The sequence below is a fragment of the Oncorhynchus kisutch genome, linkage group LG13, assembly GCF_002021735.2.
Source record: "Oncorhynchus kisutch isolate 150728-3 linkage group LG13, Okis_V2, whole genome shotgun sequence".
NCBI lineage: Eukaryota > Metazoa > Chordata > Actinopteri > Salmoniformes > Salmonidae > Oncorhynchus > Oncorhynchus kisutch.
The window spans coordinates 34,280,405-34,352,102 of NC_034186.2; the positions used below are offsets into that span (position 1 = coordinate 34,280,405).

The 71,698-nt window shown below is 42.8% G+C and overlaps 4 protein-coding genes across 10 annotated transcripts in view; 1 reads left to right on the plus strand and 3 right to left on the minus strand.

Moving 5' to 3' along the window:
* Window positions 1-2,049: 2,049 nt before the first annotated feature.
* On the minus strand, window positions 2,050-10,304 carry abhd17ab (abhydrolase domain containing 17A, depalmitoylase b). Of its 2 annotated transcripts, none has more exons than XM_020498993.2 (5): window positions 9,354-10,304; window positions 8,802-9,175; window positions 6,993-7,187; window positions 6,419-6,598; window positions 2,050-5,432 (listed from the first exon to the last, which is right to left on the minus strand). In XM_020498993.2, the coding sequence occupies exons 2-5, from the start codon at window positions 9,170-9,172 to the stop codon at window positions 5,207-5,209; spliced, it is 972 nt and encodes a 323-aa protein (XP_020354582.1). In that variant the 5' UTR covers window positions 9,173-9,175; window positions 9,354-10,304; the 3' UTR covers window positions 2,050-5,206. The 2 variants fall into 2 exon arrangements, with proteins under 2 accessions (XP_020354582.1, XP_020354581.1); XM_020498992.2 differs by having other exon boundaries at window positions 8,802-9,178.
* Window positions 10,305-24,298: 13,994 nt separating this feature from the next.
* On the minus strand, window positions 24,299-34,719 carry zgc:77486 (zf-A20 domain-containing protein). 2 transcript variants are annotated; one of them, XM_020498990.2, is made up of 6 exons: window positions 34,595-34,719; window positions 29,048-29,251; window positions 28,739-28,853; window positions 28,423-28,541; window positions 28,134-28,238; window positions 24,299-25,502 (listed from the first exon to the last, which is right to left on the minus strand). In XM_020498990.2, exons 2-6 carry the CDS (start codon window positions 29,205-29,207, stop codon window positions 25,354-25,356), a joined length of 648 nt encoding a protein of 215 aa, XP_020354579.1. In that variant the 5' UTR covers window positions 29,208-29,251; window positions 34,595-34,719; the 3' UTR covers window positions 24,299-25,353. The 2 variants fall into 2 exon arrangements, with proteins under 2 accessions (XP_020354579.1, XP_020354580.1); XM_020498991.2 differs by having other exon boundaries at window positions 24,353-25,502; window positions 29,057-29,251.
* Window positions 34,720-35,068: 349 nt separating this feature from the next.
* Window positions 35,069-45,364, minus strand: plin3 (perilipin 3). Of its 4 annotated transcripts, none has more exons than XM_020498989.2 (8): window positions 45,210-45,364; window positions 39,140-39,239; window positions 38,649-38,844; window positions 38,466-38,545; window positions 38,051-38,327; window positions 36,391-36,737; window positions 36,057-36,275; window positions 35,069-35,875 (listed from the first exon to the last, which is right to left on the minus strand). In XM_020498989.2, the coding sequence occupies exons 2-8, from the start codon at window positions 39,203-39,205 to the stop codon at window positions 35,735-35,737; spliced, it is 1,326 nt and encodes a 441-aa protein (XP_020354578.1). In that variant the 5' UTR covers window positions 39,206-39,239; window positions 45,210-45,364; the 3' UTR covers window positions 35,069-35,734. The 4 variants fall into 4 exon arrangements, with proteins under 4 accessions (XP_020354578.1, XP_031641931.1, XP_020354577.1 ...); XM_031786071.1 differs by having other exon boundaries at window positions 45,142-45,364; XM_020498988.2 differs by lacking the exon at window positions 45,210-45,364 and adding an exon at window positions 44,453-44,590.
* Window positions 45,365-64,598: 19,234 nt separating this feature from the next.
* Window positions 64,599-71,698, plus strand: part of sema6bb (sema domain, transmembrane domain (TM), and cytoplasmic domain, (semaphorin) 6Bb) — a 133,329-nt gene continuing 126,229 nt past the window's right edge. For both annotated transcript variants that reach the window (XM_031786072.1, XM_031786073.1), the window contains exon 1: window positions 64,599-65,442. The gene's annotated coding sequence lies outside the window, so the exon portion shown is untranslated. The remainder of the gene's footprint in view (window positions 65,443-71,698) is intronic.

The window sequence follows — 71,698 nt, forward strand, 5'->3', positions numbered from 1 at the left end:
GTGAGAGGTTAGCATGTCTTGGGGTATATTTGTGCGTCTAACTTTCTCACTCATCATTATTCGCGATTTATTCAGGATTCATTCAGGATCTGTAATCATGGAAATGTTTAGAAACATATTCTATTCTTATTTACAATAAAAGTGACTCTAAAATGACACAATACATTATTTATCATTCATTTCTATTGGCCACAAAATAATCTGAAACACAACCAAAACAAACAGCAAATGTCACAAGCTTGATATAATCATTGAGTGCTAGGAATATGGGACCAAATACTAAACTTGTGACCACTTTATTACACACAAGTGAATTTGTCCCAATACTTTTGGTCCCCTAAAATGGGGGGACTATGCACAAAAAGTGTTGTAATTTCTAAATGGTTCACCCGACATGGATGACAATAAATTAAAGCTGTCAGTCTGCAGTTTAGCCTCATAATAATTGTAGAATTTGAAATCCAAAGTGCTGGAGTAGAGGCAGAACAACAACAAAATTGTCACTGTCTGAATAATTATGGAGGTCACTGTATACAAGGTTGTCCTAAGTCATACTTCCGGGTCCTGTCCCCTAATCTTTTGAATTTGCTTGACGATTATGTCATCAAACTTGTGAAAACAAGGTAATTTAAGATATATACAATTATATTCCTGCTTGAGGAATTTACTTCTGCCACTTTTCCCCCATTGTATACCATTCAAAAAGCTTACAAAAGTTTAAAAACTACAAGTCTATTTCCTGGAAAACGACACTTCACTTTAATATATACATCTGATGTGCCCCGCAACAGGGTCGGCTGTGGCTCAATAATTTAAGTTTGAGTCCACAATCCTTTCCTCGTGTCCTTTCCTCCATAAGCGCTGATCTGGCAGAATATGCCAGGTGGCAGCAAGATGGTTTATTCAGCCATCTGTATCAGTGACATTAATGGAAAATATTGGAGACACAGCCTATATAGACTTAATAAAATTGCAAAATCTTCCATTAATTTATGTAAAGAATGTATGAACAGTTCTGACTGCTCTGTCTAGCAAAAAGGACACACTTGCTATTTGCAATAGTAGTAGCAGTACTATTACTAGTAGCAACCTGCTAGTTGCATGTCTAAGTTAACATGGATGCATGAATGGTCCATGTAGACTGTATAAGTGCAAGGCGGTGACAGTGGATGTGATTGTACTGCTACAGTGGGTCACTCAGTCTCTAACTTCCTATTGTGCTGTTTGCAGCCTGGCAGAAGGGGAGTGCTGTTGCATCTGCCTTAATCTCTGTGCAAAGCGATAAGCACATTTGTGTGAGAGAGACTGTGTGCTCATGTATGTAGCCCATTGAGAAGAGTTGGGAGAAGTGTATGTGTGTGTGTGTTTGCGGGAAGGGGGGGCAGTGCTTAAATCCCATCTGGCAGTGCTACATCCCCCTACTCTTCATCCTAGCCTGCGAAGAGAGGTTGGACAGACTGGAAGGGCTTGTACTACAAAAATTAAAACAGACAGATTTGAATCTTTTTGTCACAGATAAATAGCTAAGCCTATTTTGATGCGCTCCCCATTCCCCAATACAATGCCCTGTCACCTGGTCACCCACCAGCAGTATATGTATAGCATCTGGTAGACTAGTCCTCTGAAACCTGATCCAACACTCATTCTGTTCTTTCTTTACAGCATGCCAAAGCTGAATCACAGAGATTAAAGGGAAACTGGTGAATAGAGTGGACTTGCAGAGAGCTGTGCTACACCAAATGGGGTAAACATCCTAGAAATTAAGTCAGACATGGAAGTCAAATTTGATCAATTCATTATTTTATTTTCGAAGATGTTTTTTTTTTTGGGGGGGGGGGGGAAACATTTAAAACTAAATATAACAAAGTTGTAAATAATAAACAATGCATAACTGGATACAATAACATACCAACCCCCATCATCCACTTGGATCCTAACCCTCAGCAAAAAAATAAACAATCTGCAAACAATGTAATATAGTAAACACATTTGAATAAAAAATACATTTCTATAACTTAGTTTCTTTAAACAAAAGCTCTGAATGTGTGTCTGGAACTCCATACACTCGAAGTACAGTCCATCATCTGCTACACACACTCCTCTCTCAGGCCACCCAGACACACACAAATCTGCTGTATTGCTTGTATTCTCCATACAATCGTTCATAGAGAGTAAACACGCTTAAGCTGTCCCAAACCAAACTATTAGCAGCTTGAACAAGAGCATATCCTGGCTGATTCAGGGCGCACAACTTTTGTTCCCTAACTGTTTATATGGTGATGGACAATAAACCCAAGTACTATGGGTGATGAAGGACTTTCTTTGGTTCTGATGAACATAACAATATAAGAGGTATGCTTTGTTCAAGACAGAACATATACTGTTAAAATTTGATTGCTGTCTACAAGTAATCCTGACTCTCCCAAAACCCAACCCAAACAAAGGACCTCCACTATCTTGTGAGTGGTGGTGGACCCTGTATGCCAGGGAAGTTGGGCAATCGGTCGACTTTCATACAGTCGGTCAGAAATTGTGGAATCTTAAGTCTGTCTGAAATAGAGTGGCAACAGTAGGAAGTCAGTGAAAAGGGCTAGTTGGAGCTGAAAAGGGAGCCTGCTGGAAATAAACCTAGTGAATAATAAATTAGAGCACATCTTATTCCATAGCTCTACTAGTGTTATAATGAAGTGTTATTACCCCTAACATGAAGCAAAAGAGGAAACCAATCAAACATGCAACATGACACCAGCAAAGAGTACTGTACATCACTGGATCCATTCCACTGTACAGCGTAAAATAACATGTATGACTGTTACATTTCCCCTCAAACTAAGCAGCATTAATGTATACAATGGATGTGGAGGGTTTGACCCTTTTCAATCCATTTATCCTCATCTTTAGCAGCAAGTTCAATTAATACTCCATCCACCCAACTTAATCTCAACTGACCTGACCCAATTTACTATGCGAATGGCCATTACCAGCATAAGCCTAGTAATTTACAATGATTTTGTGTTTTTAGAGGGATGAAATAACTCAAGTGAAATTGAATATGCACAACTCTAAATCACTTACAAAGATTTTAAAAATCCATTGGAAAACATCCCATATAGAAACCCAGTAAGATGTGAATTGAGTTCTGTGTGAGTAAAGGCCAACTAATGCCTCCTTAACTCAGAGAACATGGCAGGACTTAGTTTGTGTTCTAAAGGTAAACTCACATGTTCATAACATCAATTGTAGTACAACTACTGTAGAATATGAATCAGGGAGTGAAACATGAGAGTGGTTGCCGAGTTAGAAATCAATCACGTCTTAGAGAGATGTTAGCGACTTAATGATGCTTTTGAAACAATTCATTTGGCAGAGAGATTTTGGACTTTAGCCAAAGCAACATTCAGCAACTTTTTAAAAAGGACTTATGCTCTAATCACTTTTTAGATTAGAATTAAACCATGCTTAATAATTATAAAAACGTAAGATTTGTCTATGAAAGAAATTATTCATAGACATGGACTATTAATCTGACAGCTTAATTGTAAATGAGACAGAGGAAGAGAGGATGAGACAAGAGGAGAGAAAGAGAAGAGGTGAGCAAAGAAAAAAAGATTCCACAAGAAACATTAGCAACAAACCTGCTTTCAAATAGGACAGTTATACTCATACGTCAACGCCACAGGATTTGTAAAGTAGTGGCTCAGTGTCATCGTTGTGTTAGAGAAATACACACATTCCCCATTCAAATTAAATACCAAAATGTCAGCACTCAAAACAGACTTTCATTACTCAATGATTTGCCCATGTTAGGGTTGTTAGTTCAAATTGAATCATGTGTAAACGTCTCAGAAGATGATATACAGTACATGTGTTTAGAACACCTAACCTGTTTGAGGTTGTTTTTGCCTTCCATGCCTGGGGTAATAGAGAGGGGCTTTAGACAGATAGAAATAAAACAGGCAGAAGGTAGAGAGCCCTCCATGCCTGGGGTAATAGAGAGGGGCTTTAGACAGATAGAAATAAAACAGGCAGAAGGTAGAGAGCCCTCCATGCCTGGGGTAATAGAGAGGGGCTTTAGACAGATAGAAATAAAACAGGCAGAAGGTAGAGAGCCCTCCATGCCTGGGGTAATAGAGAGGGGCTTTAGACAGATAGAAATAAAACAGGCAGAAGGTAGAGAGCCCTCCATGCCTGGGGTAATAGAGAGGGGCTTTAGACAGATAGAAATAAAACAGGCAGAAGGTAGAGAGCCCTCCATGCCTGGGGTAATAGAGAGGGGCTTTAGACAGATAGAAATAAAACAGGCAGAAGGTAGAGAGCCCTCCATGCCTGGGGTAATAGAGAGGGGCTTTAGACAGATAGAAATAAAACAGGCAGAAGGTAGAGAGCCCTCCATGCCTGGGGTAATAGAGAGGGGCTTTAGACAGATAGAAATAAAACAGGCAGAAGGTAGAGAGCCCTCCATGCCTGGGGTAATAGAGAGGGGCTTTAGACAGATAGAAATAAAACAGGCAGAAGGTAGAGAGCCCTCCATGCCTGGGGTAATAGAGAGGGGCTTTAGACAGATAGAAATAAAACAGGCAGAAGGTAGAGAGCCCTCCATGCCTGGGGTAATAGAGAGGGGCTTTAGACAGATAGAAATAAAACAGGCAGAAGGTAGAGAGCCCTCCATGCCTGGGGTAATAGAGAGGGGCTTTAGACAGATAGAAATAAAACAGGCAGAAGGTAGAGAGCCCTCCATGCCTGGGGTAATAGAGAGGGGCTTTAGACAGATAGAAATAAAACAGGCAGAAGGTAGAGAGCCCTCCATGCCTGGGGTAATAGAGAGGGGCTTTAGACAGATAGAAATAAAACAGGCAGAAGGTAGAGAGCCCTCCATGCCTGGGGTAATAGAGAGGGGCTTTAGACAGATAGAAATAAAACAGGCAGAAGGTAGAGAGCCCTCCATGCCTGGGTGCATTCTTGCACTGTCCAAGGGGCGGGAGGTGGAATAGATTCTCTGACCAGGATTAATGACAGGTGACAGAGACAGAAAAATAGGAAAACAACTAAAAGACAGGGCTGCCGAACATCCAGACAAAGTCGCCCCAAAAGGTGAAGGATCATTCATTTTGAGAGCCCAGCCATCCACTCCTCCTGACCCACTTAGACCCAGGGGAACAGAGGAGAGCCAGAGGAGGGTTGGAGCCTGGAGGCGGTGTGGGGGTGTTCAGGCGTGCTGTGCGGCCAGCTCCTGGCCAATGAAGCGGCGCAGGCGCTCCAGGTACTGGCTGTACAGTTCGATGTCGTTGTGTCCCGCCCCCTCTACCCAAAGTGGCTCCACGGCCTTGGGACAGCGCTCGAACAGAGCCAGACCGTGGGAGAAGTCGATCACCTCGTCCTCAGTCCCGTGGATGATCAGCACCGGTGACGTGATCTTAGACACCTTCTCAATGCTGACAGACACAATGGGCAAAGGAGTTAGTGACTGGGGATAAGGGAAGCAAAGGTAGTCCCTAGACGGCAATGTACGGTAGGAATTATGTAACAACATTGTTATAACTAATGGGCAAGTATGTCCTTAAAGGGTAACCGTGGATAGAAAGCATTGTACAGTCTGTTCTAGCATGGCCAGTTAGTGCAAAATGCCCTGCAGCCTTGAGCACTGAGCAGCAACTGTTCTCTAACAGGTAGAGGGACAAACAGGACAGGAAGGGGAGAATAATGAGAACACAATCCTGCTGCATGTAAATGCCTCTCTCAGATCAGCTCCATCTGCTAGTTCAGATGGAAGAGAGTCCTCCATCCTCCACATAACAGCAAATTAAGATCTGAACCAAGCTAGTATCACTTCACTTGGAGTCCACTCTGACTAGATGGAGTATTGAGTATAGGAGCTGAGTGTTGTGTGGGCTGGGGAGTGCCAACTGGGCAACAGGCGCGGGAGAATTCAGGAGCGTGGAGGAGAACACCGGAGGCTTTCACCACAGATAAGAGGCATCCCCAGCTCCCTCCCCACCACCTACTCTACTCCCACACTGCACTGCCTGGTACTGGAACTGGACTGTAATGGAATCCTATTCAGTGAACCAGCATGTGATCTTAATGGTTCAGATACCACACAACCACATTTGACATAATAACGGGCGATGATACAACAAATGACTGGAGGAGTCAGTGTTTCTGACACCTGCTTATGATCTGATGCAGAGTGAGAGATGACTCCGTTATGTACTAAGGCTGATTCCCCAGGGAGGGAGGGAGGAGGGAGAGGCTGAATAATAAAATACATGGAAGCTATGAAAGAGATTGCAGCTCTTCTTTTAGTTGGACAGAAATATTTTTTCACTGACATTTCGAGTTCTATAATGATCTGCTAATCTTGACAATTCTGCAATAATGTGAAGATGGAGATAAGGCGAGGGTGTGGTAGATGACTCACTTGGGAAAAGCATCAAAGCAGTATGTCTTCTTGGTGTCTGGGAAGGCCACCCGCATGCCAGAGGTGAGGGGGGAGTGGAGCACCACAGCAGCACACTCATACCGTGATGCCAGGTCAACCGTGGGAACGGTGCCAATGCTTTGCCCATACAGGATTATGTTCTCTGGGCTGATGCCATATCTGATCACAACCAGGAAGAGAGTGGAATAAAATACAATCATGTCAAGGAAAAGCTTGTAGTGGCAAACAATTTGAACATAAATCACTCCTATGAAACCTAAACTGTGATAATATGGAATGATAATATATATTTTCATCACATAGATTCAGGAGTTGACAGGTAACAAATGTCTGAACATGGTACGCCTAATACAAAAACCAGCTGTAGCTCCATAACTCGTAACATCCATCCAAGGGCAGCCGTTGATAGCACAGCATCTCATCAATCTAATGACAGTCCATTAGCTGCATGAGCCCTTCCTTGTGTGAAATTACTCCACCCACCCACACCACCCCTCCTCCTCTCTCTGTAAGGTCTCCCACACTGACTGCGAAGTGGTGGTGCCGTATGTACCGTGTGCGCAGGGCCTGCCAGGCGGCTTCAATGTCAGCGTAGAGGTTCTTCTCGGAAGGCTTGCCCGTGCTGACACCGTAGCCGGAGTAGTCGTAGGAGAAGATGTTGCAGTTGATGCGTGTGCCCAGGCCGATATAGAAGCTGCTCATCTGGCCCAAGTCCACCGCGTTACCATGGGAGAACAGCACTGTAAACCTGGTGAGAGGCCACAGAGCAACGACTAGGTTAAAAAGATGGACGCTACCATAGCCGCGGGGAAGATGTTTTGAGTTGGGGGTGCAACCAAAAGCCCAAGCCAATGAAAAGAGGGGAGACAAAGATTGAACAATATTAGGATGAAATATAAATAAGCTACAGTACAGGCTACTTAATAAACTATCGAGTGGCACCGACTCACCCAATAATGAAGATAGGCTACTCACCGGTGATGGCTAATGCTCCTATGCCTAAGATGTAGAGTTGTTGCGAAAACATTTGGTAGTTTCTATAGACAGATTAGTCTACTATTTTCAGCTGCAGGCATTTGCTTTATAAACTATGTTTTTCCCACTATTGTATTTAGAAATGTGCAAAAGGCAGATTATAGCTGTTCACTTACAGCCACAACCACAAAAATAGAATCCATAGAATGGAGGTTCGGATTCAAGTCATGACTGGCAACCATTGTGAGTGTACCCATGAGTTTACCAGTCAAATTGCCAGGGTTAGAGATTCCAAAGCCATTCTATAGATTATATTTCTATGGCTGCATAGCAACAAGTACTGGATGCTGTCTGCCCAAATTGCGTCTCTCTGGGGTTTTGAATGATTTTGTTGATGTCTGTAGGCTACAGACAGGAGTAATTAGACGATATCATTTTGGCAAATGTATTTAAAATTTATCAGAGGGCGCTGCAGCACCACCAACACCCCTATTTCCTGCGGCTATGGACTCTACCTGGTATTTTTACCTATCCTAACCTGCATTGTGTGAACAGCAGATTTCCATTGAAACCTCAGGAATTACCTCTTTGCATGGGACATGAATATGCTGTATAAGGTAAATTGGTTATGGCCACAGACTCAAGAGAGGACTAGTTCATTAAGTTTGAATCAGGTCTTTTTGCTTGTTCTGTACTACACGAATAATAGGGTTGCTATACCCCAGGCATCATCCATGTGCTTTATATTCATGAATGTGAACTGTGCTCCCTAAAGCAACTGGATACTCTCTATTCTTTAAATAGACCGGGCCTCTCCCATACAGTAAGTTATGTCTTTGCTCTTGGGTGTTTTGCTCAAAATGTGATCCTGAACAAGGAATACATATTACATTGCATGCGTGACACTGATATTACTCAAGTGTAACAAGATCCAGTCCATGTCTTCGCAAAGCAATTTAGTTGATTACTGAACACAACAAGAGAAACAATTTTGCTACCTGAAGTCATACAATATGAAGACATACTGAGGTATAAACTCAGCCAACCAGACTATCAAAGACAAATCTGACAGAACCACAGGCAAACATTTTAGCATAAATTGGGGTAAGAATAAGTAGAATGGTATTTGTAGGTCAAAAGAGATGGCCTAAACAAATTAATTCCGGAAGCAGGAAGAGAACAGATTTGAGATAGCCACACACAATGAGGATGCCAGTACAGGAAGTAAGGAAATAGGACACAAGGGAGTGGAAAAATAATGGCATTACAAAACAAAGACGAGAGAAAAAGGGGCGAGTTCAGAGGAAGTGGGACACATGGTCAGACAAAAGGACCTAAATGAGCAAAGGTACACGCACGTGCACACACACTTTTCTGCGTGACTAACCTGGCAGTGGGCGCACAGCGGATGTACATGCAGCCCACTCGATTGCCACGGCTGGAGCGGGTGAAGAACACCTCTGTAGCATCCAGCTCTCTCTGGGAGTACTGAAACTCAGCTCGCTCTGTCAGGTGGAGCTTCCATTTTCCCTCTGCAGGACCATTGCTGCCTGAACCCCCTACAGCTGCTCCAGGTACCCCTCCCCTGGATCTCAGCCCCGCTGACCCTGCTGTCCCTGGGGCCGCAGACCCATCGAGGTCCGGCAAGAGGGAATATGTAGGCTCAGGAGGCAGGAAGGCAAGCTTGGCGGCAATACGGCTCGGACAGGGAGGGCAGCAGAACAGGCAGCATAGCTCACTGACAGATAGGCCATTCATTTTCTACTGTGGGGGCAAAGATGACATTGTATGTTGATCTGATTTCAAAACAAAGGAGTACAAAAAATGTGACATGCAAAGTTGTATTTACAATTACACTACTGTTCAGAGGTTATCGTCAATTCTAACTAACAATAAAACGAACACATTTTATATTAAAGAATAAAAAAGTTATGCCTACCTGTGAGAGGATACTATTTGCAAAAATATTAAACTATAACACATGCAAAAATCAACAATTGATCCAAAGCCAACCCCTACTCTCCAAAACAAAACATGAAAGTTTTCCTGTCAGCAAAAATCAGAAATTAAGACGGTCGTCTGAAAATGTTATTTTGAAAGTAGAATCAGGTGATTTTGTAGTATGGCTGAAGTCCACATGAAATCCATATTCCAAGTATTGGCTGTTATTATTGAGGTGTTTTCAAGTGTTCGAGTAAGGTTAACTTCAGCCAACACTGGGTATGGCTACTTTTCCTGTTAGCTAATGACTAGCTAGCTAACTAATGAACAACTGTGAATCTGGATAGCTGAAGCCCCCACTCTGTTTACATCTCATATCGAATAGCCTAATAGTAGCCTTACATCTCATTGCGCATAGGCCTAACGGTTTGTTGAGAAGTATTCCACTATAGTTAGCTGTAGCTGGCATCAACAATATTGACCTTCTACTGCTAACGTTAGTACAGCCAAATGATTCAAAGCGTAAAGTCGTGCCTGCAAAGGAATAAGTAAACACATCCCGGCAATGCTAATGACGACACACAAAAACAGTATTATTTTTAACCACAGAAACCAAATCAAAGCTTAATTTAACACATTTTGTATCGCTAAGTAGCCAGCTAACGTTAGCTAAATTAGGTCACAGAAATGTATCAGCTAAGCAGCTATCATTGGGTAGCTAGCAAACTAGCTAGCTAGTTATTCAGACCTGAAAACACACATTTTAGGAGGACAGTCATTTGTGGACACCGACACAAATATATAGCCTGGGAACAAACATAAAAACAAGCGTCACGAATATCCGTTTTGATAATCAAATCGGTTTTTAGTGGTTGAAATGATTAGCAGCTACTGTCATTTATTAATCCATTGGATGTGCAGTGTTCTTTCATCTCCGGAAATGACAGGTACAGGACGTGACGGAGAGGGCAGCTTCCAACGATAAACAGGGGGAACTTCGTAATGTTATCAAACAGATTACAACGTACAGTATAATTTTTTGACCTCAATAGATACACTCAATGAGCAATGTATCACTATTGTTTCTCTAACTACCAGGTCAGATGGGCTGATGACATGGGTATCACTTACCATAATATACAATCATGACATGTGAATCACTTATTGTTCAATTTATTAAATTGTTGTTGTTTTCTATCTCAAATTAATCCTCTTGTTGATTTAAATGAAAATATATTCCTGTGTGGAGTGACAATGTTATCTTTGTAAAATACAGTTACTGGTTTGTGTGGGCTTGCTTGTAAAGATCCATTGAATCATTCTTAGGACTTCATAAGAAACGGCCATGAATCAAGGTCTACTCTTGAAAACAGTAACCACACTTGAAGGAATGAAGGAAGCAAGAGGGCTTGGAAAAGGTTGAAGGAGGAGACTGAATAGCAGCTTTGGCATTCTTCTGGTGAGAAAAGATTTCCTGTCGTGAGGTACTAAGGGGGGGGGGGGGGGGGGGGGGGTTCTGGAGTTTTACTACTCTGGAAAATAGTTGTCAGCATATTTTCACTATCTGTTGTTGTTGCATGGACCTCTTCCAGCACATAGCAGTTAGAAGCTATGTCTCATAGGTGATATATGTATAGTAAATGCAACAACTGGTTGAGTGTTCCATCTCCAAAACCGAATCACCATTTTGGCGCATGCGGGCGACAGTTCATTCTCTGGGGGAGAGAGACAAAGATGAGAAGGAGAACCGGAGGTAAACTTTGGTAGCTTGCTACTATTATAGCCCATGAGGATGTTATTCAGAGTTATTGACCTCACAGTAAGCAAGATTTGTCATTTACATTTCAAGATGTTGACTCAAAAGCTGCAGTGACGATAAGCTAACTACACTGCTCAAAAAATAAAGGGAACACTAAAATAACACATCCTAGATCTGAATGAATGAAATATTCTTATTAAATACTTTTTTCTTTACATAGTTGAATGTGCTGACAACAAAATCACACAAAAATGATCAATGGAAATCAAATTGATCAACCCATGGAGGTCTGGATTTGGAGTCACGCTCAAAATTAAAGTGGAAAACCACACTACAGGCTGATCCAACTTTGATGTAATGTCCTTAAAACAAGTCAAAATGAGCCTCAGTAGTGTGTGTGGCCTCCACATGCCTGTATGACCTCTCTACAATGCCTGGGCATGCTCCTGATGAGGTGGTGGATGGTCTCCTGAGGGATCTCCTCCCAGACCTGGACTAAAGCATCCGCCAACTCCTGGACAGTCTGTGGTGCAACTTGGCGTTGGTGGATGGAGCGAGACATGATGTCCCAGATGTGCTCAATTGGATTCAGGTCTGGGGAACGGGTGGGCCAGTCCATAGCATCAATGCCTTCCTCTTTCAGGAACTGCTGACACACTCCAGCCACATGAGGTCTAGCATTGTCTTGCATTAGGAGGAACCCAGGGCCAACCGCACCAGCATATGGTCTCACAAGGGGTCTGAGGTTCTCATCTCGGTACCTAAAGGAGGTCCGGCTACCTCTGGCGAGCACATGGAGGTCTGTGCGGCCCCCCCAAAGAAATGCCACCCCACACCATGACTGACCCACCGCCAAACCGGTCATGCTGGAGGATGTTGCAGGCAGCAGAACCTTCTCCACGGCGTCTCCAGACTCTGTCACGTGCTCAGTGTGAACCTGCTTTCATCTGTGAAGAGCACAGGGCGCCAGTGGCAAATTTGCCACTCTTGGTGTTCTCTGGCAAATGCCAAACTTCCTGCACGGTGTTGGGCTGTAAGCACAACCCCCACCTGTGGACGTCGGGCCCTCATACCACCCTCATGGAGTCTGTTTCTGACCGTTTGAGCAGACACATGCACATTTGTGGCCTGCTGGAGGTCATTTTGCAGGGCTCTGGCAGTGCTCCTCCTGCTCCTCCTTGCACAAAGGCGGAGGTAGCGGTCCTGCTGCTGGGTTGTTGCCCTCCTACGTCCTCCTCCACGTCTCCTGATGTACTGGCCTGTCTCCTGGTAGCGCCTCCATGCTCTGGACATTACGCTGACAGACACAGCAAACCTTCTAGCCACACCTCACATTGATGTGCCATCCTGGATGAGCTGCACTACCTGAGCCACTTGTGTGGGTTGTAGACTCCGTCTCATGCTACCACTAGAATGAAAGCACCGCCAGCATTCAAAAGTGACCAAAACATCAGCCAGGAAGCATAGGAACTGAGAAGTGGTCTGTGGTTACCACCTGCAGAACAACTCCTTTATTGGGGGTGTCTTGCTAATTGCCTATAATTTCCACCTGTTGTCTATTCCAGTTGCACAACAGCATGTGAAATTTATTGTCAATCAGTGTTGCTTCCTAAGTGGACAGTTTGATTTCACAGAAGTGTGATTGACTTGGAGTTACATTGTGTTGTTTAAGTGTTCCCTTTATTTTTTGAGCAGTGTAATTTACGTGAGGGACTACCCAGTCTAGCTAACATTAGCAGTGCTGCTTCATTAGCAACCTAGCACATTTTATGAGTAGGGTTTTGACAGTACAGTTATTGATTAGATATCTGGACACTGAAACAAACTGCTGGAACTCTGTTCACCACCCGACAAAGTATCATTAACTTACCAATTATTGTCTAATCAAAAACTGTCCAAATATGCTAAAAATGACTAATAAACTAACATAACGTTAGCTACTTTTGGTAAAGGCAACTCAATTAGCTAGCTATCTGTTGAAAAACAAAGCTGGATAGCTGAGTACATTTTTTTCTCAAATTCATTTATAGAAGATGGACATACGTCTTGAGAAAGTTGGCGAGAGATGCAGCTCATCAAACACAGACGGTTGTTGTATTTGCAGGAGTGGAGGAAGAGGAGAAGCAAGAGGCGTAACTCGCCCAAAATGTGTCTCTTCAACCTCACACACACAAACGGGGGAACAGCAAACTGTTGTTCTAGGAGAATTCCATAATGAAATATTCCTGGCACAGAATAATTATTTTTCAGGATAATTTTTGGGGGAACTGATGCTGTGAGACGGCTCTCAGCGCAAGATATTGTCTTTGGCCTCTGTGTATTTGCTAACTCTTTGTGTGTAGTGTGAAATGCTGCTGAGTGATCAATGTTGGGTGACTGACAACTATGGAAATGTGTGTTCATGGCCACACATTAAGATATAGCAAACTGAAGAAAGAGAGAGAAACAGATGCATGTGAGCTTTCACATTTTCAACATGTTTTTTAGAAAATTATAGATTTGGAGTTAGATAAACTTGCATTTTCAGCAGGGATATATGCAGGATGCTACCCTCCACAGCATGGCCTTCATTCCAGATCAAAACTCCAAACCTACAACTTCATTTTGCCCAAAATTACCCAGAGGGATTACTGCTACCAAGGATTCCTTTTCCCAAGCTATACGGAGGGTGCTCAAGCAAACAAACAGCAGAGACCTGAAGACACTATCCAACCTTGATCTGAGTGAGTAGTGTTTGGTCTGATGCTATTTTGAAAGCCAAGAGAAAGAAAAGACCAGTTTCCAATAAAGTACAATTATATATTAAAATTTATGGGGACTGAATGCTGAGTTAAGGCTGCCAGGCTTGCTAGGATAGACCAGAAACAACTTCAATTAGCACTGAGGTGTAGTAAAGTGACAGGTGTTGAGGCCTTTGGGTCCAACAAGTGGCAGGAGTCTTTGAAGCCCCCTCACGCTGTTCAAAGACCATTCACTGGTATTTTCTACAAGAAATCTTCCTCCAGAAATAAAAGCATCTCCCAAGTGGGTGTGACACCTAGTCCCATTGCCTGCTGCACTGCTGCTTGGATTCCACCTGGTGATCTGTTCACCATCTGCCCTGGCCTGTCTCCCCCTCTGGTACAGGTACCCCCACCACACTCCCGAGCTTTCGCTCACCTCCAGCACACACGCACTGTTGGGGCGAGTGACTCTGAACTTACAATGGCTAGCCCAAAGACGTTATATATATATATATTTTTTTAAATTGTGCATTTTGCCTCATGACTCCTGCATGTCTTGTTGACTACGAACTTTCTTAACCAATCGTGGGACAGACTGTTTGTTCTCACACTTGGGACTCTGACTCTCTATTGGTTACTTAGACTTTTGGCCTCCCCATCCTATTCTAACCACCCCTTGCTTTGTATTCACGTTACCTGATGAAATTGCTGTACAATATGATCTTGTTGCCATCTGATGCACATTCAGATGTCATAAATCAGCACTGTAGAGCTCTTCCTGTCCTATGCCGTGCCTTGATTGTATTACTGTTGATGATATCAGGAAATGTGCATGTACACCCCGGCCCATCTACTGTTGCAAGCTTCAATTCTGACTTGCTCTGATATCTGCTTCACTGATTTCTGCTCTCGTAAAAGCCTGGGTTTTCTGCACGTTAACACTAGAAGCTTATTACCTAAAATGGATCAATTGAAAGTGTGGGTTCACAGCTCCAATCCAAATGTTGGTCAGTATTGAGATGTGGTTAAGGAAGAGTGTTCTGAATAGTGATGTTAAACTTTCTGGTTATAACCTTGTTTGGCAAGATCTTCCAAAGGTGGGGGAGTGGCAATCTTTACCAAGGATCACCTTCAGTGTTCGATTGTCTCCACCAAGTCTGTCCCCAAACAATTTGATTTGCTTGTTTTAAGCATTCAACTTTCAAATAGCTCTTAGTTGACTGTTGCTGGGTGCTATCCTCCATTAGCACCGGCCTGTATCCTACCTGCCCTAAGCTCTCTCCTGCCCCCCTTACATGAAGTTTGAATTTGTCCTGCTAAGTGACCTAAACTGGGACATGCCGACCAAGTCCTAAAGCAATGGGACTCCCTAAATCTTTCACAGATTATACCAATCCCACAAGGTATGACTCCAAACACTCGTTCAGGCAAATGAGAAATAAGTGCACTCAATCTATCCGGAAGACCAAAGTTACTTTAAGGAGAAGTTCTCTTTCTGTGGGTCTAATCCCAAGAAGTTCTGGAAAACAGTTAAAGACCTGAAGAATAAACCCTCCTCCTCATAGCTTCCCATGTCCATTACTGTTGATGATGTGGTTGTTACTGACAAGAAGCACATGGCTGAGCTCTTTAATCACCACTTCATTAATTCAGGATTCCTATTTGACTCAACCATGCCTCCTTGCCCGTCCAACATTGCCTCATCTCCCACCCCTTCTTATGCGACTAGCCCCGACGCTTCTCCTTCTTTTTCCAAAGTTTCTGCCTGCAGGCAGTCACTGGATCCGTGGTGCTAAATGAGCTCCGGAAACTTAACCCCCAAAAAACATCTGGGTCAGATGGACCCTTTCTTCTTTAAGGTTGCTACCTCTATCATCGCCAAGCCTGTCTCTCCTTTCTGGGGAGGTTCCCATTACTTGGAAGGCAGACACGGTTCGTCCTTTATTTCAAAGGGGGAGATCAAGCTGATCCTAACTGTTATATAGGTCTATTTTGCCCTGTTTATCAAAAAAGTGTTGGAAAAACTTGTCAATAATCAACTGACTGGCTTTCTTGATGTCTGTAGTATTCTCTCTGGTATGCAATCTGGTTTTCACTCAGGTTATGGATGTGTCACTGCAAGGTCCTCAATGATGTCACCATTGCCCTTGATTCTAAGCAATGTTGTGCTGCTATTTTTATTGACTTGGCCAAAGCTTTTGATACAGTAGACCATTCCATTCTTAGTTAAATCTATACTTGGTTTCCTCTATTGTAATCACTCTCTTTCACCCCAGCTGCCAAACTAAGCCTGATTCAGATGACCATCCTTCCAATGCTAGATTACGAAGACATCATTTATAGTAAGGGTGCTCTCGAGCGGCTAGATGTGCTTTACCATTCGGCCATCAGATTTAACACCAATGCTCCTTATAGGACACATCACTGCACTCTATACTCTTCTGTAAACTGGTCACCTCTATACTCATCGCTAGACCCACTGGTTGATACTTTTTTATAAAACCCTCTTCGGCCTCATTCCCCCCTAGCTGAGATATCTACTGCAGCCCTCATCCTCCACATACAACACCCATTCTGCCAGTCACATTCTGTTAAAGGTCCCCAAAGAACACATCCATGTGTTGCTCATCTTCTCAGTTCGCTGCAGCTAGCGACTGGAACGAGCTGCAACAAACACTCAAACTGGACAGTTCTCAATCTCTTCATTCAATGACTCAATCATGGACACTCTTACTGACAGTTGTGGCTGCTTCGCCTGATGTATTGTCTCTGCCTTCTTGCCCTTTGTGCTGTTGTCTGTGCCCAATGTTGCTACCGTGTTGTGTTGCTGCCTTGCTATGTTGTCTTAGGTCTCTCTTTATGTAGTGTTTCTCTTATCGTGATTTGTGTGTTGTCCTACATATTTTATCATTTTTGTATTTTTAATCGCAGCCCCCATTCCCACAGGTCTTTTTCCTTTTGGGAGGCAGTCATTGTAAATAAGAATTTGTTCTTAACTGACTTGCTTAGTTAAATAAAAGGTTCAATACATTTAAACGTGAGTATATTGTGTTTTTTTTACAATACAATTATTTAGCATCTAGCTAACAGATGTTTGTCTGATGTCACGAAAACGATGTGCGCTGTTCTATGGGGCATAAGTCAGCCTTTTGTGATTCTGGATGGCCAGATTGCTAGCAAGAATGACACTGCCATGTGGGGACTCATAAATGGCTTGTTTCATCATGTTTTGAGGTGTTTTGATTAATTTCATGTCAGTGCCACTATTGCTAAAATTCGCTAGATAGCTAACCAAAAACGAACAATGTTTCAAATACAAGTGGTCATTGTGCAAATGTATGTTTTCAATAAACATTGGAGACAAAATAAGTGGCGGGTAAGACAGTTGAATGTTAATCAAGTTTAAGATTGAGAGAACTGCTTATAATTAAGGAACATGGGGAAATGATCCCGGATCTAACCTTTAGCTCAATTTAGGTAAAAATGATGCCTGTTGTTCAAAGTGTGTGTGTTGGTCTGTTCAGAATAGTCCATATTGCTACTGCAGATAGTATGCCATCTCTGTAATAATGTAGGAGATCCAGGAAAGCACAACTTCAGACAGCAAGGAAGAGAGGGGAGCAGACAGGACCTAGTGAGTACGTAGAGAGAGGGGAGGCCCACACAAGAAAAACATGGCATATGTTCCTGAACTCACCTTTCATCTCATTTAACCTTTATTTAACTAGGCAAGTCGGTTACGAACAAATTCTTATTTACAATGACGGCCTACTCCGGCCAAACCGGGAAAACGCTGGGCCAATTCTGCGCCGCCCTATGGGACTTCCAATCACGACCGGTTGCGATATAGCCTGGATTCGAACCAGGGTGTTTAGTGACGCTTCTAGCACTGAAATTTAGTGCCTTAGACTGCTGCGCCACTCATTAACCTTGTTCATCTATGACAAACGGAAAGTGTTTTGTTTAAAATATAATCTAGTTTAGGTTAAGGACTATAAATCGATCTCTGAATGTGCTACCATGATGAAACCACTACGATAAGGATTGCAGGCATATGATTTGCCTGTGATGTAGGGTTCAGCCAGGAGTTTATGGACAGTCGGAAGAGCGAATTAAGTGGTAGGAGGGACATCCCAGCATGAAGTGGTTTCAGGTCTAACGTCCTACATCACACAGGCTCAGAAAACAAATACTGTTTCTGTGAGAACCAGGGCTGTCGCTCAATTCAAGCCATTCCGATGTACGGTATCCACAGATCAATTTATAAGAACATGTCAGTCAGAACCGGTGCCAGAACCACACAGCTGGAGACCTTACATCTAAGCATTTGGTAGAGTCAGAGAAACACAGCAGCAAAAAGTTAAGGTACAGCTGTAAAACAATAGGCTACTGTATTAAGTGTTGTCCATTGAATGTACTGCAGTACATTGGGAGGTAGTGATGTAATGTTTGACTTTTTATTGGATTAACCTGTCTCGAGAAGAAAGTCTGAACCCATGCGAGAAAATTGCTTTTGGCATCCCAGGGCTGCCTCTGCTTTACCAGATTTGTACTGCTTAACCTCAGTTGTACAAATAAATACAAAAGTCAGGTGTCAATTTAAAATAAACTTTTATTTTTTATACTTACTCTTACAGATCATACAGTCCTACATTTTAAAAACAAAAACAATATCTGGTGGTGTTTCTGAGCCAAAGGACTTGAATGCACTTCTGCAATTTCCTGCAGGACACATCTACTACTTGAAACATTCTGGTACACAATTATTGTCCACGCTATCATTTCTCATACATCAGTGAAATGAGTAAAGTACTTCACTGTCAGTTATGGTAAATCAGTTCTGCAGTGACAGAAATATTGCCAGATTTGGTCACTCATCATCACAGATCAAATGCTTTGTAGTAATGGCCTCAAAATGCAGACAATGATTGTTTTGCTACAAACATGCCCAATGACATTGTTAAAAGGGTCAGACCCTTTTTCCCAAATTTTAGCCTAAAATTACATACAGGCAGTTAGATTTGGGTAGCTCAGGACCTGAAGCAAGGATATGCATATTCTTGATACCATTTGAATGGAAACACTTTAGGGTTCAAACTGTAGAACCCAGTTCCTACATTTTAATATAAAAATGGTTTTGAGCAAACAAAACTATGCTATTTTCTCTTTGGGACCCTCAGGATGACAAATTAGAGGAAGATTACTGAATGTAAGTACAATTTTTACCTCCAGATGTGAATGTATCAAATCAGTTGCTGTGATAAGTTTTGTTGTGCACTCTCCTCAAACAATAGCATGGTCTTTTTTCACTGTAATAGCCACTGTAAGTTGGACAGTGCAGTTAGATTAACAAGAATTGAAGCTCTCTGTCCATATAAGACATGTCTGTCTTGAGCATGACGTTGTAAGTAACAAGGAAATTTCCCAACGGGGGGACACCGATCCTGTAGAGGTTAAAGTATAACAGATTGAAATTGTAGTGGATGTTTTCATAACATCAAGCGCTAGAGTGCTAGAGGCATCACTAGACACCCTGGTTCCATTCCAGACTATATCACAACCAGCCATGATTGGGAGTCCCATATGGCGGTGCACAATTAGCCCAGTGTCATCCGGGTTTGGCCATCATTGTAAATAAGAATTTGTTCTTAACTGCCTTGCCTAGTTAAATACAGGTTTATTTTAAAGAAATCTTGTTTGGTCAATTCCAAATGCTAAAAAATAGCTTGATAACCCTGTTGGTAACATTCAAATTGCTCACCTTTTTAAATGCTGGGGTAGTTCGAGTAGTCAAGGTAACTATCAACCTGCGAAACATAATTGCAAAGAAGACAAAATCAGCCAAACTGAAGGACAAGCCAACTCTGTTCCCTTGGCCTAAAACAGGGTATACTCATCAGGTAACCCCGGTGCCACATCTCTGCCCACTTTAAAGCCAGTTTACTGCATGCCCTTAAAACAGTAACATCACAATAGGGAATAAAACCTACAGAAAAGTATATATATTTTTCTCACAAGACAGGAGTTTAGTCCATCATACGTGTGCCCTTCTTACATGGTATCACAGGCACTGCATCATCTCCACTCAGATACTTTATATAGTGGGAACCTAAAAGATCCAAGTGCCTAAATTCCAAATGAGAACCAAGAGGACTCATCTCTTGCCACAGGGGCTTTGAGCTCCTGGCTTGGCTCAGCAACAGGCAACCTTGGTGTTTGCATGCCAAGACTGAGCCATTTTAGACCTTTCCTTCACTAAGCCGTTCTTTAACTGGCAACACAACCCAGGCTAATGCTCCAATCACAGGTCCATCTAAAGCCAGACCAGGCACCACATCCCAATAGGGATTTTTCTCTCTCAATCATATCACAAATCACCTTTTACCAGTTGAATGTAGACACACACAAAATAGTTTTATTACATTTTTTTTCTGAGTAAAATAAATAAATAAATAATAATAAATATATGCAAATAAAGGTGATATCATTAAATATGCTCATATTTGCATAAGACAAATACATTTTTCTGGACAATGGACAAAGTCCGAATAAATATTTTTGTTAAAGATACCCACGACCGGACTTGGCCAGAGAAGATCGTGGATAAATACTTTATCCATCTTTCTATCTGTAAAATAATAAAGACATGTAGATAAATGTATTTTTGGAACATTCTTCCAAATTAAAATGTTAATGTTTTTTTTTAAACGAAAGCATATAAACAATTCCCTCTGGGCATGTCTGGAGAATATACACTATATTTACATAAAAGTACGTGGACAGCACTTCAAATTAGTGGATTCGGCTATTTCAGCCACACCTGTTGCAGACAGGCGTATAAAATCAAGCACATAGCCATGCAATCTCCATAGACAAACATAATCCGTACTGAAGAGCTCAGTGACTTTCAACGTGGCACCACACCTTTCCAACAAGTCAATTTGTCAAATTTCTGCCCTGGTCAACTGTAAGTGCTGTCATTGTGAAGTGGAAATGTCTAGGAGAAACAACTGCTCAGCCGTGAAGTGGTAGGCCACACAAGCTCACAGAACAGGACCGCCGAGTGCTGAAGCTCATAAAAATAGTCTGTTCTCGGTTGCGAAACTCAATACTGAATTCTAAACTGCCTCTGGAAGCAACTTCAGCACAACTGTTAGTTGGGAGCTTCATGAAATGAGTTTCCATGGGCGAGCAACCAAACACAAGCCTAAGATCACCATGTGCAATCCCAAGCGTCGGCCGGAGTGGTGTAAAGCTCGCCGCCATTGGAAGCGCGTTCTCTGGCGTGATGAATCACGCTTCACCATCTGGCAGTCCGATGGACGAATCTAAGTTTGACAGATGCCAGGAGAACACTACTTGCCCCAATGTATAGTGCCAACAGGAATGGTTGGTGGATAAATAATTGTCTGGGGCTGTTTTTCATGTTTCCCAGTGAAGGGAAATTAATGCTACAGCATACAATTATATTCTAGATAATTCTGTGCTTCCAACTTTGTGGCAACAGTTTGGGGAAGACCCTTTCCTGTTTCAGCATGACAATGCCCCCGTGCACAATGCGAGGTCCATACAGAAATGGTTTGTCAAGATCAGGGTGGAAGAACTTCACTGCAAAGAGCCCTGACCTCAACCCCATCCAACACCTTTGGGATGAATTGGAATGCCAACTGCGGGCCAGGCCTAATCGCCCAACAGTGTCTGACCTCACAATGGTAGCAAGTCCCTGCAGCAATGTTCAAACATCTAGTGGAAAGCCTTCCCAAACGAGTGGAGACCGTTATAGCAGCAAAGAGGGGACCAACTCCATATTAATGCCCATGATTTTGGAATGAGATATTCGCAGATCAGGTACCCACATATCTTTGGTCATGTAATGTATCTAAGGATAACCACACAACATTTGGTGAACGCAGATGCTTCTGAAGCTGAGAAATTTCTTATACATTACATGACCAAAGGCAAATACACTGAAGACTACTAAACAGTCTATTTAAACCCATTCAACAGCTCTTGAAAGTCCAGTTTGTAAATCTCTTATGAAATGGGCTTAGAAATTAATGATGCGTGTTCATTTTAGTGGTTAAAATAAATAACAATTTTGATGACAGTAGTATGACAAAATAAAGAAATTATAAGTTTTCAGCAAGTTTGAAATGGTTTACTTTGTGAAAATACAAATAATAAATGGACCAAAAATACCAACAAATCTCAATCAGTAGATGCAAAAATGTAATTTCAACCTGTGGTGCCTGGCGTCAAGTCCCAATGTTTTCCTGTTCATATAAGAGAGCTCATTCAATTCAGACTCTCTCTCAAAAGGGTCTCGTTGTTTTGCCAGGTGTCACAAGTGATGTTTTTCAGTATCTGCTTTTTTTCCACACAACTCTTTTTCAATGACATTCACTATGAAACATTGGATTCACCTAAAAATGCAAAACTGCCACTAATTATTTGGAACCAAACTAGTGTGACCAATCCTGAAAACAACCACAGGGACACGAAGGCCCTTGGCCGAGGATTGAGACATGTCCAAATTACTGGTACTAAGGGTTGTGTTTGCCTGTCTATTGATTCACCAAATGTGGGCAGTCAGGAGGAACAGGAAAGCAACCTAGAACGACACTTTAGAATAAATGTCATCCAGAGTGATTTTAGCCCCATGACTAAATTCCACCCCCTGTTCAAAGACACAGGAATTACCTGTGGGTGAAAGAAAATACAAGGAAAAGAAAGCAGTGCCACGGCAGTTCTTTCTTTAGGGTAGTTATGAAAACATTACACACACATACAAATTCTTGGACTAATTGCCAACCAGTTCTGTTATCATTCAGCATATATCAGTGATCTGCTGGTGGTTAGGGAACAAGGTGGTTCACTGTTGGCTATATGGAACAGAAGAGGGCGTTCAAGGAGAACACTACATTATGTCCTGCCTGGACTGGCAGAACATGCTTTATTCTCAGTAGCAAACCTGCAGAGAGAGAGAGAGAGAGAGATCAAGCTAAACTACACTGCTCAAAAAAATAAAGGGAACACTTAAACAACACAATGTAACTCCAAGTCAATCACACTTCTGTGAAATCAAACTGTCCACTTAGGAAGCAACACTGACAATAAATGTCACATGCTGTTGTGCAAATTGAATAGACAACAGGTGGAAATTATAGGCAATTAGCAAGACACCCCCAATAAAGGAGTGGTTCTGTAGGTGGTGACCACAGACCACTTCTCAGTTCCTATGCTTCCTGGCTGATGTTTTGGTCACTTTTGAATGCTGGCGGTGCTTTCACTCTAGTGGTAGCATGAGATGGAGTCTACAACCCACACAAGTGGCTCAGGTGGTGCAGCTCATCCAGGATGGAACATCAACGCGAGCTGTGGCAAGAAGGTTTGCTGTATCTGTCAGCGTAGTGTCCAGAGCATGGAGGCGCTACCAGGAGACAGGACAGTACATCAGGAGACGTGGAGGAGGCCGTAGGAGGGCAACAACCCAGCAGCAGGACCGCTACCTCCGCATTTGTGCAAGGAGGAGCACTGCCAGAGCCCTGCAAAATGACCTCCAGCAGGCCACAAATGTGTATGTCTGCTCAAACGGTCAGAAACAGACTCCATGAGGGTGGTATGAGGTCCCGACGTCCACAGGAGGGGGTTGTGCTTACAGCCCAACACCGTGCAGGACGTTTGGCATTTGCCAGAGAACACCAAGATTGGCAAATTCGCCACTGGCACCCTGTGCTCTTCGCAGATGAAAGCAGGTTCACACTGAGCACATGTGACAGAGTCTGGAGACCCCGTGGAGAACGTTCTGCTGCCTGCAACATCCTCCAGCATGACCGGTTTGGCGGTGGGTCAGTCATGGTGTGGGGTGGCATTTCTTTGGGGGGCCGCACAGCCCTCCATGTGCTCGCCAGAGGTAGCCTGACTGCCATTAGGTACCGAGATGAGATCCTCAGACCCCTTGTCAGACCATATGCTGGTGCGGTTGGCCCTGGGTTCCTCCTAATGCAAGACCATGCTAGACCTCATGTGGCTGGAGTGTGTCAGCAGTTCCTGCAAGAGGAAGGCATTGATGCTATGGACTGGCCCGCCCGTTCCCCAGACCTGAATCCAATTGAGCACATCTGGGACATCATGGATGCTTTAGTCCAGGTCTGGGAGGAGATCCCTCAGGAGACCATCCGCCACCTCATCAGGAGCATGCCCAGGCGTTGTAGGGAGGTCATACAGGCACGTGGAGGCCACACACACTGCTGAGCCTCATTTTGACTTGTTTTAAGGACATTACATAAGTTGGATCAGCCTGTAGTGTGGTTTTCCACTTTAATGACTCCAAATCCAGACCTCCATGGGTTGATAAATTTGATTTCCATTGATAATTGTGTGATTTTGTTGTGAGCACATTCAACTATGTAAAGAAAAAAGTATTTAATAAGAATATTTCATTCATTCAGATCTAGGATGTGTTATTTTAGTGTTCCCTTTATTTTTTTGAGCTGTGTATAAAGACCCGGATGCTGAAGAAAACAAGTACGAGTACGTAAGTTAACTTGCACATTCAATGTCTTATGCTCTGCAGTTAACTTTAATTGTTGTGCTTTGATTCCATAATAAATTGAATTTTCTGCACTGTCCTAACCTGAACATATTAACAGGACTCTACTCCATCACATATCAGAAGTTGTATTTTTTAAATGGTTACATAAATCAGATGGAAATGCTAAAATATCATTGAAAGGTTCAGTACAAAAACATGTGATTTTCTGACATGCTGCCAATCCTCCAGGACAAACCAACCTAATTATATTTTAAAAATTCAATATAAAAAAAAACTCAAGCTAAGGACAATATATTAATATAGATCTGATGTCATACACTCAAACAATCTCAATCACTCATAGAGGCTCTTTCATGCACCCAATATCAGTAAGTCAAAGAACATTTCTTGAAAAAATGTTGCCATGTTGTGAACTATTCATCTAAGGGTCAGAAGGGAAAGAAAAGTTACAACAAAAAGGCCCATTTGTCAGAAACTGGACAAGGGTTTTTCTCTGGGAGTAAATTAATCTCTAGCCCTCAAAAGATATTGCTGATACACAGAAACTCCCAGCATGGATCTTAACTTGACCTCCCGATGTCCTTATCGGAGATGTAGCATGCTCTTCAACATGTTACTTCTGGTTCATTTTAACCACCACACGGGGGTAATATAAAAACTAACTCAAGTCCCCCCAAGTTAAGAAACAATAAAAAGGTTAAAAATGAAATGTCTTCCTTCCCCACAGTAGACTTCTAATGCCCACCAAACCCTACTGCACACACACAGACCATCTCACCACAGGCATTCACACTCAAGCGGTCACCCTAGGAGAGAGAGGGAGATGTTAAAGGAAGTGGCTGGGCAGGGGCTGTGACACCGCCACCCCACCCACCTTATCCTACCATGAAACAATTTTATCTGGTATTATCCATGCCACCATTGTTCCACAATTTGCACATCAGACTTTTCTACTCAGTCCTCATAACTTCTGGATCTTCTCAGCCACCACGATAGGGTTCTCCTTGCGTATGCGTGCTGCGGCAGCACCTCGATAGTCGTAAGGACAGTCATGTTTGTCAGAGTAGCGGTGAATGGAGCAGAACAGGTTACCACAGCGACAAGCGAAGCCTAGTGAGTGAAGAGACAAAGTTAAATTAAAATGGCTTCTTAGCAAAGAGGAATTTCTCAAGCAAGTATTTTGCTAGGACTCTCTGGGAGTGGTTTGAGTAGAAAGGGGAAAACTGAACATGAGCTGTTACTGGTAGAGCGGTTTGGAATTCTTTATTGGTCTATTGACTAATTTACCACATGAGGATGTCAACATGGAAGGCCAGGCTTTTCAATCAGCTCTTACACTAAAAAGGGCATTATAACAATTTTCACAGTATTATTCAAACCTCAGTGTGGAAATACAGTACCAATCAAAGGTTTAGACACACCTACTCATTCAAGGGTTCTTCTCAATTTACCATTTTCTACATAGAAAAATAGTGAAGACATCAAAATGATCAAATAGCACATACGGAATCATGTAGTATTTTAATTTTTTTAACCGATCAAAATAATGTTTTCCATTTTAGATTCTTCAAAGTAGCTACCCTTTGCCTTGACAGCTTTGCACTCTAGGCATTATCTCAACAAGCTTCATGAAGAATGCTTTTCCAACAGTCTTGAAGGAGTTCCCACATATGCTGACCATTTGTTGGCTGCTTTTCTCTCTTAAGCATTTATTTGGGCTGCAATCTGAGGTGCAGTTAACGCTAATGAACTTAACCGCTGCAGCAGAGGTAACTTTGGGTCTTCCTTTGCTGTGGCGGGCCTCATGAGAGCCAATTTCATCGTAGCACTTTATGGTTTTTGCGACTGCACATGATGAAACTTTAAAAGTTATTGAAATGTTCCGGACTAGCTGGCCTTTGTCTTAAAGTAATGGACTGTCGTTTCTCTTTGCTTATTTGAGCTGTTCTTGCCATTACTTGGTCTTTTACCAAATAGGGCCATCTTCTGTATACCACCCCTACCTTGTCTCAACACAACGGATTGGCTCAAACGCATTAAGGAAAGAAATTATAGGCACAACTGTTAATGCATTCCAGGTGACTACCTCATGAAGCTGGTTGAGAGAATGCCAAGAGTGTGCAAAGTTGTCATCAAGGCAAATGGTGGCTACTTCGAAGAATGTCCAAATATATTTTGATACTTGATTCCATATGTGTTATTTCATAGTTGATGTCTTCACTATTATTCTACAATGTAGAAAATAGTAAATATAAAGAAACTCATTCCAGGGTTTAAGTATGTCCAAACTTTTGAATGGTACATTGTAAAATTATCAAACAATAGGTTTAGGCTATATTTGGGTACCAACTTTCATTGACGTAGTGTTATTGTTTTTGGTATTATTACATCACCGATTGTCATGCTCCGAAAACTAAGCAAGAAAGAAGCAAATTTGGGCACGTGACTGGTTGGGGAAAAGAGGCCAATATGGATTGTCGATTTTGCAGAAAGAGCTTGAGGTAAGAACAGGTTTAAAGACTTGAGACCAGCCCATAGACTTGAGACCAGCTAGCTTGTGTGTGAGTAGCTAGGTTTACACCCATTGGCGACAGATTTTCATGCAAATATTAAAACATTTGCATAAAAACTACACACAATTTCCCACCAGAGATGTATTTCCATCAAAGTGACTTGTTGCAGATAAAAGGCTGTGCATGATGACGTAGTGCACATAAAATACCTTTCGCAGTTAAATTCCCATGTACCGAATAAAAAATACAAGTTAAATGGGTTTCCATCACATTTAATTATACTAATGGTTTTCTCCCCCCAAAAATGTCCTTTATATAGCGTGTGCCCACTCTGGTCTTGGCAAGTGCACTCTAGTTGAATCTGCGTGCTATTGGCTAGAGCGCACGTATAGCCTACATGAGATTATTATGGACAAAAGAGCAAGATTTTTATTTGTCTAACGGCAGCCAAGCATCGATGATCATGTCATCAGAATAAGACCCTTGATATTTATTGAAAAGGAACATCAAGCTCATCACCTTGCACTTCCACCACCCTGTGAAGTTCATCACTTATCTTATTTGTAATAAACTGCATAAACTAATAAACTGCATGCTTTCCTGGTGAGTCGTAGTGGGGGACCACACATGACATTGCGTGAATCCACCTTTACTTCGAATATGATGGTTTATCAATAATTGCTCATAAAAGCATTTCAACCGGCATTTCTCGCAGAATTCCTTTTCCCGGCAAAAAGATTCCACCTTGTCCAGCGTATTTTGTTTTGACATTTGCAAAGTTCGGCGAAAAATGTTCTGTTTCCATCAGGGCTGTCATAGCATTATTTTTTATCCGACATGTACTTTAATTGCATAAAAAGGTTGGACGAAATATGGTTAGAGATGAACTTGTAATGTAGATGAAGAGAACAATTTATTTTCCCGAGTAGCGGCTATTGGCTGGTGGTGAGAAATGTCTCGCATCTGCTCTGAGCATTGTTCACACTTGGAGACAATGGTCGATTTGAGGTAGAATATATTCAACATGTTAAATTATTGGGAACGCGCAGGTACCCGGGAGCCTATTACAGCAATCAAACGCAAATCAAGTATGTGCTTACACTTTTACAGGCTGCAGCTCTAAGTTTTACTCCAATTTGGAAAAATGTGTCAGTAGCCGATCAGGAGCCTGTAGATCAGACTAAAAACGTGTACTGTCCACCTGGCTTAAAACCCTCTTCAGTCTTACCCGTGAGGCCCACTTTCTTCCGGCAAGTGAAGCATCGGTTCTTCTTATTTTTGTCAGGGGTCTGATCACCATCAGACAAGGTCTGGGCTGCCTCACCCACTGGCTCTGTTAAAATACAACATCTGACTGAACTTCAAACATAGATACCCATATAGGACTGTTGCTGCAGTGTAGTTATGTATTACAAGACAAGGCAGGAGGCATGCCACATAATGTTACTGATGATATAGACATGGGAAACAGTTTGGAAACCAAGAAAGTATTGAGCTCCCCCCACAGTTGTTCTAACCTGTGTTTTTGGATGTCCCCTCCTCTTCCCCATTAGCCTGGTCTGAGTCAGTGGCTCCAGTATCCTGGGAGATACTCATGGCTGTCATTTGCTGGGTTACTGGGCTGGGGGAGCTGGGACTAAAGACACACATACACACTCAGAACAATAATGAGTTAACCATAATCCAATATTAAGCTCAAGAGGAAGACTAGGGAACTCCAAAACACGATTATAAACCAAAGCCTCTTGAGCAACAGCTTACTGTCAATTGAATGGCTTCCATTTAGCAGTCTGTGTTTGTTTGCAGAGACAAGCTGATTCTCTGGCAGCATACCTGGATGTCCTTTCCTCGGGCAGAGTGACCCCTTCCACGCTGGGTTCCGCTGTCTGGCGCTTCACCGACACACCAGCTGCTCCCAGGGACCCCACTGGCGATGAAGCAACCGAGCCTGTAGACAAACCACATGTTCATTGATTGTGACTATGACTGACCTTTTACTTATGTTGAATCATGGTTTCAATGAAAAAAAAAAAAAAAAGTGTTTCACAAACTGATAAATCGCTATTTCTTTATAATGCCATGGTTTTGGTAGCAATTGCTACCTCCTTCTCCAGCCCCCCCATTTTGTGTCCCTCTCCCTACCTTTCTCACCTGGGGGGCTGGAATGGCCCACGCCCTGTTGTCTCTGCAGGTGTTCCTTGTAGCAGACTGAGCACATGCCGTTGGTGCGGGGATTACCATAGAAACCGCAGCCCATAGTGCAAAGCATTGGCACTTGCGTCTGATTGGTCTCCTGAGCCATGCTCTCTGACAAAGGGAGGGGAGGGGGGGGGGGACAGGATATTCCTGAAATGAGGTTGAAGAGTTAGTCAAACTAGTGGCCATTTGTGTACATTAACATTCTTAACGGGCTAAAGGAGCTTGGAGACCAACAGGAGAGCGGTTCTGCTAAGAGTAGGTACGCATGATTGATAAATGGTTTAGTTTATGAGTGATCAATTTGTTAGATACAATACAAATACCGTTTCTTGTTACTAGCAGGGAGGCTACCCAATCCAGAGGCTGTACTTATTCTGTTAAATTAGGTTTAGAATTTGACACCCATAACATACATTAACTTTGAAAACACAAAATCAACTTATTCACTTCACTTGAGTGGTCTGATATCATTGACAGTTGGAAACCCAGTAGCTACAGTGCATTTGGAAATAATTCAGAACCTTTAACTTTTTCCACTTTGACGTTACAGCCTTATTCTAAAATTGAATAAATTGTTTTTCTTATCTACACACAATACCCCATAATGACAAAGCAAAAACAGACTTATAGAATTTTTTACAAATGTATAACCCCCCCCAGAAATATCACAATTACAAAAGTATTCAGACCCTTTACTCAGTACTTTCCCAATGCCACTCCTGCTTGGTCTGGCTTTGTGCTTAGGGTCGTTGTCCTGTTGGAAGGTGAACCTTCGGCCTCAGTCGGAGGTCCTGAGCAGGTTTCCATCAAGGATCTCTCTGTACTTTGCTCTGTTCATCTTTCCCCTTGATCCTGACTAGTCTCCCAGTCCCTGCCACTGAAAAATATCCCCACAGCATGATGCTGCCACCACCATGCTTCAAAGACATGACGCTTGGCATTCAGGACAAATGGTTAAATCTTGGTTTCATCAGACCAGAGAATCTTGTTTCTCATGGTCTGAGTCTCCTTTAGGTGCCGTTTGGCAAACTCCAAGCGGGCTGTTGAGTGGCTTCCGTCTGGCCACTCTACCATAAAGACCTAATTGCTGGAGTGCTGCAAAGATGGTTGTTGTTTTGGAAGGTTCTCGACAGAGACCAAGGCCCTTCTCCTCTGATTGCTCAGTTTGGCCAACCCTAGGAAGAGTCCTGGTGGTTCCAAACTTCTTCCATTTAAGAATGATGGAGGCCACTGTGTTCTTGGGGACCTTCAATGCTGCAGAAATATTTTGGTACCCTTCCCCAGATCTGTGCCCCATCACAATCCTGTCTCGGTGCTCTACGGACAATTCCTTCGACCTCATGGCTTGGTTTTTGCTCTGGCATGCACCGTTAACTGTGGGACCTTATATAGACAGCCTTTCCAAATCATATCCAATCAATTGAATTTACCACAGGTAGACTCCAATCATGTTGTAGGAACATCTAAAGGATGATTTTTTTTTTAAATCAGGATGCACCTGAGCTCAATATCAAGTCTGATAGTGAAGGGTCTGAATACTTATGTAAATACACTGCTCAAAAAAATAAAGGGAACACTTAAACAACACAATGTAACTCCAAGTCAATCACACTTCTGTGAAATCAAACTGTCCACTTAGGAAGCAACACTGATTGACGATAAATTTCACATGCTGTTGTGCAAATGGTATAGACAACAGGTGGAAATTATAGGCATTTAGCAAGACACCCCCGCCACTTCTCAGTTCCTATGCTTCCTGGCTGATGTTTTGGTCACTTTTGAATGCTGGCGGTGCTTTCACTCTAGTGGTAGCATGAGACAGAGTCTACAACCCACACAAGTGGCTCAGGTAGTGCAGCTCATCCAGGATGGAACATCAATGCAAGCTGTGGCAAGAAGGTTTGCTTCTGTCTGTCAGCGTAGTGTCCAGAGCATGGAGGCGCTACCAGGAGACAGGCCAGTACATCAGGAGACGTGGAGGAGGTCGTAGGAGGGCAACAACCCAGCAGCAGGACCGCTACCTCCGCCTTTGTGCAAGGAGGATCACTGCCAGAGCCCTGCAAAATGACCCCCAGCAGGCCACAAATGTGCATGTGTCTGCTCAAACGGTCAGAAACAGACTCCATGAGGGTGGTATGAGGTCCCAACGTCCCCAGGAGGGGGTTGTGCTTACAGCCCAACACCGTGCAGGACGTTTGGCATTTGCCAGAGAACACCAAGATTGGCAAATTCGCCACTGGCACCCTGTGCTCTTCACAGATGAAAGCAGGTTCACACTGAGCACATTACAGAGTCTGGAGACGCCGTGGAGAATGTTCTGCTGCCTGCAACATCCTCCAGCATGACCTGTTTGGCGGTGGGTCAGTCATGGTGTGGGGTGGCATTTCTTTGGGGGGCCGCACAGCCCTCCATGTGCTCGCCAGAGGTAGCCTGACTGCCATTAGGTACCGAGATGAGATACTCAGACCCCTTGTGAGACCATATGCGGTTGGCCCTGGGTTCCTCCTAATGCAAGACAATGCTAGACCTCATGTGGCTGGAGTGTGTCAGCAGTTCCTGCAAGAGGAAGGCATTGATGCTATGGACTGGGCCGCCCGTTCCCCAGACCTGAATCCAATTGAGCACATCTGGGACATCATGGATGCTTTAGTCCAGGTCTGGGAGGAGATCCCTCAGGAGACCATCCGCCACCTCATCAGGAGCATGCACAGGCGTTGTAGGGAGGTCATACAGGCACGTGGAGACCACACACACTACTGAGCCTCATTTTGACTTGTTTTAAGGACATTACATCAAAGTTGGATGAGCCTGTAGTGTGGTTTTCCACTTAATTTTGAGTGTGACTCCAAATCCAGACCTCCATGAGTTGATAAATTTGATTTCCATTGATAATTTTTGTGTGATTTGTTGTCAGCACATTCCACTATGTAAAGAAAAAAGTATTTAATAAGAATATTTCATTCATTCAGATCTAGGATGTGTTATTTTTTTGAGCAGTGTATCTTTTTTTGTATTTAAGACATTTTCAAAAAATGAACCTGTTTTCGCTTTGTCATCATGTGATATTGTGTGTAGATTGATGAAATTAAAATGTTCCTCAATTTGAGAACAAGGTTGTAACGTAACAAAATGTGGAAAAGGGGAAGGGGTCTGAATACTTTCCGAATGCACTGTACATATCGCAATACCCCTCTTCATCTTGTATCGAATACAACCAACTTTTTCCTCATTTGTGTCTTTGCGTGTCCAAAAAGATATGATAAGATAAGACTATTTGACATGTCAATTAACACTATTTGATGTGTCACAAGCTTGTTGACCAATCAGGACCTGAATACAGATAATTTAACAAGTTCATAGATTTTTTACATAGACATTACACATTGATTACAATACCACTCAAGTTTCATATGTCACAACGAATCATTGCTGTGATGCTGGTAAAGTTGTCTCCGGCACCTACAGTGCTGGTCATTAAAAAAAAAGCTAGCTAGCTCATGGATGCAAACGATGTTCTTTCCAAAAAACGACAATCTGTTTCAGTAGCTATTGTTAGCTAGCTAACTATATAGCTAGGTGTCATCTAAAATAACCCTAATGTATAAGACAGTTCTTATTTGATTAATGGTGGTCAGACCATTCTATGTGAAGCTAGCCACAATAAGGATTAGCCACAAATGGACTTTGCGGTTAGCCTTCAAAATAAGTGTCATTGACAGTGATGTGAATGAATACTAGAACTATGCCATAACTGAATAGATCATGCTAAACGAGGTTGGAATGTTACACAAAATAAAACAATTAGTTAATTTGACAAATCTGTTGAAATCATGCTGGATGTATTAGACTAGAATTGCATTGGGGGCATACTTATTTCACTGTACAACCTTACCCGTGGATTGTGGATCAATGACATGGGGTATTGGTCTACTCAGTGACACCCAGAGAACATCAGGGTCGTAGCCCTTATTGTGGGACTCAAACAACTGAAATGAGCCACATTTACTGTCAACCTATATGTATTGAACACTATTCCAAAGGAAAAACAATACTGTGTGGATGTTTTGGAGTCTGATAACTGAGGACATTGGGGGGTGGGGGGGGACACTGGTTATTGAGTAGATGGATACCCAATCTTTAGTTAAAGCTGTACAGTGCATTATGAATGTGGACACACAATAGGCTGACTGGGGAGGTGATTTCACAGTCCTGCGATTAGTGTTGTAGCGCTTATATTTGCATATACTCTTCACAGTTGTGTTCTGTTGGTGTCACCGAGTAGACCGATACCCCATTTCATTGACTCACATTCCAACCTTGTTTAACATTATTCTAAATATGGCATGAGTCAACCAATTCTAACCTTCACTTTCAAAGAGTTACTTTTATTTTGAAGCAAGACCGCATATTCCACTATGGTGCCTAAATCCTTATTGTGGCTACCTTCACAACCATTAACCCAGTCTGGTCGAGCCCCATGAAGCTAACTGGCTGCTTATAAGGTTAGCTTTGGGCAACACGGTTTAGTAGCTGGCTAGCTATTTATTTTCATTGACTAAAATTCATTTCAGTAAGCGAAAAACAACTGGCTACCAGGCTAATACTTACAAGGATTCCTAAACCATTGTTAAGAATAATGATGACTGCAGTTTCTACTGGTCATTGTTTTCAGGCTGGTTGTATTGGTGCTAGCTAGGTACCAAGCTAACGCTAACTCTCTACAACTAAACGGTGTTATTTAACGTGTATCTTTGACATTCAGACACAAACAATATTCCATACTGGAATGTGCAAATTGAATATGTTTACATTGTATGATAAAAACATGAGGAAAAGGTCGGTGGTTGTATTCGCTGAGTTGATTAAAAGTATGAATTTCAGCACACAGCGGAAGGACTGCAGTTCTACAGAACAAACATAGGTACAGGTAAGGGTCGTCAGAATTGACATTTTTACAAGAATCGACTAATGGTGACTTCCGGCGACCAGTTATCAAAACTTCCTCCATAGAACGGAGTTGAGCGGTCCATAACTAGGTCTGGACAAGCAAAATTGAAATCACAATGTCTGCAATATCTTGCCAACTAGTTAGCTAGACTTGCCATAAACTGACAATAAAAATAGCTCTGGCTAGTAAAATTAACTAGCTAGCTAAATTAGTAACTACAGCTGACTGTCATTAACGCAGTTCGGGTTTCGTTCAAAACAATTCCTTCCTCTCAGCTCATAACGTCGTCGGCCTACAGAAAACTTTAGCCTGCCCTAGAGACCTGCTAACGTTAGCTGATTGAAAACAATGACAAGCGAAGTAATTTGTCCTAGTTTACCTGGGTAATGTCTGAAATGAATTAGACATATTACCTTTAAAATATAACGACTTTCGAACGTTGCGTTAGCTGGCTAGCTATCATGAAGCTCTAAACTAGTCGGAGAATGCATCGAATCGGTTTACATTAACGAAACCTTTTTTTTACGACGGCAAAGCAGTACCTGAAATACGAAGTGCTGCAGATGTCGACGACCTTGCTCTCCAGAATGTAGTAATAATCCTTCCCTTCTGTGCGCGCGGCCTCTTAACAAGCGCTAGCTCCCGACATTCGAGACAACGACCGTGACGTCATTCTAAGTGTTATTTTTCCTCACATAAATGGCCCCCGAAATGTATCACATAAAATAGAGATTTCACACAAAAATGTATAAAGGAATGGCCCTTTCTTATATCCAAAATGCTTGTTAATGAGTCTTGTGACATTAAACATTGGTGTCAATATCAGCAATGACAACAGGGTTATAATAAGTTACAGGTTCTTGGAAACATGTTTGAGTTATAGGAATAACGAAAAATGACAGCAAAGTACAACATAATTCATTCTAAATATTCACTAGGCAGTATGAACTATAATGAGTTAAAGATGCAGGTAAATTAAATCCTGTATAACTAAAATAATGGAATGGAAGCCCAGGACCAGAGCCAAAATTACTTTATTTAGCCTACTGTATCAGTACTCAAAAACAACAGCAAGACCCTGCTGGAGCTTACACATACAGCAGAGAGGACATACAAATGTCACACACCAATTTGTACATTTCAGAGGAATAAAGATCAGTTGCATGTGAGGTTTATACGGCATTTCATACAGTTACAGAAACAAAATTACTGTTTGTTTTTAATAGTTTCTCAACATTCACAGATTGGAGTGTGATCTAGACGCCAAATATGGCAGTTTTATGTTGTAGATTCCCCTTATAACACAGTATTGTGATTTCCATATGTTACCATCAGGGCATCAGGTAGCTTAGTGCTTAGAGCATTGGGCCAGTAACCAAAAGGTTGCTAGATCGAATCCCTGAGCTGACAAGGTAAAAAAATTATAATAATCTGTAGTTCTGCCCCTGAACAAGGCAGTTAACCCACTGTTCCGAGGCTGTCATTATAAATAAGAAATTGTTCTTAACCGACTTGCCTAGTTAAATAAAGTAATAAAAAAAAAAATCTGTATAGCTTATGGATGTGGGCAGTAAGTTCTTAGAAAGCACATTTACTGCACTGTACAAAAAATGCAGGCATGCCAGGCCTCGGAGATGCCTTTTTGGAGTAATCTACTCCAACCTCTCGGTCCTCCTCTAAATCTAGTTCTGGGGGGCCCCCTTATTCGCAGCCCACCCGCCCTCCCCCTTCTCTGTGATCTGGGGTGCAAAGGGTCCCACCAGCCAGTTGAGAGGAGTGTTATTGAGCAGATACTCTACGACACCATCCAGAGACTGTCGCACCTGTGAACATTTAAAATGTGTCAATCAACACAAATAACAGATAATTATGAATCACTCTGAGGTGATGTACATACAATGCGTTTGTTGAAATATTGAAACTGAATAAATAATGAGAAACCAGCAGCTGGTGTATTCATAATGAATGCACACAGGAGAAATGGAGCAACAAAGTTTTGTATACCTGTGTTAGATGGTGACGGGTCTGCTCCAGGAGGGGGGGTGTGAGGGTGCTAGTGTTGCCCAGGGAGGAGTGCAGTTCTTCAGCCGCTTTCCGTGCGTTTGCCAGCTGGTCCTGGACAGCACCGGGTAAGCCCTGGGCGCTGGACACCACCCCAGAGCATGCAGACCGCAACTGGTCACTGAGACCACGCACCATCGAGAGGGTTCGCCACTCCAACTGCTACACAAACATAGGCATTTACAGGTATCTGTGGAAACTATAAGTGTTTATAAAGTTCAAGTACATTCATTCACATGGCTACTTGGACAGAAAATACTAACTCAGGACTCCCTACCTCAGTCTGGTCTTTGGGACCATCCACCTCCCCCATCTCTACCCCTCCATCTTTAGGTTGTTTCTCCTGCCACTCCTTCCAGCGCTGCAGCAGCTGCTCCGGTGCCCCTCCCAGCTGGTGGTTGGCAGTGGCCAGGGTGGAGCGGGCTTTCTCCAGCAGGTCCAGGGTGCTGGTGATCTGTGCCAAAGTTGCGTATGTGGCATCTCTGGCGTGCCGGGCTCTCACCAGGGACTGCTCCAGGGCCCGCTCCTGCACCTTGGAGGACAGCTTGCCCAGACGGACAAAGTAGCTAGAGCTCACCACTGGTGCAGTATTCACCTCACCTGTTGCAGGCTCCGCCAAAGCAGCTGTATGCAGAAAAAAGAACGATCATCTATAAAGGATAATTCACGGTCTGAGATCAGAGCTATTGATTTTAGTGTCGCCTTGTCTACATATACAGTTGAAGTCAGAAGTTTACATACACCTTAGACAAATGCGTTTAAACTCAGTTTTTCACAATTCCTGACATTTAATCCTAGTAAAGATTCCCTGTCTTAGGTCAGTTAGGATCACCACTTTATTTCAAGAATGTGAAATGTCAGAATAACAGTAGAGATTTATTTCAGCTTTTATTTCTTTCATCACATTCCCAGTGGGTCAGAAGTATACATACACTCAATTAGTATTTGGTAACGTTGCCTTTAAATTGTTTAACCTGGGTCAAACAGTTTTGGTTAGCCTTCCACAAGCTTCCCACAATAAGTTGGGTGAATTTTGGCCCATTCCTCCTGACAGAGCAGATGTAACTGAGTCAGGTTTGTAGGCCTCCTTGCTCACACTTGTTCATTTCTGCCCACATAATTTCTATAGGATTGAAGTCAGAGCTTTATGATGGCCACTCCAATACCTTGACTTTGTTGTTCTTTAGCCATTTTACCAGAACTTTAGAAGTATGCTTGGGGTCATTGTCCATTTGGAAGACCCATTTCGGACCAAGCTTTAACTTCCTGACTGATGTCTTGATGTTGCTTCAATATATCCACATCATTTTCCTTCCTCAACATGCCATCTATTTTGTGAAGTGCACCAGTCCTTCCTGCAGCAAAGCACCCCCACACCATGATGCTGCCACCCCATGCTTCACAGTTGGGATGGTGTTCTTCTGCTTGCAAGTCTCCCCCTTTTTCCTCCAAACATAACATGGCCAAACAATTCCAGTTTTGTTTCATCAGACCAGAGGACATTTCTCCAAAAAGTACAATCTAGCCTATCAGAAGCTTCTAAAGCCATGACATAATTTTCCAAGCTGTTTAAAGGCACAGTCAACTTAGTGTATGTCAACTTCTGACCCACTGGAATTGTGATACAGTGAATTATAAGTGAAATAATCTGTCTAAAACAATTGTTGGAAACATTACTCGTGTCATGCACAAAATAGATGTCCTAACAGACTTGCCAGAACTATAGTTTGTTAACAAATTTGTGGAGTGGTTGAAAAAGGAGTTAATGACTCCAACCTAATTTTATGTAAACTTCCAACTGTGCATAGCTACACATAAATTAACCATCTTGCAGCTCTAGATCTGACTCAGCAGCACCCACACCAGGGATGGGTTCAATTCCATTTAAGTACAGTCCATTCAGAGGTTATTCGTTTTATTTTCTCATTCATACTGACCAAGCTCTCTGTCGCTGAGAGGCAGGTTATGGTCCACCCAGTTCTCAGAATGGCTGAGGGCCAGGCCCACCCCACTGCTGACCATCTGGCCCACACCGGTCACCATGAATGAGCTTAACAATCCACTGGCTGCTGCTTGGGTCATCTCCACACCCCCAAACACTGCCGACATTACAGCCCCAGTCATGGTTTCCTTGGCCCCGGTTACAGCCCCAGTCATGGCCTCCTTTGTCCCACTCACAGACTGGTACATTATGCCTATTGTATCTGAAACTAGCTGAGGGAGAAACAATTAAAAAGCTGTTATGAATATACAAGGTATTACATCAAGTAAAGTGTTTTCTTGGGGACTTTAGTTGAATTGGATGCACGAGGCAGTATTGTTGACTAGTCAACACTAGATTTGGAGACTCACCTTATCAGCTGGCTGCTGGAGGATTTGCAGTTTTTCCACCTTGTCCAGTCCCATCATAGCATAATGATTCACCACAGAAACTGCAACAAATCATTCATTAACTCAGAACAAAAACGTTATCCACTAAAATAAATATAGTTTTTTTGTGATGTCCCTCTGTGGTCACTACGCAGTAGAACGCACTCTGTGGCTCCAGTCTGTCCAGGAGTGGCTTGGAGCCGGTTGTGGCGGCTGCCCCAAGAGTGCGCACCCCGCTCTCGGCAGCCTCCATGACCCCCTTCAGCAGGGGCACGCTGTCCTTAGTGCTGCTGTAGGCGTTGGACACTACACCACACGCAGAGCTCACCAGGGGGATGCTGCCCACGCGGGACACAACACTCTGGAAACAAAACACAATGGTTATTATTTAGCCTGAGTTACTAGAGGAGAAACAGCCTTTGTGTTGCCAATTTCAGCAATTGCATGTTGCATATTTTGTTTGATTTGTACTGATCACTCAATCTGCACCTGGAGTTTTGTGTACATGCACATATTATCCTTGAGTGCTTGCATATTTCCAATTTATCCACTTGAGTGAAATACTGAATGCTGGTTTCAATGTTATTTGTGTATCAGACCCTTCATCAGAGCTGTGTTGTCGGGTAAACTAATGTCGTAGTGATGGTGCTCCTAACCTGCTGGTCTCCATTAGTTGGCTGGGCTGTGGCTGTACTGGGCTCAGTCTTCCCGCTGTCGGCCATTGTGCAGGATGCGTTTAAGGATATCTCTAAATTTCTGACATGAAAAAGAGGAGATTCACCTCAAATTACATGGCTTATGAGACAACTTTTACTTGCTTCATAAGACAGATATTCATTATGCAGCTGAACAGCAGTGAGGGGATTTATTGCACTGTCCCTCCATCTATCCATTTGTAGACAACCCAGACACGTCTGCTTCATTTGTCAAGCAACAGGATACAGCCAGGATGGAATTGGATAGGGCTGAATTATAGAATGATTCACGTCACTGGACAGAAGAAGGACTGAACAATGACGCCCTGTCCCATCTGGACAAGAGGCATACCTATGTAAGAATGCTGTTCATTGACTATAGCTCATCATCAAGCTCGAGGCCCTGGGTCTGAACCCCACCCTGTGCAACTGGGTCCTGGACTTCACCACCTGGTCGCCCCCAGGTGGTGAAGGTAGGAAACAACATCTCTTCACTGATCCTCAACACTGGGGCCCATGACCACGTGGCCAAGCACGCCTCCAACTCAATCATCAAGTTTGCAGACGACACAACAGTAGTAGGCTTGATTACCAACAACGATGAGACAGCCTAAAGGGAGGAGGTGAGGGCTCTGGGAGTGTGGTTCCAGAAAATAACCTCTCACTCAACGTCAACAAAACTAAGGAGATGATCAGGGACTTCAGGAAACAGCACAGGGAGCACCCTATCCACATTGATGGAACCGTAGTGGAAAAGGTGGAAAGCTTCAAGTTCCTTGGCGTACACATCACTGACAAACTGAAATGGTCCACCCACACATATAGTGTGGCGAAATAAATTTGGCTTAACACCTAAAACCCTCAAACTTTACCAGATGCACAATTGAGAGCATCCTGTCGGGCTGTATCACCACCTGGTATGGCAACTGCACCGCCCACAACCACTAAGCTCTCCAATGGGTGGTGCGGTCTGCCCAACGCATTACCGGGGGCAAACTTCCCACCATCCTGGACACCTACAGCACCTGATGCCATAGGAAGGCCCCAAAAAATATAGCCAAAATATATCATTATGATGGAGGCAGATACAATAATTGCTAATATTACAAACAGTAGCACTAGGAGCTCCTCCACTACACATTTGTCTGGGCCCTGGCTCTGTTTCACTGCAGACCAAATTTACTCATGCAGGCCATCAATTTGATGTTTGTCTTTATAATAATGTGGCATTTTGATCATGTGATTTTTCAGTACCTTAAACTAAATGCTTGGCAAAATTGTATTTTATTATGAAGATTCTGAAAAATGTTGGCAAAAATGTTAATTGGATGACATCACAATTGAACATTTAAATCCTGTAGAACTTAATGTCATGGTAATTCTGAATGTGATCATTATTCAAATGTAAAATTGGATGACATAACAATTGAATGTTTGGGCCAAGAATGTGCTGATTGTTTGATTCTGAACTCAGTTTTGGTGGTAACAAATTTGAAACCACATGAAACCAAACTTGCTGGTACACACATTACAGATTTTCAAACATTTGTTATATATATATATATATATATATTCAGGGAGATGATCAGTCTGTACCATTGATGGGACAGGGAGATCTTCCAGCAAGACCATCTACTTTCATCCATAATGCTAAGAACATTTTATTCCTCCGGAGGGCAGGGCCATTGTTCATTTTTGTGTACTGCTCAATATTCCATGTAAAAAAAAATTGTATGGTGATGCTGTTGCTTTGTCTAGTCTTAGGATTGTGGAATGGCAGAAGTCATTGATGTGTCATTGAGACGTAATTGGTATACAATAACCACGTTTCCATCCATAGTTTTTATGCGAGTAAAGTCATACTGTAAAAAACTGCTATGATGGAAACTGGAAGTTTCGGTACAATTTTATAAATGCTGACAGATAATTAGTTTGACGTGTTGGCATCTTTTGTGTAAGTAAAATGTATTATGCGAGGAATGGCAGTGGAAACGCCTTTATGCACAAATATTGATACACTACATAACCAAAAGTATGTGGACACCTGCTCGTCGAACATCTCATTCCAAAATCACAGGCATTAATATGGAGTTGGTCCCCCCTATGCTGCTATAACAGCCTCTACTCTTCTGGGAAGGCTTTCCACTAGATGTTGGAACATTGCTGCAGGGACAAGCGCATTAGTGAGGTTGGCCAGTGATGTTGGGCAAATAGGCCTAGCTCGCAGTTGGCGACAACTAATCCCAAAGTTGTTAGATGGGGTTGAGGTCAGGGTTCAGTGCAGGCCAGTCAAGTTCTTCCAAACTGATCTCAACAAACTATTTCTGTATGTACCTGGTTGTGCATGGGGCATTGTCATGCTGAAACAGGAAAGGGCCTTCCCCAAACTGTTGCCACAAAGTTGGAAGCACAGAATGATCTAGAATGTCATTGTATGCTGTAGCGTTCCGACTTCCATTCACTGGACCTAAAGGGCCTAGCCCGAAACATGGAAAACCGCTCCAAACCATTATTCCTCCTACACCAAACTTTACAGTTGGCACTAGGCATTTGGGAAGGTAGCTTTGTCCGTCGGACTGCCAGATGGTGAAGCATGATTCATCACCCCAGAGAACTCGTTTCCACTGCCCCAGAGTCCAATGCGACCTTTACACCACTCCAGCCGACACTTGGCATTGCGCATGGTGATCTTAGGCTTATGTGCAGCTGCTCAGCCATGGAAAACCATTTCATGAAGCTCCCAACGAACAGTTCTGGTGCCGATGTTGCTTCCAGAGGCAGTTTGGAACTCTGTAGTGAGTGTTGCAACTAAGAACAGACAACAGCTACAGCACTCAGCGGTCCCGGTCTGTGAGTGTGGCCTACCACTTTGCGGCTGAGCTATTTATGCTCCTAGACGTTTCCACTTCACAGTAACATCACTTACAGTTGACCGGGGCAGCTCTAGCAGGGCAGAAATTTGACTAACTGACTTGTTGGAAAGGTGTCATCCTATGACAGTGCCACGTTGAAAGTCACAGTTCTTCAGTAAAGCCATTCTACTGCCAATGTTTGTCTATGAAGATTGCATGGCTGTGTGCTTGATTTTTAACACGTATCAGCAACGGTGTTGCTAAAATTGCCAAATCCACTAATTTGAACGGTTGTCCACATACTTTTGTATACATAGTGTATAATAACATCATATCGCAGTAAACTTGGAGTTACGTGATGATATGGGGGGTGGTTCTTCTACTGCAACTCGGGAAACCACGCAGTTTGAGGCTACAGATTAAATTATGACTTCACAAAGTGGTGAAAGTGCACAGTAATCTTGATGCTCCTGTACAATAAATATCGAGGGTCTTATTCTGGTGACATGATTATTGATGCTTGACTGCCGTTTGACAAATATTCTCACTCTTTATAATCTCATGTAGACTAGCCTACCTGCTGTATCTGCAAGCTGTTGGCTAGAGAGCACGTGCCAAGACCAGAGTATGCACAACAGTTAACAGCATTTTTTGTGAGAAATCTATCAGTAAAGTTAAAAATGCAATGGAAACACATTGAACTTTAGATATTTGTTCGGTACATGAAAACTTAAGTGAAAAGTATATTTTGTGTGCACTACATTCACAAGCTGATTTTTATCCGCAACAAATCCATTTGGTGGAAATATCACCAATGGACAGTTGAAAAACGTATTCTAATGTCACCAAAATCTTAGATCTTCAAAGCAATTTGAAATCCCTACTGTCTAGATGTGTTTTTTATTTTATAGCAACAGCAATATGGATGTGTCATTTTCAGGTCAAACCAATACTGTGGCAGCAACTAGCCCTGTGGCTCTGGCCCTGTTCACCAGGCCTCACTGGTGGATGCCCTAACCTACGTGGGACAGGCAAACTGCCCCCCACCTCAGAGCAGGCCCCAAAGGTAAAGGAGACCCATCCAGACACCCATATTCGATATGTGGTCATCATGAAGGATCTTCCACATGCCTCCTCTCTCTCATCAGTCGTCTGAGCTCTCTAAAGGGTCTGAAGGTCCAGCCGGATGAGCCTCTGACACTGACCTACCTGGGAACCGTAAACCTCCCTCAGGCTCCTGACCAGGCCTCACCTCCACAGCAGCCCAAAAACAGCCCTCTGCTGAGCCCACTCAAGGCCGTTTCTGACGTAGGGGAAGGAAGCAGTTGGACATCCCCAGCTCATGACCTCAGCAGGCCCCTCTCCTGGTCCATGGCAGGCCCCTTCATTCAGTCACCCAGGGTGCTATAGCCAGGAGGAGTACTGGCAGAGGTGCATGCAATACTACCAGCAGCTGTCTGGCCAGAGGAGGTGGAAACAGATACGCTACTACATGGACATGAGCAGAGCTCTCCACTAGGAAGTTCTACATGTGCATACTGATGCAGCTGCCTGTAATTGGCCATGCTGAGGATAGTGTAGCGGAGCCTTCTACCAGCAATTAGCATGGTAACACCACTTTAAATAATAAACTCGACATGGATGGTGGGGTATGCAAAAATGCATACACCACCAAATGAGTCAACCTTGAACACCTTTGTGTCTTGTATGTTTTTCCATTCAGGTAAAAAAAAAATACATATGTACAAATTCTGAACACTTCTACAAGGGACAGGTATGTATGGGAGGTTTAGTTCAAATCAAAAGGAATTCTATCAAAAAGTGATTGAATTCAAATGGATTTACCCCTCTGTGGATTTACCCCTGAAGCCGGTAGAGCAGGCCTAGATGGCAGTAGGTTGGTATGCAAGCAATGACTGACTGTATGAAGACAGACTTGGGTCACAGCCATATAAATGAATGGTCCCAGCAGCCTACAACGTTCCAATTCCAGTCAAATAATTTACAGTTGACAGGTGAAAGTGTGAAAAATACTACTTCACAAAGAAGCAAATAAGAGGTCTGAGTGCCCAAATGACAATTTGAAAATAAGCCATCGTTAAAAGTGGTTTGAAAAATTGGGCCATAGTTCTGCTGAACTTTACCCCACAAAAGGGATTTTCCCAGTACCGTAAAATGAATAGCTTCTCTGGTAGAGAACGTGAGCAACCAGTCTACAGTAGTTTGATTAACTTCTATCTAAATAGACATTAAAACAGGCACTTAAACATACATCTAGAATAACAGTAGCGTTTGTTAGCAAGCCTGGTCAAAGACGAAGCTAGAAGGTTACAAGTTGTTATTCTAATGTTACCGCATTATACAGCTCCGCATGCTTTTCCAAATATCATTTTCCAGACAGGTTGTCAATTTAGTCACTGACCTCGCTGATAATAAAAATTATATATTTGGCATGCTCCTGTCCTCCGTTGACTTGGCTGCGAAGTTTAACCCAGATAGCCGTGACCCGACCAAACCCTGACAGCACACTTGGCAAAACATGGGCAGAGCAAAGGCGGGGTTGTCAAATTGTTCCTGAAAGTTAACCAATCACTGTAAACTGAAACGAAACTAGCTATACGCAACAGTAGCCAATTAATGTAGTTAGGTTACATGAAACCATGTAGCCTAACAATTATGATATCAATAGTTGTGCCTGTATGATTATACATTTTGGAATATCCAGCGTTATCTATAATGTCTGTGGATTTCTATTTATGTTAGTGTTGTGTTCATGTCATAATTGATGATGAGACTGATTATTGGTATAGGCTAATACATTTAGATTATAAATAGATGGGGAACACAACCTCACATTGCATCATCAGGTGTTGAAAAATGTCACACAAACGTGAGTTTGACTGATTTCATAAAGCCGGTTAAAATCACAGAACATCTGTTGTGATTATTAGGCCTACCCTTCAATGCAATCAGGTGCCTCACATCTTCAATGAAATCTGGTTTAAGGGTCAATAAATGATTTAGACTTCGCAATATTTAATCATTTACATCTTGAAGACCCATAAACTGTTACCCTACAACGTTTACAAACGTTGCAGTTGTGATTCTTACCTCATTTCACGTTGGTATTTTGTTTTATGCAAAGTAGCTGTATATATAATTTATGTTTTATAGCCTACCTGCAATAAATACGAACATCGGCCAACCAAATATGTTACCCTATGTCTTGAAAGCCAATTGCCTATGGGGACGGTTTATTTCACGCCTGCTACATTTAGGTTAATGTTGACGCCTCATGAACAACTTTCAACCTGCACCAGTGACGGAAATCGCCATTGCAGGTGGGCTAAGTGCCTCGTTCAAATATTAGGCTGCACAAGGAAACTCGGACTTCCTGAATCGTTGAACGCGGCACGTGTACAACTACAAGCGGTTAGAAAATCGGAAATGTCCGACTTTCCTAGTTCTGACTATCATGTATTCTTAGTAATTAAGTAAGTAACTTAAGTATTTGTTTTTATGACCGTGTTTTTCTTTCTGCTTATATTTTGTATGTATATGTTGATGTGTGTATTTTTAGTATTGTATGTAATTCAGCACTCATCTGTAAAAAAAAAAGTTTTTAAAAGACAGTGATCTTTAAATGACTCCCTGATAAAATAAAGGTTAAAGAAAATCTAAATAAATACAATATATCTTGGAAAGTCTGACGTGGTAGACAACGTTTCGAATTTCTCACCTCTTCCCTGCCTAGAACCTAATCTAGTAGTTAAGGTGATATTTTGCTTCTGGGTTGCCGTGATTAAAATTCAAGCAAAGATTTGTATAACTAAACCAAGATAGACCACAGCATGTCGTTTCCAATGGGAACAAATGAGTCATAGTGGGCAGAACGTAAGGAGGTGGGCAGAGCCAAGCACGAAATAGCGAGAACCCATTTTTCCTGTTCTAGTAAACATTTGCATATTTCCGTTAGGGAACGCCTACTCTGAAATGCGCGTGTGCAATAACTCAATTCGCCTTTGCACTTCTAAACAACGCGATTTTTAAAAACTTTGTCAAGAGCCAAAGTCTAGTCTGTTCAAAACAGATTCTAGTTATGTGAACAGAAAACTGTATTGAGATCAAATATTTCATTGATGAGAAAAATGTCAGAATGTCGGCCAAAATCCATCTCCTTTCATCATTTTCCTACCAAATTTGGTAGTGAGTTGAAACGCCAAGCAGATGCTTCACATTTATACATCTGGTGAAATATCTGTGTCATTGTTCTATCTGTGACGCAAGTAATAATTACTACAGCAACAAGAGTGGCTTTGTACAGTATTTCTGTGTAATGCAGTGTAACTGCAATGGGTAACTACACCTGAAGAGGGCGTTCTTTACCCACAAAGAGAGGCCAATGTGCTGCAGCCTCACTCGCTGTATGTGGCTGAACCTCTGCAAGGTCTTTCAAGTCTGCTTGGCACCCATATTGAAGACGTGTTGAGAGGATCATTTTAAACAAATTATAACTACAAGTTTATTTTTGTATTTTAGAATAGAGAGTAAATCCACTATGAAGCCGATGAAAGAGAAGGGCATGTGGATGCATTTATAAATGCAAGTGTGAGGCTTACAGAAAATGTATGGGATACATATGTAGAATATCTCTATAAAATACATCTAGTGAGGATTGTCCATAGGTAGATAAAAAGGATATGATTCCCTGACATGTGGAGTTCATATGATATAAGCTCTTCCTATTGTTTTAAACGCTAGAACAATGTGTCTCTCTGTTTGACTGGCAGTGGAGTGTATCCATGGATGCCAAGGGAAGCCAGGCTTCCAATTTTTTTTTTAAGCTTTCGTCACTCTGTGTTTTCAGAATTTTCTTCAATTCGCAAGAGGCTTAATATAACTCACTTGAGAAAGTGTCTGAGCAAGAGAAACAGCACACCTCTGTTTCTGTGTTTGTAGGCCATCTATCTGATGCTGTCTGGTCATAAAGATTATGACATTGTTGCCACTTGTAGCATTGAATGCAAGGGAAGCCAGCAAGCATTTGGCCTCCCTTAATAAGAAAAAAATATATAAAATAATAGCCAATCAGAGTTGAGCTAAACTGAGCGAGCTCAACTGTGAATAGTCCTGGCTCACCAACAAAATGTGTCAAGGGAAACAACTGTGGGGTCTCGAGCTTGGAGGGCACTATGGTGTTAAATGCCGAGCTGTAGTCGATGAACAGCATTCTCACATAGGTATTCCTCTTGTCCAGATGGGTTAGGGCAGTGTGGTTGAGATTGCATCGTCTGTGGACCTATTGGGGCGGTAAGCAAATTGGAGTGGGTCTAGGGTGTCAGGTAGGGTGGAGGTGATATGGTCCTTGACTAGTCTCTCAAAGCACTTCATGATGACGGAAGGAGTGCTACGGGGCGGTAGTCATTTAGCTCAGTTACCTTAGCTTTCTTGGGAACAGGAACAATGGTGGCCCTCTTCAAGCATGTGGGAACAACAGACTGGGATAGGGATTGATTGAATATGTCCGTAAACACACCAGCCAGCTGGTCTGCACATGCTCTGAGGGCGCGGCTGGGGATGCCGTCTGGGCCTGCAGCCTTGCGAGGGTTGACACGTTTAAATGCTTTCCTCACGTCGGCTGCAGTGAAGGAGAGTCTGCATGTTTTAGTTGCGGGCCGTGTCAGTGGCACTGTATTGTCCTCAAAGCGGGCAAAAAGGTTATTTAGTCTGCCTGGGAGCAAGACATCCTGGTCTGTGACGGGGCTGGTTTTCTTTTTGTAATCTGTGATTGACTGTAGACCCTGCCACATACCTCTTGTGTCTGAGCCGATGAATTGAGATTCTACTTTGTCTCTATACTGACGCTTAGCTTGTTTGATTGCCTTGCGGAGGGAATAGTTACACTGTTTGTATTCGGTCATGTTTCCGGTCACCTTGCCCTGATTAAAAGCAGTGGTTCGCGCTTTCAGTTTCACGCGAATGCTGCCATCAATCCACGGTTTCTGGTTTGGGAATGTTTTAATCGTTGCTATGGGAACGACATCTTCAACGCATGTTCTAATGAACTCGCTCACCGAATCAGCGTATTCGTCAATGTTGTTGTCTGACGCAATACGAAACATATCCCAGTCCACGTGATGGAAGCAGTCTTGGAGTGTGGAATCAGATTGGTCGGACCAGTGTTGAACAGACCTCAGGGCGGGAGCTTCTTGTTTTAGTTTCTGTCTGTAGGCAGGGATCAACAAAATGGAGTCGTGGTCAGCTTTTCCGAAAGGAGAGCGGGGCAGGGCCTTATATGCGTCGCGGAAGTTGGAATAGCAATGATCCAAGGTTTTTCCAGCCCTGGTTACGCAATCGATATGCTGATAAAATTTAGGGAGTCTTGTTTTCAGATTAGCCTTGTTAAAATCCCCAGCTACAATGAATGCAGCCTCCGGATATATGGATTCCAGTTTGCAAAGAGTCAAATAAAGTTCGGTCAGAGCCATCGATGTGTCTGCTTGGGGGGGAATATATACGGCTGTGATTATAATCGAAGAGAATTCCCTTGGTAGATAATGCGGTCGACATTTGATTGTGAGGAATTCTAAATCAGGTGAACAGAAGGACTTGAGTTCCTGTATGTTGTTGTGGCCACACCACGTCACGTTAACCATGAAGCACACGCCCCCGCCCCTCTTCTTACCAGAAAGATGTTTGTTTCTGTCGGCGTGATGCGTGGAGAAACCAGCTGGCTGCACCGACTCCGATAGCGTCTCTCCAGTGAGCCATGTTTCCGTGAAGCAAAGAACGTTACAGTCTCTGATGTCCCTCTGGAATGCTACCCTTGCTCGGATTTCATCAACCTTGTTGTCAAGAGACTGGACATTGGCGAGGAGAATGCTAGGGAGTGGTGCACGATGTGCCCGTCCGGAAGACCGCTCCGTTTTCACCTTTTACGAAGTCGTTTTTTGGGGTCGCCGGCTGGGATCCATTCCGTTGTCCTGGGTGAAAGGCAGAACACAGGATCCGCTTCGCAAAAGTCATATTCTTGGTCATACTGATGGTGAGTTGACGCTGCTCTTATGTTCAGTAGTTCTTCTCGACTGTATGTAATGAAACCTAAGATGACCTGGGGTACCAATGTAAGAAATACACGTAAAAAAACTAAAAACGGACATAATTTGAGTCAATTGGAGGTGTACCTGTGGATGTATTTCAGGGCATACCTTCAAACGTAGTGCCTCTTTGCTTGGCATCATTGGAAAATCAAAAGAAATCAGCCAAGACCTCAGAAAAAAAATTGTAGACCTCCACAAGTCTGGTTCATCCTTGGGAGCAATTTCCAAACGCCTGAAGGTACCACGTTCATCTGTACAAACAATAGTAGGCAAGTATAAATACCATGGGACCATACAGCCGTCATACCGCTCAGGAAGGAGATGTGTTCTATGTCCTAGAGATGAACGTACTCTGGTGCAAAAATTGCAAATCAATCCCAGAACAACAGCAAAGGACCTTGTGAACATACTGGGGGAAACAGGTACAAAAGTATCTATATCCACAGTAAAACGAGTCGTATATTGACATAACTTGAAAGGCCGCTCAGCAAAAAAAGAATCCACTGCTCCAAAACCGCCATAAAAAAGCTAGACTACGGTTTGCAACTGCACATGGGGACAAAGATCATACCTTTTGGAGAAATGTCCTCTGGTCTGACGAAACAAAACTGGAACTGTTTAGCCATGATGACCATCGTTATGTTTGGAGGAAAAAGTGGGAGGCTTGCAAGCCAAAGAACACCATCCCAACCGTGAAGCATGGGGGTGGCAGCATCATGTTGTGGGGGTGCTTTGCTGCAGGAGGGACTGGTGCACTTCACAAAACCGATGGCATCATGAGGAGGGAAAATTGTGGCTATGTTGAATCAACATCTCAAGACCTCAGTCAGGAAGTTAAAGCTTGGTCGCAAATGGGTCTTCCAAATGGACAATGACCCCAAACATACTTCCAAAGTTGTGGCAAAATGGCTTATGGACAACAATGTCAAGGTATTGGAGTGGCCAGCGCAAAGCTGGTGGCCAGCACAAAGCTAGGATTAAATGTCAGGAATTGTGAAAAACTGAGATCAAATGCATTTGGCTAAGGTGTATGTAAACTTTCGACTGAAACTGTAGCTAGATGTAGAAGTCTAATGTTAACTAGCTAACATTGCCCATGAAAGGAAGTTAGGCTAGCGAGCAAGCAATTTAGCCAGGTAGCCTAGAACAACAAAAAATAAAAGTGTGTACTGTATGACAATCATAGACTGTTTCGTCAACATGATAGAGAGGAGGATCAAATTGGAATTTCTCTACAAGTAAGGTGAGTCAACATGTTTTTCTACTTGCACAAACACAAGCACACAAATCGGAACCACGGACAGCCACATCATATTTGAGAGCTGCCGAGTGGCGCAGTGGTCTAAGGCACTGCATCTCAGTGCTAGAAACGTCACTACAGACCCTGGTTCAATATATATTACAACTGTCTGTGATTAGGAGTCCCATAGGGCAGCACACAATTGGTCCAGTATCGTCCGGGTTTGGCCAGAGTAGGCGATTATTGTAATTAAGAATTTGTTCTTAACTGACTTGCCTAGTTAAATAAAGGTTAAATAAAAATATATATATCCATTTAGCTTACAATGATTGACTAAATTGTTTTTATCTTTTAGTTGTCACTGTTTGTCTAAGCATACAGTAGGTGATTTGATAATGTTGAAGTTGAAATGGTGCTGGTTTTTTTGCAACTTGTGGTAACTCGCCGTGGTTCTAAATCAATATTTGTTTGGTAGTCCGAAGATGTCAGAAACATGAACTTACTTGACCCTGCTGTAGGTCATGTAACTGTTTGTTACATTGCAATATGCTTTGTGGACTTCACTGGACAGAGGTTGCTCTCCGGTTTTGTGATGAAACAAATGTGTGGTTGAATTTATTCTGCCACTGTCTTCTCATTGTCTCGGCCTTAGGCCTATATATCACGGTTTCAATGCATATGAACTAACAGGTTTTAGAGCAAACAATGCAATTATCACAACACATAGATTGTAATATGTTTTTTTTCTGGCTTGGCTTCCCCAGTGATTTTACCCACGCACGGCTACTGGTGGCTGGTAATATGTTATCCCAGCATGCCAGGCACAATCATTTCCATTACCATTATTTGTTATGCAGGATTCCATTTCCACAAAAACTCCTCCATTTCATTAGGAGATTCTAATCACGATAAAATATGACCCATTATAATTTTCATTATCTGCCCTTTTATATTTTCACAGCTATTAGGCCAAAATGCAGAGAGAGATTACTTTAATATTGCTATCAGAGATGCTCTGAATGGCTTCAGCAGTTACATTTTGGTTCATGTTTGAAGTGAAATTAATTCTGTGGTTACATTTATAATCACCAACCCTTCTGAAAGTAAACATTCACACAGCATGCAGACATATTAAGGAATGAGAAATTAAACAAGTCTGGTAGCTGGAGAACAGTGGGGTGTCTGTGTTCCTACTCCTCTATCATATATTTTTCAGTTATTAGTTTGTGTGTTTTTGGAGAGTGTGGGGATTTAATGTTCCCCAGTGTCCCCCTACTTCCACCTCCTTCAATTTCCCCAGACGGGGGTTACCAGCATGTGCCCTGGAGGCCCATAGTGTCATCTGTTTCTGCTTAACTCTGACTCTGCTCCATTGGATCAATTGATTGTGGGCCAAATTGTTCTGGATATTGAGTAATTGAAGATTAGGAGATAACAAGAAAATGACTGATCCCTTAGGACAATTAGAACTTTCCCGGTGTCTGAGAACATACCATTCTAGATGAGCAGACTAAATTGGCAACATAGCCAGGTTGCTAGGGGTTGTATGGTGCAGCAGCTGTTAGTTTTATCAGCAAGATTGTATATTACTTTAGCATTACTGAAAATGTCTGGGTCAAATTAACCAAGCCCAGGGTAAAAAAAACAAAATCTGATTAGGATTCTATTTATTTTACCCAAACCCAATAAACTGACTAGTGATGAGGACACATCCACCATAAAGGTTTCAAGAAGGCCCAAACGGGTAGAATTGATACACTTCTTTGCATTGGAAGATGAATTGGTCCAAGGGAGGCTTTGTGAGGTAATGTTAGTATGATCACTCTGCAAAACAAAAATGCAATAGAATTACAAAGTAATGATTAATGTTTACATAAAAAACAGATGGTACAGGTGTGTTACACGAAGAATGTAAAAAAATAAACTTTATAAAGCTTCTTCCCCACACTTGCATTATTTTTTTTTTGTAAATGCAACACCTGAATGTTGATTCTAAGGTCAAAAGAGCTGCATCTTCAGTCTATTTGAATTCTTTACCCTCTCTCCATTTTATGCCCATTTCAATTCAAGTCTGTTTTTATGTAAGATCGACCCTCTACACACCATCAGCAGAAGTCCTATTTTCAATGCACTGCAACATATTTTGGGCATCCTGGCTGCAGCATCAGGTATCAGTAACATGGACCACACCATTATAAATAATCAAGGTTGAAACTTGATATGAGCTTTTGCCCTGGCAATTTATGGTGTAATAACACATCAATAAGGCGTAACCTTGGCTGAGCTGATGTAGGTCTTAGACATGACCAGGAACATAGCTCATGTGGAAGGGATATAGAGAGCAGAGGTTGACCATGCATCAGTGGTCAAGTCAACCACACACGTACTATACTGTTAGTATACTGTAGCCCTACCTGCCTCCATCTACCATTAACCTCTAAGAGAGTACAAGGTCTTTTTTTAATATATATCTCCTGTTCCAATGACTGAATAACCATATTGATTACTTCTCAACAATGATTCAATGTTTTTGGGGGGTTTAATGTGGCTTGTCAATGCACAATGAAAACTGAAACAGCTTTGAGGTTAGTGTGTCTAATACTCTAATACTGTCTAATCTTGCTCTTTCTAAAGGCTTTTTTTCCTATTCTACCTTTGAACAATGTGTTCAGATTAAAAATCATGTCTTAGAAATAGTGGATGGAAAAACTGTCCTAATTATGTGCATCAGGGGGCATTCAAATGTTACATTTTCAAGAAGCGTGAACTCATCCTTATTCTTTTAAAATGAATACTCATCATAGTCATTAACTGTATTTGGCTCTGTGCGAGTGTACGTCTCTTGAATCTTTTCAGTTATAACCACAAAGGCCTCTGTTGAGGACAGCCTGAGACTTTAAATAAGATACATCTTTTCCAGGTTGTACGATATTGACAATATGATTCTGAGTCTCTGTTGGCTCTTTAAAACAACAAACTAGAAAAGCCCCCAAAACAACATACAAAACGAAAAGTAACAAAATAAGCCACAGTTTCCTCCCTGGGAAACAATAGCCTCCTAATTGATTACTTTTCAACATGTCTGAAACACACGCGACTGGTGTGCCTCTGTTTATTATAGTGGGATTATTTGGGCAGAGGGGGTTGCCAATGGTACAGAGGCAACAGCAGAGGTGCTGGGAACACGGGGGAGACGACATATCAGGCTGGGATATGACTGGATCTGTCCTGACAGTGATGGTCTACAACTGTGCTATCGCCAAACAAAGGGCGGATGTGTTGCAGTACACTGAGTAACTATAGCAAGGTGACGTACTGTTAAATAAATGGTGGGGCTATGGCACCCACCCAAAAATAATTTTACTATTTCATTTGTGGTTTCTCTGTAATACTACTAGCCACCTGGCAATTTTATGAAGTTGGCTTTCGTTAGCCCGGATAGGTTCCCAACCGAGTAACTATGTAGCAAGAAGCCATTTCAAGCTATCAAGGTTAGAGTAGCTAGGTTGTCTAAGGCAGAAAATTGACTGTTTACTGGGAATTTATTCCATCACACGGTAATTTTGGGGAAAAGGGGCTGGACGGAATCAAAGCGAAGAAAGTCCATGTCAAAGCCCCCTCTCCTACCTTACCTGCCTACCCACAATTTACCTAACTACCTAACACCACCTGGCGCACTAACCAAAATACGGGGGGGGGGGGGTCCGCCCAGGTCTTACCTAGTGTGCATAGACAATGAATACTACGTGTTATGTATGCCCGCGGGCCTCTTGCCTAAGCACTCCCTAGGTGCCTTCCCCTGCCCCCCTGGGAACAAACGAAACAGAATACAAACTACTTCACACAAAATACATAATTGGCTCTCTTTCTGAAACAACCAACACAATATATAACCCTCAGCTCTCTTAACCACAACCAACATAGGCCACACTAATCTCTCAACAACACTAACCAAAATACAGGATATACTAAGAATCTGCCCTCTTCTCTCAGCAATCATCTGTCTTCTGAGCAGTGGAACACTGGCTTATAGCTGGAGAAGGAGTTGGTAACTGAAGACAGCTGTTTCCTGACGAGAGGGCGGGGTCAGCTCCAATCATCAATGGGCCGACCAATCAGCTGCTTGGGGAATTTCAGGAAGCCATCCTGAAAACAAACAAAACCACAGCAGAAACTGGGGAACGTAACACACCCACCACAAAACATGCAGTTTGCATTAACAAAAACCAACGCATCCCCAGTTACTAAACCTGTGATAGCGCTTCGGCAACCACATTCGCCGAACCCTTCACATAGGCTATTTGTACATTGTATCCTTGTACAATCAGAGCCCACCGCATAAGGCGGCGGTTCTGATTATACATTTGCGTCAAAAACACCAAAAGATTATGGTCCATGGAGATCAGTATAGGCAAGGCACTGGAGCCCACATACTGTAAGGCTAGCAATAAAGCCAGCGTCTCTTGTTCAATTGTAGAGTACCTTGACTGACACGAGTTGAACTTACGGGAGGAGAAACTGACGGCCCGATCCACTCCCTCTTCATCTTCCTGCAAGAGAACCACACCCACCCCCACTATACTAGCGTCTACCTCCAACTTAAAAGGTTTGTCAAAGTTGGGGGCGGCAAGCACTGGGGAACTACAAAGTAGCGCTTTGGCGGACTCAAAAGCATAGTTACAGTCCTTGGGCCACTTAAAATGGTACCTTGGGACTGAGCAGAGATGTAAGTGGAGCTACTACCATTGGGAAATTCTTACAGAATGTACAATAGTACCCTACCATCCCCAGGAATCTGCGCAACTGGCGGCGAGTTGTGGGAGCAGGAAAAGCAACAATTGCTTCCACTTGACCTCATCCCACTTGCTTCCCTAAGTCACAGTAGCCTTGCCAAACTCCCACTTGGCCAAGTTGAGGGTGAAAGAAGTATTCTCCAACCGCTGAAACACACCCTTCAAAGTGGAGAGATGATCAGACCAAGTAGACGAATGCATCACCACATCGTCAAGGTAAGCAGTACAATTTGGCACATCTGCAAACAATGTTAACTAGGCGCTGAAAAGTAGCAGGTGCATTACACATTTCAAAGGGCATCAGTGTATTATACGAAGTTATCAGGCGTAACGAAAGCCGAGGTGTCCGAAGCGCGAGAGGTCAGAGCCACCTGCCAATAACCTTTTAGCAAACACATAAGCAGCAGAGCCAATTCTATCAATGCAGTCATCTAAGCGAGGTAGAGGAAAATAATCAGACTTTGTAATGGCATTTACTCGACGATAGTCCGTACATAAGCGGGACGTCCCGTCAGGCTTAGGGACAAGAATACATGGAACTCCAGGAGCTGTTATTGGGTTATAACATGTCATTCTGTAATAAATAAGCTACCTCACTTTTCATTACCTCCCTTTTCTTTGCATTAACCCGGTACGGATGTTGACGTATAGGAGCAGCATTCCCCACATCATGTTCCAAGATGGAAGTGCAACTTGGAACATCCTGAAACACATTGAGAAAAAACTGTTTATAAATAGGATAAGATCATTAGTTTGATCGTCATCCAACTGGTCCATTTGAGAGGGTAACTTTTTTAGCATCGCCAAATTACATAAGCGTTCACACTGCTGTAACGTATGGCGTAACTCCAACCAGTCCTCCTTATCCTCCTCTAGGTCCCAGCCAGGCTTCAGCACCACCACAGCCACACTGGAGACGGCGGGCTGGACCGGCTAACCTGAGGAACTGTTGGGAGAATATACTTTCAGCATGTTAACATGACACACACGGGAAAAACGCCTTTGATCTGGGGTCATGTTTCGTACGCCTCTAGGAAGAGCGAACGAAACACCCTGCTACAACTCAACTCCCCGTGGAGTGAAAGCGGTCTGGGATTGTAGGTGCGAGTAAGGATGACAAAAGGCAGAGAATTTACCGTTTACTGGGAATTTATTCCATCACATGGTAATTGGGGAAAAGGGGCTGAACCGAACCAAAGAAAATAAAGTAAAATGTCAAAGCCCCCTCTCCTACCTTACCTGCCTACCCACAACTTACCTAACTAGCACCACCTGGCGCACTAACCAAAATACAGGGGGTGGTCCGCCCAGGTCTTACCTAGTGTGCATAGACAGTGAATACTACGGGTTATGTATGCCCGCGGGCCTCTTGCCTAAGCACTCCCTAGGTGCCTTCCCATTACCCCCCTGGGAACAAACAAAACAATAGAAAACTACTTCACACACAGGACATACTAATTAGCTCTCTCTTTCTGCAATAACCAACACAATATATAACCCTCAGCTCTCTTAACCACAACCAACACACTAATCTCTCTCAACAACATGAACCAAAATACAGGCCATACTAAGACTCTGCCCTCTTCCCTCAGCAATCATCTGTCTTCTAAGCAACAGAACATTGGCTTATATAGCTGGAGAAGGATTTAGTCATTTAAGACAGCTGTTTCCTGACGAGAGGGCGGGGTCAGCTCCAATCATCAATGGGCCGACCAATCAGCTGCTTGGGGAATTTCAGGAAGCCATACAAACAAACAAAATCACAACAGAAACTGGGGAACGTAACAAAGCATAATGATCCTCACGTACTTTGTGCCCCCTCAGATTTTTGGGGTGCATGACACCCCTGGCTACCATGACAATGCCCCTCTCAGAGAAACAAGTGGTCAGACATCAGAAGCAGAGCACTTTTATCAGCTCTGGATGTCTACCAAGAGAAAATCACCAGTAATTGCGTTAGCATTAGTAAAGCTCAAGTTAATACCCAATGGAGAATATATCCATTGGAAAGTGGGTCATTATACTTGTTGATTCAGTTGGTGCATGTGCTATGGGCAACAGTCAGGATAAGTAAAGGCTGTGCAATAGAAATGTTGTATGAAAGTAGTGGACAATTCCCTTTTCTGTTTCTCTTTGCTGTGTGTAAAGAAACATGGCAATGACATCTAGCCAATGACATGGAACTACTCACTTCACAGGTTTGTTTACGAAGCATATGACTAATAAAATATAATTTGATTTCAGCACCTTAGCTGCGTTGGCAGAAAGCGGATGTTTCTGGTTTTCAGGGAAACAGTATTCTCAACCTAACTTCATAACAGAACTGGGGACTCTGCTCAGGCTTCTTTCTGTGCCTGCTATGATAGATTAAAGTTTGAGTTTATTGGTTTCACAGGAAGCAGAACAAATCTAAAGTTTAACAGGATGACTTACTGTGTGACAGGGAAAGATATTTAGACTAGTGAGCAAGCCATGTTATTTGGGAGCCATCTTTCAGCAGTATCATCTACTGCAATAAAACACTGTGCTTTCTCGACAAACCATTGCAGGACCAATGCTTGATAAGAGAGAAAGACAAGGTGCATAACTTGCGGGGGGACTGTGGGAGGGGATCATGAAGCCCAATGTGGTGACTGGTGTATGGGTGAGTGGGTGTGTCGAAAGGAGTGGGTGTGTGGAAAGAGAATCAGCTATTTGGGTGGATTTGTTGCCACTCAAGACTGTTTTGCGTGGCTGACTGGGCCGCATGACAAGTCGATAAGCCGGCGACCAGTGCACTGGTGTATAGACATGCCTGCTGACCTGAGGTGCTTCATATTGGGCAGCTGTATCATGGGGGTGTCACCGGCGATAGCTAATGTGGCCATTTTTTTCCCTCCCATGATTTTATTTCAAGTAGGATAGGAGCCTACACAATAAATAACTAATATTGATAACCATCTAGATGTGACCTTGATAAATACATAGCCTACTACTCAATGGGGAGGGCATGAATGGCAACAACAACGGGACACAGTGCCCTTCGCTCCCGCTTGCAAGAACTACTGTGGCACACTCAGCTCTCGGCCTGTCCAGAGTGTGCGGCCTCCTCATGCTCAGGTTCTTGTGCCTCCTGAACATTTTCCAACACCTCTTCCCCGCTGGTGAAATTGTCTCCCCTAGTTACCGAAACCTAGAATAGAATATAACTTAATTGTCCATCCAGAATGAAAATGTGTCTTTTGGCATCATCATACACATACACATTTAAGGTCACACACATTGAGAACAGTCAGTCCAGTATTCTGCATACACTAGCACATAAAACACCAAATGCCTGCATATTTTGTCTGCGTAATTCGCCAGCCTCTGTCTAGTGATGGGGAAGATACTGTATTGCACCAGAGAATTTTCATCCTCTCTGAGGTGTAAGCAATGTGGATAGTCCACTACAACAAGCATGGGTCACCCAGCTGCTCAGCCTGCCAGGGTCTGCCAAGGTACAACCATGCACCTTGGCAGATAAAAAAAAGAAAAACTGTTATTAGCAGATGAAATTCACATTCCCGTGGTATCTTATCGAAACAAAAGAAGACTAACCTTGGCAGCCCGGGGGATAGCCATCCCTGCACCGCAATCCTCCATGGCTGCTGCCTTTTTACTTTCTCCATGCTCCGGTGGGAAATACATTTGGCTAAATAACTTGGCATAATATACTCATTTTAGAAAGATAATTTCACTATGTATAAACATTTACAATTCAAAACTAAGGTATTGAAAGTTGAAGATGAAAGGTCTCACAAAAAACTGAAAGTATACTCACGTTTTTTGTTTGATGTTGTTATCTGTAATTAAAATTGCAGTCACAAATAGTTTAATATTGATGCACACATTGTAGCTAACATTTGACTAAATACTGCCTCTATGTAGCTGTTGTAAGATGAAACATAACCAACACAGTGATAGGTGTCAAAAAAGTTAATGGTTCAAAGTTTATTCTTGCAGATTGTGTAAAACGCTTCAAATTTGAAACGGTAAAGCTTGACAACATTCAGCTGTTTTCATGATATGATATGTGTTATCTAACACTTACAATTGATTTATTTCTCATTACTAAGCAGTTGATTCAACATTGAGCAAATAAGCTATCACATTTAGTAAAACGGTTAGCAATTTTTTAGAGGTTAAAAGCTTGATATTAAATGATTTGGGGTCTGTCGCGCAAGTCGAATTTTATGCTTTGCAGCGTTTCCCACAAAATGTCAATACATAACTTTTAAAAAAACTCTCAGAACCTAACTTAACTGACATAAATTGTAATATAAATTGGTGGTCAGCTAGCTTAAAGGGTGTATTTAAAACTTACCATTATTTTCCAGTCCATGAAAATTGTGTCTGAAGTTCAGGGGTGTCCGAAGTTAGGGGAAAATTAGTATGATTATGGCAGGGTTCAAAGACAGGCAATAGAGAGAGTGAGAGAAGGAGCACTGGCACCACCCATCAGGGCGGTGCCAGTGCTGGTCCATTTTTAGCCCAGTGGTCCTGTCTAACAATTTTTTGTTGTTGCACAAAATGATTATTATCTAGCTAATAATGGGTGGCTCAAGAAAAAAATGGGCCGGTGTGGAGAACTAAAGGTAAAAAATGGGCCGGTATTTTTGAAATGCCAGGGCCAATTTCTCGTCCCAGTCCGCCCATGTAGAGGCAGGGAGAGGATGAACAGGTCATCAGTTGAGAATTTGATTTATAAAGGCACTATTAGTTCAGCTCCTCATCTTTGCTGACTGTAGCCCAAGTGCTATAACAAATGTTGTTGCCTACATTCTGATTTCATTTGGTTGTCATGTAGGTTGAAGACGTGGTTGCGCTCTATGACAAAAATCAGATTGAACCATGTTGCCGTCTGTCATATCCACCAGGAGAAAACAATATGCCAGAATGCTATTGCTGGCAGTGACAGGCGTAAACAGGTATTTGGTGCATTTAAGTGAATTGAGACTGAATATCTGACCCCTCTCTGTACTACTATATGCCCATCTTTGTATAAGGTTGCAATACATGTATGAATTAAAACTCCAATTAAATTGTGTAACCAAGTAAGAATTTTCTGATCTCCGATTGCCTCGACTCCAGTAAGTTAAACTGCAAAAGTGCATAAAGATGACAGAATTCAGATATGGAGTCATTGTTTTTATCACCATCCACCATCCAGTTTTTAAACTACGGTCCACGATATGGTTCAATGTGTCAATAAATCAGCACAGTCTACTTTTTCTGCTTTTCAAATTGCCTGCATCTTGAATCTAAAATTGGGATCATTTATACTCTGCTAATGACCATACAAAAAAAGAGAGCAATGTACAATACGCTGAACAAAACGAGGAGTTTGTGGTAAGTGTATGGGTGCCTCCATCTTTATGCACCTATGCTATTGGGAATAAGAAATGAGTTATTCAACACTATATATGAGCCAAGGGTACAAAGGATACAAAGATAGAAAAACGTGTTCTGACATTTAAATGCACTTAAAGGGGTGTGGTGGGGACTTTCTGAACTGTTAAGAACACAGTTTAAAGTAATATAGATAGATTTTAGTATTTCAGTTGTGATTGGGGTGTATTGACCAAATTATTAGGACATTTTTGGATGCATTTTCCATTCAAAATTGACCAGAAACAACCATTTCAAAGCTATTAAAAATATATATACAGTATTTATTACGGGGGAAATGCCCTAAACCACTCTAGAGAACCCATTGCTGCTGACCCTGAACCCCACAATATCCAACACAAAGTTACACCCTACATGATACATAACTTCACCAATGTCTGAGTGGTTTTGATTGTCTCTTCCTTTATCAAACATGCATCAGTTCACAAGGAGAGGTGGAGACAGGCAGATGGAGACTTGAGATTTGTTACACCATATAATCCAATTGAACCTGATCACATGAGCTTATTATATTTCAATATCTTTGCCCATAGTTGAACTACTGTATGCCTTTACATCTCTGAGGACAACGTGCTGTTAGTGCTCATACTACAAAATTGAGTAGGCCGATCTACATCGACAATAGCCAATGGACTATGCATCATTAGCATCATACCCTTGGCCATTACACCTGCCCTATGGGTTCATTCATATCAGGCACATTCTGCAGCATTAGAACAATAATTACTGCTGTATTCAGTACTGATCTAGTTTTAGCATCTCCTCTCCTCTTAGAGGAAGCCTGCACTGCATTGCCCTGCACCTTCTCTCCACGTTGTTTAAAGATTAAAAAGCACAGTTCTCTTCGAAGGTCACGATTTTTGCTACGGCATTTCATTTTCCCATCCCACTCAGCTCTTGTCTTATCTAGCCCAATTCTACAGCGAGACACTGTGTGGGATGAAAGGGAGGAAGAACAAAACATGTTTTTGGTTTATTTATTTATTGTCCGTTCCCCATCCTCCATCCTTGACAAGAAAGCAAATAGACCAAATTAACAGAAGCTCAATTTTTCTGCTGAATTTGGCGCAAAGTTTTGTTGTCCTAATTTATTACTTTGAAAAAAGCTTAAGTCCAGTCCAGAGAATACCACAATAGACTGAAGTTGCAAGTGAACTTGCCCCTTTTCAGAATTTTAGGAAATAAAATACACGTGCACACACTTAGTAAAACATTTCCATGATGAAAGGCTGACACACCAGAGCATATCCTTACAGCCATACTTTACATTTTAATTGACTTAAGTGTCCTCGAGTCACTGTAACATTTAAAGTGACTGGCCGTCATTCCAGTTTAATGGGATATTAACTTGTGGAGACCTTAGTTTAGGCTGCGATCCTATCCTCCTATTGAACCTGCTCTTCTCAGGTGTGCTGTGTGTCTGTGAGAGGAGAACTCATCACTATTCAGGCCCCAGCCCCAGCATTGCACTACTTGACTAATGATGCCGCTGCTTTCCCCGTCTTCCAGTGTGTGGGTGCAGTGATCCACTGGGCTGTTTTCTATAGTCCTACCAGGAAATATACTCTTAGAAGAAATGTAGCCTGTACTTTGTGTGGTACTATGGCAGCTGCCTTTACATGGTCATGACACAAGTTGTTAATCAGGAAAAACTAGTTTACTAATGGTATACTGTGCTTTCAGAAAGTATTTATACCCCTTGACTTATTCCACATTTTGTTGTGTTACAGCCTGAATTCAAAATTGATTACAAAAAAAGGTCTCACCCATCTACACACAATACCCCATAATGACAAAGTGAAAACTATCAGGTATGAAGGTACGACCCAGATGCAGACAATGTCGAACTAACAATGGTTTAATAATCTAAAAGGGGCAGGCAATAGACAGGTCAAGGCAGACAGGGGTCAGTAAACCGGAGGTCGGTCAATGGTACTGGACGGCAAGCAGGCTCAGGGTAGACAGAGGTCAATAATCCAGAGGTGGAGCAAAGGTACAGGTCGGCAGGCAGGCTCGGGGGCAGGCTCAGGGGCAGGTAGAGTGGTCAGGAAGAGTTGTCAGGCAGGCAGGCTCAGAGTCAGGACAGGCAAGGGTCAAAACCAGGAGGGCGAGAAAAAGAAAGACTGGGAAAAGCAGGTGTTGAGGCAAAAAAAGATGAAACTGGCAACAGAGGAACAGAGAACACAGGTATAAATACACAGGGGATAATGGGGAAGATGGGTGACACCTGGAGGAGGGTGGAGACAATCACAAAGACAGGTGAAACAGATCAGGGTGATTTTCAAGTAGATTTATGTCAAAACTGTAACTCAGCCCCTCAGAAACCTATTCACTGTCTTCTTGGTAAGCAACTCCAATGTAGATTTGGCCTTGTGATTTAGGTTATTGTCCTGCTGAAAGGTGAATTTATCTTCCAGTGTCTGGTGGAAAGCAGAGTGAACCAAGTTTTCCTCTAGGATTTTGCCTGTGCTTAGCTCTATTAAGTTTATTTTGTTATCCTGAAAAACACTCCAGTCCTTAACGATTACAAGCATACCCATAACATGATGCACCCACCACTATGCTTGAAAATAGGGAGAGTGGTCCTCAGTAATGTGCTGTATTGGATTTGTCCCAAACATAACACATTGTATTCAGGACATAAAGGTCATTTCTTTGCCACATGTTTTGCTGTATTACTTTAGTGCCTTGTTGCAAACAGGATGAATGTTTTGGAATATTTTTATTCTGTACAGGCTTCCTTCTTTTCACTCTGTCAATTAGGTTAGTATTGTGGAGTAACTACATTGTTGTTGATCCGTCCTTAGTTTTCTCCTATCACAGCCATTAAACTGTAACCGTTTTAAAGTCACCATAGGCCTCATGGTGAAATCCCTGAGCGGTTTCAATCCTCTCCGGCAACTGAGTTAGGAAGGATGCCTATGTAATGACTGGGTGTATTGATACACCACCCAAAGTGTAATTAATAACTTCTCCATCCTCAAAGGGATATTCAATGTCTGCGTTTTTTTAAACCCATCTACCAATATGAGCCCTTTGTGAGGCATTGGAAAACCTCATGGTTTTGTGGTTGAATCTGTGTTTGAAATTCACTGTTTGACCGAGGGACCTTAAAGATAATTGTATGTGTGGGGTACAGAGATGAGGTAGTCGTTCAAAAATCACATTAAACACTATTATTGACAACTGTGTGAGTCCATGCAACTTATTATGTGACTTGTTAAGCACATTTTTTACTGATTGACTCAAGACATTTAAGATTTTCATTTTTTTATAATTTGTAAAATTGTCAAACAACATAATTGCACTTTGACATTATGAGGTATTGTGTCTAGGCCAATGACAACAAAAATTCTAAATGTAATCTACTTTAAATTCCTACTCTAATATAACCAAATGTGGGAAAAGTCAAGGGTGTGACTACTTTCTGAAGGCACTGTATGCTTCTACTCAATCAGCTGATCTACACAATAGTTTGTGTCATAACAGTGTAGTTCGGTACTATAAGCTAACATCAGCTGTTTAATAGTGTATGGTAATATATTTGGCTAATGTCTATCAGATTTGTTTTACAAAAAAATGTGTGCTGCATTTCGATGAATGTCCTTAGAATTGTATAATTAACGGCTTTTGGAAAGTGGTAAATCGTATTATGCTATCCATGTGAGGATATTCATCGAGCATGATACAAAACAATATTTCTATAGAGGGCTCTGGTAGATAGTTTGGAGTCTCCAAAAGTCCCATCTGACTATTTGGAGCAAGTCATTCCTTATTGTTCTTCTGGAGTTACAAAGAGGCCCATGCATACAATGTATTGATATGATGTTTACTGTTTTATTTAAGAATAAAATAATTTGCCTAATTAAATATGATTATCTAGTAATCAATTCCATTCCAGTCACTGCGTAATTCTGCTTCAGGTTTTGGTATCGCCTCGTTTTCTGTCCCTGTGGGTGACAGGAGGGAGCAGTAGCCTACTGAATAATCTGTATTCCACCGCTAGTAAATAAACACCCTGTGATCTTCCTATCTTCACAAAGCTCCTGAAGGGTAAACTACAGAAAAAATACATATTTTTCATAAACTGATGAATGGGAGTTTTCTACCCGCGGAATTCTGAAGCAGAAGCATACTGGAAAAGGGGCGCATACCAGACTGATGAACAGCCCTTTCTCTCAATGAGACCCGAAGTGAAAAGACGCAGTAATGAATGACAGTATACTGGCAAGAGCAGCAGCCGTGCGCAGCTACATCGAGCACAAAATAACTATTGTGGGGATAGATGATTGATAACGCAACTGCTATAGTGCAGGCTGGGAGAGCGAAACAGATGTAATTTTCTTACGCTACAGCTGGTTCAGTGCCACTGGGTGCTGCATGGATTGTTATTGCAATCAGTCCTTCTACATCAGCCACTGCTACCAGCAATCCCAAATTACTTAGGAATTCCGGACGGCTGTCTGAGGAGCAATATTGCTGCAGAGCTCAACGGGAATGCCATGTGTCGTGGCGCGACATAAGAACCGCTTTGTGGTGTCTTGTCCACCGGGACAGGTGGTGTTGTGTGTGCTGGGGGTTGGTGGGGGTATATGAATGAATACACAACCCGAGAGACAGTTGTGTTAGGGATGTCACGCCGCCGTACGGGATCAGTTTTTGCCAGAGACAGGTGCGACAGAGAGGAGTAGTAGTTTACAAACGACGTTGGGATTGGTGTTGACGAAAACCTCGGGCCTGTCTACCCTTTTCTTACATACTGGATATTAATCCAGGGGACATCATACTGTGGAGGCAAGAACTGTGTAATCGTCGCGTTCCGGGCGCACCTTTTACTCGACAATCAGCGGTAAGTGGGCAGAGCTGTCCAACGTTGGGGTCCGGTGGTGCGCGCTATGGGACATTGCCTCCGGTAGCGCCATGCCGATGCTTTGGGTATAATGGTGTTCCGAACATAATGAAATGTGATGAGTTTGAAAACGTCTCAAACGAATGTGGGGAACTTACTTGAAATTATACGGCATTTGCCCTCTGATGGAGTGTCACCAGCCAGCCACACATGTCGACACACATAATTGTGACATAATTATAGGCTACAAATTTGTTCCATAGGCTAATATTACCTGGATTTGTTTCTCGATTTCATACTGCGTAGCTCCATGTCCAAGCTACATACATTTTTTGTTGTTGTAACAGAGACAGCACGATTTATTGTTGACGACTATAAGAAGGTATGCTAATGTCTGACTTCCCTATATATAAGGAAAGTAACCGAGACTGATTTTTTTTGCTATATTCAAAAGAATGTGCAATAGTAGGCTATGATAATGTATTTTCCCAACTAGCCTACCGTTACAATGAATTGAACACAAAAACTCTTATTATTATTATTATTATTGATTAAATGTAATCAAAAAATGTAAATGCACAAAATGACTCATTTTACTCTTCTTTCACACGGAGAGTTCAGTAGCTATGAGAGCAGCAGCCCTCTGTGACTGGTGTGTGTGTGTGTCTGTCTAGTGGCGCTGCTGGTGGTTGTGTATGCTGCGCTGTGATCCTGTCCAAGGCCCGGGTGTTCCTACACCCGTCATCCCCTCGGGCTCTTCTCTCTCCCTTTCCCTCTGTTATTCTCTTTTTACAGCAGCTGCTGCTGTCTTTACAGTACACTGAGTTAGCCGGCTGGCTAGAGTCAAAATCAAATTCGCGTTTTTCTGAATTGATGACACTGAGCTCCCCAAAGTTTCTTATTTTGGGAGAAAGCTGCAGGTTTTTGTTGAGCCCCCGGTTTCAAATTCAAATTGCCTTTGAGCTGCCTTTTGTTGGGCGCTGAGGTTTGTGACTGGAAAGGGAGAAAAGTAAGTGAAGTCCCCAAGGGTCAGAGCATTCCAATAATGAGCCCAAGTGTGAGAGAGGAGAGCAGAGTGGGAGAGAAAAGGGGGTTAGGGAGCGGAGACAGTTTTGTGAAAGCTAAGATATAGCCAAGGGAATAGCACAAGCCCTCCCCTCACTCATGTGTCAATCAGGCTCGAAGGACAAGGGGCTCTTTAATATCCCCTGAAAGCCCTCTCTCTCTCCCTGGACTCTGCCACAGGTTGCATACCTTACCTACCTTCTCTAACCTATACTCTTCTGATGCCCAGATGCTGGGCTGTTATTCTACAGTCCCAGCTTCGTGCCATTGTTTTTCTTTGCCTGTGTGAAGAGGGAGAGACAGCTAAATGGAGAAAAGAGAATAAGAGAGAGAGAGAGTGGAGGGCTGCTGGCTGCATCTGGCTAATGATTCATCTGTTGGTGCTGTGTTGTGTTGCGTGCTGTGTGTTCTCCTGGCTAGGGAGTTTCTCTCCCACACCGCTCTCCCGGCTAATGCCTTCGACCTCCTCTTGTACACTCATCATCCCACTAGCACTCGTTACAGAAGAAATATCATAAAGAATACATTAGGTGATAAGAACAGAGGAAACACCTGTCTGATAAACGCTGTGATCTCCTCATTGTACTTTCATTTTTAATTTCCTCGAGCCGAGGAGGATGTATTAAATAAGAGCAAACGGACCCCTATTAGTAGGCCTACGGTAACTTTATACTCTCTCACTGCTCCAAGGTGGTGCTGATTTCACTGTTTTTTGTGTGACGCTTTCCTATTCTCCAGTGCTCCTCACAGCTTAACAAACTGCCCAGTGAAGCTCAGCTAATCCTCAGCAAGCAGAGCACAGTGATTTATTATGAAGTTACTTAATTTGGAAAGATCCACAACTTCCCTCCCTACTTCCCTCCCTGCACTCTAGGCCAAAGAACCCCTACTGCTCTCATTGTGGAATTCTGAACTAATTTGCAGGATCTGTCTGAGTGTGTATGTGAGAGAGAGGGGGACTGAGGAAGAAATAAAAAGAAAGGGAGAATATGTTTGTCACAGTCTGTTAGTTTTCCTGTGTGTGTGTGATTCAGTGCCGTCCAGGATTTGTTGAATGGGGGCCCTGTTAGCACCCTCTCCATTCTCTAACAGTTGTGCACGCCAGCACCCCCCAAAGCAAGTGTTGTGCCTACTGTGCTAAAATAACAGGTGCCCCTGTCCTGTTGCAGGAGGACTTAATCCTGTCCCCGCCACCCCCTCCAGGGGGTTACGTCACCTGGCCAGAGGAGCCCCTATCACAGGCTCTGTGAGAGAGCTGGCGACATCTCCACCACCCTCTGACTGATTGCCTAACACCAATACAATTGAGCTGCCTGCCTGGGGGCCCCAAGGCTAACCTGCTCTGCCACCCCTCCCACTCCCTTTCACCCCCCCTCCCTCCGCTGGACCTTGGTGTCAGGCCCTCCCAAGCAGTGTGGTCTCTCTGTGGGTTGTCACGAGAAGGACATTGCCCACTGGGACTGAATGGGACAAATTGACCGTAACAATGTTACCACTTAGCATGTGGAGTGGGGAGAAAGGGAAGGTGAAAGAGAGGCTTGGTGAGTGACAGGCCGTGCTGCAGAGATCAGCGTAAGGAGTGGACAGACAGGGCTCCTGTTGCATGAATCAGCAGTGCCTTGTATTATATCCATCTGACCTCGCCATTTACACCCAGCACACAGCAGCCTACCGCTGCTCCCGCTGTTTATGTTTGCCCAAGACTAGTACTGGGGTTGCTATGGCTGCAGGATAAACAGGTTAGCCGATGACCTCTGGAGCCTTTATTCGCAGGGTCCAATGGGCTTGCAGGGTGGCGGCTGCCCCTGACCTGTGGAGAGGTGCGGCTGGAGCTGGCCAGGGGTCACCAATCCACCAATCCACCCATTAAAATTGAATAAGCCCTCTATCCCACAGGGACTGGCTCTGTGATTTAATCACACTCTCCCGCTCTCTCGTCATCTCCCTTTTATCTTCCATCTCTCCTTCCTCTAATAATTTGTTTTTCTAGTGCAATACTAAAGCAAAGCAGGAGGATAAATGAGTGGAGTTCAAAGAGAACGTCCCCTGAAATAGTCAATAATGAGAGCTCTTTCATTTTCCCTCAACTGCTTTCACATTGCTGCTCTCTCATTTTGAGTCATTTGTCTTCTATGTTTTAATTTGCTGTCTGTGGACTCTGTCTGTGAAAAGTCTCTGAGAAGGTGAAGGGTATCTGTTACATAAGACTGGGATGATGGAGGAGCACAATGCTACAGTCTCACTGAGGACTGACTAGGCTAGCTGTTGAATAAAGATCCTCTTATATGCTTAATATATAAATTCACCATGAAAATCATTCCATGCCTTTGGCGGAATGATTTTCACGGCCTGTTTGCTTGTCATTGAGGCGTTTTCACATGGCTCTCTCCCCTCAATGAATGAGACTGCTGACATCGCCGTTGTAGCATATAGAGGTTTGTTAATGAGGGGAGGGACTAGTGAGGGGCAAGGAGAGATGTGGACAGTTTGGTCCCCCCTATACTCTCTACACATACATACACACACACACACACACAATGAGGGGGCTTGCAAGGAGCCTGGTTCTTTCCCATTGTTTTGGTGTTGACTAACAGGTCCTTGTTGTTGGATGTGGAAGTAATTGTACAGAGAAACAATGACACGGACATCCTGAGTCACACTTCAAACATCATCAACACAGTGTTAAGCTGTGGAAGTATGCCCTGGAGGACCACGGATAGGATGCTCCTCATTTATGTCCGCTTTGGGTTTTAGGGACTTTATACTCAGATTGCTCTCTCCGATAGTTTTATGTTTGCTGAGAAACTGTGAGATTGTGCTTGTTTATCGTTCTTTACCTAGAGACTCCTCTTGCTGTTGTCAGTGTACTGTGGTTCTCTTCATTACCGGGCCGTTCTGTTCCTCTCTGCCTGCTTGCCTGTATTGCTGTATTTATTTTTCTCATGCACAGTGCCACTTGTTTTCTGCTTTAAGTAATTAATGGCATACTGCATTCTGTGAACCAGGGGATCCAGTCATGCATGAGACAGTCATGTTGAAGAGGCTCTGTACTGAGGGGAGGGCAGGGTGAGGGGGTGAGGCAGGAGGAGGGACTAGTGCCAAGGCCTGTCTATACTATGTGATGGGTTAAGCCTAGCTATGAGTGTGAGCTAATATTCTCAAAGACCCAGGAAGGGGGATGGATGGGAGGGGGATGACGGTCAGGGGGCAGAGATACAGCCGGGGTGGAAGACCTGCAGGATTCCACTGGGTGGGCAGAGGCAGAATAGACTCTGGAGACCGCTTACTCAGATGAAATGGGCCCTCGAAAGCACTAAATCAACAGTTCACAAGCACCAATTAATGTATGGAGCCGACATCTCTTGTGTGAGGAATCAAAAGGGTCTGGCTGTGCTGAGCGTCTGCTCTGCCCCCTCTCTGTGGAGCTAGTCAGAGAACCAGGGCCTGTGAGTCAGAGATGAGGGGATGATGAGAGGAGGATAGGGAACATGCGATGAAGAGAAGAGGGGCCCAGGGGCCATCTGGAGGCAACAGGTCTCAGGACAGCAGGCGGTCTCCAGTCAGAGCATCTCATGGCCTGGGTTTGTGCCAGAGTCTGAGCCAGGGTCTCCCCCATCCAAGACCCCCTGTCTGATCCTCTCTTCTAACAGGCCACAATCTGTCACCTGAAATCCTCTATCGGCTCAAGTTGTGCAGTTAAGCGTTATTGATCGGAGAGCTGGTGGTCGACGGGACATGATAATTGTGGAAATTGACTGTGGATGTTTGATTATTAAATAGCATTAACACAATCTTTCCAGATGAGTGGTTTGGGTTATAGGTAGAAAATCAATCTGTGAGTGTTCTGCATGCTCAAAGAGCAATTTATATGTGATTGAGAGGAATATGGCTCGTAATTTACATCTGAAAGAACCCATGAGAACCAACATGTGAAGTTCATAGGAGCATGTCAAATGAAAGCTAAGAGTCTATTTTTTTGGGACATGAAGGCATAGATACCTTTTTTCAGCAATTTTCCATCTTAAAAATGAGGCATAAATAATGCCCTTGATTTCTGGTCAAATCGATGGAAAAGGGGTCTTAGAAAACATCTACCAGAAAAAATCTTAAACATTATTAGAAATACATAAACACTATTGTTGAAGTAAAGACCCCTGCCAACTAATATCAACATTTATATTTAGTTTTGGATCAATTATTTGAGTTCTGTAAGTTTAAGAAACATTGCCTTGTAATTCCTTTACCGAAAACCCATATATTTTAAAGATATTTTCAAATTTCTCTCCCTCACAAGGAGAGAGGATATTGAAAGTTCATAGAAGTAACAAGTAAAGGTAGACCCACCAATGATTTATAGTATTTTTACTGAAAAACTTTTTTGTTTATGAATTATGATGTGATTTAAACTCATTCTGTTCAGCTCATAACTTTTTTCTCTCTCTTTCTGTCATCTGGTGGTCAAAGCAAGAGTGTGAAAACAGTCTGGACAACCACTCCCTCTTTCTCTGCCTCTCTCTGCCTCCCTGCACGTTTTCACATTTTGTTACATTACAGCCTTATTGTAAAATGTATTAAATAAATGTTTTTCCTCATAAATCTACACACAATACTCAATTTATTATTTTATTTCACCTTTATTTAACCAGGTAGGCCAGTTGAGAACAAGTTCTCATTTACAAATGCGACCTGGCCAAGATAAAGCAAAGTAGTGCGACACATCAACAGAGTTACACATGGAATAAACAAACATACAGTCAATAACACAATAGAAAAAGTCTATATACAGTGTGTGCAAATGGCATGCGGAGGTAAGGCAATAAATAGGCCAAAGTAGCGAAGTAATTACAATTTAGCAAATTAACACTGGAGTGATAGATGAGCAGATGATGATGTGCAAGTAGAACTACTGGTGTGCAAAAAAGTGAATAAAAACAATATGGGGATGAGGTAGGTAGATTGGATGGGTTATTTACAGATGGGCTGTGTGCAGCGATCGGTATGCTGCTCAGATAGCTGATGCTTAAAGTTAGTGAGGGAGATATATAAGGTTCCAACTTCAGTGATTTTTGCAATTCGTTCCAGTCATTGAGATATATGAGATATACCTGCTGGAGCGCGTGCTACGGGTGGGTGTTGTTATGGTGACCAGTGAGCTGAGATAAGGCGGAGCTTTACCTAGCAAAGTCTTATA

Excerpts from the sequence above, each read along its gene's own strand:
- zgc:77486 (XM_020498990.2), bottom strand. The coding sequence starts at position 29,207 with ATGGCTCAGGAGACCAATCAGACGCAAGTGCCAATGCTTTGCACTATG. Across the intron at positions 28,542-28,738 it reads CCCGAGGAAAGGACATCCAG|TCCCAGCTCCCCCAGCCCAG; the intron begins GTATGCTGCCAG and ends GTGTGTCTTTAG. Across the intron at positions 25,503-28,133 it reads GAAGAAAGTGGGCCTCACGG|GCTTCGCTTGTCGCTGTGGT; the intron begins GTAAGACTGAAG and ends TTCACTCACTAG.
- plin3 (XM_020498985.2), bottom strand. The coding sequence starts at position 44,403 with ATGCGGAGCTGTATAATGCG. Across the intron at positions 38,845-39,139 it reads CAACTAATGGAGACCAGCAG|AGTGTTGTGTCCCGCGTGGG; the intron begins GTTAGGAGCACC and ends TTTTGTTTCCAG. Across the intron at positions 35,876-36,056 it reads CCCGTCACCATCTAACACAG|GTGCGACAGTCTCTGGATGG; the intron begins GTATACAAAACT and ends AAATGTTCACAG.
- abhd17ab (XM_020498993.2), bottom strand. The coding sequence starts at position 9,172 with ATGAATGGCCTATCTGTCAGTGAGCTATGCTGCCTGTTCTGCTGCCCT. Across the intron at positions 6,599-6,992 it reads TGGCAGGCCCTGCGCACACG|ATATGGCATCAGCCCAGAGA; the intron begins GTACATACGGCA and ends GGTTGTGATCAG. Across the intron at positions 5,433-6,418 it reads TGCTTTGATGCTTTTCCCAA|CATTGAGAAGGTGTCTAAGA; the intron begins GTGAGTCATCTA and ends TGTGTCTGTCAG.